General features: G+C 42.1%; 1 protein-coding gene across 1 annotated transcript; it reads right to left on the minus strand.

The window, feature by feature from the left end:
• Positions 1 to 22,023: 22,023 nt before the first annotated feature.
• Positions 22,024 to 42,042, minus strand: SPTSSA (serine palmitoyltransferase small subunit A). Its single transcript, XM_046007181.1, has 2 exons — positions 41,877 to 42,042; positions 22,024 to 23,172 (listed from the first exon to the last, which is right to left on the minus strand). The coding sequence occupies exons 1-2, from the start codon at positions 41,977 to 41,979 to the stop codon at positions 23,069 to 23,071; spliced, it is 207 nt and encodes a 68-aa protein (XP_045863137.1). The 5' UTR covers positions 41,980 to 42,042; the 3' UTR covers positions 22,024 to 23,068.
• Between the last annotated feature and the right edge of the window lie 30,047 nt (positions 42,043 to 72,089).

Below are 72,089 nucleotides of genomic sequence, written 5' to 3' on the forward strand. Positions count from 1 at the left end.
GGGACAGTACCATGATGGACCAACATACAAAGAATCCCAGTCTCTCTAACCCCTTTGTGACAGCCAACCATAATTGAAGGGGTATAACCAGGAGATTTAACTTAAACAAATGTTTTTCAAGTGCCTTGACAGTCCCTCCAACCTAGTGAAGTATATCATAATCAAAGTGAGGCCAGGAATCCTATTAACACCTCCGAGTTTCTTCACTAAATAGGTGAGCCATATTTTAAGTATATACATTTTTCAATATGAGTGTGTGGTACATTTAAGTACTATATAGGATATATAGTACATTTTTAAGTATATATAGTATATATATTTAAGTATACAACATTGACTCCTTCCCTTAATTCACAAACTAGCTCATTTATCAAGGCTAAATCATATTTGTGTTTTTGATTACTATTTCCCCCATATGCTTAAAGTCTTCACCAGCTAGTGGCAAACGAATAATCGATGATTTTATTTTAATTTAAACAATCCAAAGTAGGGGTGCCTGGGTGGCTCAGTGGGTTAAAGCCTCTGCCTTCGGCTCAGGTCATGATCCCAGGGTCCTGGGATCGAGCCCGGCATCGGGCTCTCTGCTCAGCAGGGAGCCTGCTTCCCCCCTCTCTCTGCCTGCCTCTCTGCCTACTTGTGATCTCTGTCTGTCAAATAAATAAATAAAATCTTAAAAAATATATCCAAAGTAAAGGGCTAGATGCAAACATGTTTTGTAGGCTTCTATTTTCTTAAAAGCTGTTTGCAACAGTGAACTCAGTATGTCTGTGGAGGGGTTTGGTCTTCCTGGCATGCACAGTCCTGTTCCTATGAAACAGCTCAGTCCTCCTCATCTCCACCTCAGTGGTCACATTCAGCCCATGTGAGGACAAGACCAGTTCATTAACCTTATTCCACAGACTGGATCATAAAAATGCACCTTCAACATCATAAGAATGTAAGTTGGCCAATGTGACTGAAGGTCAATTTAGTAAGTCATGCACTCGTTCAGTTACTCCTCCATGGGGGTCATTTATGAGCTGTAATTAATATGCAACACTGAGACAGAGGACTCCCCAACCAAGAGAAGGCAGTGTGATGGAAAGTACACCAACCAGGAGTCAGACGGGATAGCTCCGTGACTTCAAGCAAGAATGTTAAATTATCTAGTATGAGTCTCCTCTTCTCTAAAATGGTGAATGTCATGTGTAACATTCAGAAAGAGGTTGTGTAAAGAAAGGACATGCCCTGGAACTAGGACACGTTAGTTGCTCAATAACAGTGGTGGTGGTGGTAGTATTGATGGTAATGATTGTAGTATAGACAACACTTTGGTTGTCTTTCTTTTTTTTCTATCTGCCCAATATGATTTTCTTCCATATTCTAGTAGTAGCACCCATCTTCTTTGGGTAACTGCCCTCCAATTCTTTACGCTTCTGGATGAATGCCAGATCACAGTGTCCCACACCCTTGACCATAGGGATGAGCTTCTGATCCAGGCCTTTGTAATCAATGTTCCCCTTCTTCTTGGCCCCAGGAATTACAGGCAAGGGAGTGAATTAAAGCAAGGACAAATTAGTAAAGCAAAACCAATCAAAGCCTTTCTTTCTTTCTACTTTTTCCTTAAGTAGCCTTCAAGCCTAACATGGAGCCCAATGCAGATTCCAACATGAGGCTTTGAACTCAGGAACCTGATTCATGGCCCTCAAGCATGGAGCCCAATGTAGAGTCCAACTCAAGGCTTGAACTCTTGACCCTCAAGACCTGAGCTGAGATCAAGAGTTCAGATGCTTAGGAGAGAGGAGCAAGATGGTGGAGGAGTAGGAGACCTAAATATCATCAGGTCCCAGGAGTTCAGCTAGACAGTTATCCAACCACTCTGAACACCTACAAACTCAACAGGAGATAGAAGAGAAAAAGAGCAGCAATTCTAGGAACAGAAAATAGACCACTTCCCAGAGAGTAGGACATGCAGAGACGTGAATCCGAGGCGACATACAGGAAGATAGACCGCAGTGGGGAGGGATGGCTCCCAGCAAGTGAGAGAGCAGCAGAGCACAAAATCAGAACTTCTAGAAGTCTACTCCACTGAGGGACGTGGCTCCAGCGGCTAACCAGGGGATGGAGCCCTTGCGGGGACCGTGTGGTCTCAGGACCCACGGGGTCACAGGAAGACTCAGGGTGTCTGAGTGTGGCAGAGCTCCCAGGTATCAGAGCGGGGAGGCCAGCTGCAGAGAGGGAGCCGAGGAGTGAGTTCTCAGCTCAGGATTACCTTGAACTGTGATCCAAGGCACTCAGGCCACGGCTCTTCGAGCAGGGACCCAAGTGGCAGATCCAAGGAGACCCCTTACTTCCTCCTCTGGGAGGAGGTACAGGAGCATACTACAAGAATCAGCTGGGTTTGGAGACTCCGAACGGGGCTGTGCACCAGAGATAGAAACACTTGGTCACAGGCCAGGTGAACACAGAGTGCAGCCGGAGACCAGGGAGACGGGAGTGACTGAGAGCTTCTCTCCGAGGGCACACTGAGGAGTGGGGCACCAAGCTCTCAGCTCCTCCGGCCAGAGATTGGGAGGCTGCAATTTTCATTCCCATCCTCCAGAGCTCTACAGAAAGCGGAAAGCCTTTAGGGAACAAAATCTCCCAGAGCGAACCGGAGCAGAATACTTAGCCTGGCCCCTGGCAAGGGTGGGGCAATTCTGCCTCAGGCAAAGACACTTGAGAATCACTACAACAGGCTCCTACCCCAGAAGATCAGTAAGAACATTTGCCAAGACTAAGCTCACTGATCAAGGAGAACAGCGGAATTCCAGAGGAGGGGAAAGCAAGCATGGAATTCATGGCTTTCTCCCCATCATTCTTTAGTCTTGCAAAGTTAATATTTTTTTCTTATTCTAATTTTTTAAACATTCACTCTTTCCTCTTTTAATGTTTTTTAACTAGTTTTTCTTAACAATATCTTTCTTTAAAAAAAATCTTTTCAGCCTTCATTACTATAGTCATTTTTTTTAGTCATTTTTTTTAAGATTTTATTTATTTATTTCACAGACAGAGATCACAAGTAGGCAGAGAGGCAGGCAGAGAGAGAGGGGGGAAGCAGGCTCCCTGCTGAGCAGAGAGCCCCATGTGGGGCTCGATCCCAGGACCCCGGGATCATGACCTGAGCCGAAGGCAGAGCCTTTAACCCACTGAGCCACCCAGGCACCCCTATTATAGTCATATTTTATCCCTCATTGTATCTAACTTTATTTCTTGTATACATATAGGGTTTTTTCTCCTAAAAAATTTTGGGATATAACTCCTAATAGAACCAAATATATATACCCTAAATCTAGCACAGGCCTTTGTTCTAGTCTACAGCCTGAGCAAATTCTCTCCACTTTATTTTTCTTTCTTTTCCCAACCAACTTATCTTATCAACTCCATTTTTAGAATTTTTTTTAAATTTTCATCTTTATAGTCATATTCCATCCCTCCATCATGCTTACCCTTATTTGTGTGTGTGTGTGTGTGTGTGTGTGCATATTTCTCTTTCCTTAAATTTTTGGTAGGTAGTTTATTCTAAGAAACCAAAATACACCCAAAATCAAGCGGGTGGCTCTGTCTATTCACCAGTGTAAAACATACACACACACACACACACACACACATATATACACATATATATGTGTATATATATAATTATGTATAATTATATACATATATAATTTTTTTATTCTTTTTTTTTTTTTGAACTTCTTCTTACCCCCTTTCTTCTCCCCATGATTTGGGGTCTCTTCTGATTTGGTTAATGTACATTTTTCTGGGGTCTTTGCTACCCTTTTAGTACTTTATTCTCTCATTCATGTATTCTTATCTGGATAAAATGACAAGGCAGAAAAACTCACCTCAAAAAAAAGAACAAGAGGCAGTACCAAAACCTAGGGACATAATCAATATGGACATTTTAATATGTCAAGTCTAGAGTTCAGAATGATGATTCTCAAGGTGCTAGCTGGGCTTGAAAAAGGCATGGAACATATTAGAGAAACCTGTCTGGAGAAATAAAAGCCCTTTCTGGAGAAATAAAAGAACTAAAATCTAACCAAGCTGAAATCAAAAAAGCTATCAATGAAGTGCAATCGAAAATGGAGGCTCTTAATGCTAGCATAAATGAGGCAGAAGAGAGAATTAGTGATATAGAAGACCAAATGATGGAGAATAAAGAAGCTGAGCAAAAGAGAGACAAACAACTACTGGACCACGAGGGGAGAATTCAGGAGAATAGTGATACTGTAAGATGAAACAATATTAGAATAATTGGGATTCCAGAAGAAGAAAGAGAGAGGGGACAGAAGGTATATTGGAGAGAATTATTGTAGAGAATTTCCCTACTATGGGAAAGGGAACAATCATCAAAATCCAGGAGGCACAGAGAACCCCAGTCAAAATCACTAAAAATAAGTCCACAACCCATCACCTAATAGTAAAACTTACAAGTCTTAGTGACACAGAGAAAATCCTGAAAGCAGCCCGGGACAAAAAGACTGTAACATACAATGGTAAAAATATTAGATTGATTAGACTTAGATTAACAGACTTATCCACAGAGACCTGGCAGGCCAGAAAGAACTGGCATGATATATTCAGGGTACCAAATGAGAAAAGCATGTAGCCAAGAATACTATATCCCAACTAGGCTATTACTGAAAATAGAAGGAGAGATAAAAAGCTTCCAGGACAAACAAAAACTAAAAGAATTTGTAAACACCAAACCACCCCTACAGGAAATATTGAAAGGGGTCCTCTAAGCAAAGACAGAGCCTAAAAGTAGTAGACTAGAAAGGAACAGAGACAACATACAGTAACAGTCATCCTACAGACAATACAATGGCACTAAATTCATATCTCTCAATAGTTACCCTGAATGTAAATGAGCTAAATGCCCCAATCAAAAGACACAGGGTATCAGAATGGATAAAAAACCAAGACGCATCAATATGCTGTCTACAAGAAACTCATTTTCGACCCAAAGCCACCTCCAGATTTAAAGTCAGGGGGTGTAAAACAAGTCACCATGCTAATGGACATCAAAAGAAAGCTGGGGTGGCAATCCTTACATCAGATAAATTAGATTTTAAGCCAAAGACTATAATAAGAGATGAGGAAGGACACTATATCATACTCAAAGGGTCTGTCCAACAAGAAGATCTAACAATTTTAAATATCTATACCCCGAACATGGGAGCAGCCAACTACATAAACCAATTAATAACAAAATCAAAAAAACACATCAACGATAATACAATAATAGTGGGGAATTTTAACACCCCCCTCACTGAAATGGATAGATCATCCAAGCAAAAGATCAACAAGGAAATAAAGGCCTTAAATGACACACTGGACCAGATGGACATCACAGATATATTCAGAACAGACCAGTCCAAAGCAACAGAATACACATTCTTCTCTAGTGCACATGGAGCATTCTCCAGAAGAGATCACATCCTGGGTCACAAATCAGGTCTCAACTGGTACCAAAAGATTGGGATCATTCCCTGCATATTTTCAGGCCACAATGTTCTGAAGCCAGAACTCAATCACAATAGGAAAGTTGGAAAGAAACCAAAGGAAGCGAAAGAGCATCCTACTAAAGAATGAATGTGTCAACCAGGAAATTTAAGAAGAATTGAAAAAATTCATGGAAACAAATAATAATGAAAACACAACTGTTCAAAATCTGTGGGACACAGCAAAGGCAGTCCTGAGAGGAAAATATATAGTGATACAAACCTTTCTCAAGAAACAAGGAAGGTCTCAAATACACAACCTAACCCTGCACCTAAAGGAGCTGGAGAAAGAACAGCAAAGAAAGCCTAAACCCAGAAGGAGAAGAGAAATAATAAAGATCAGAGCAGAAATCAATGAAATAGAAACCAAAACAAACAAACAAACAAACAGTAGAACAAATCAATGAAACTAGGAGCTGGGTCTTTGAAAGAATTAAAAAGATTGATAAACCCCTGGCCAGACTGATCAAAAAGAAAAGAGAAAGGACCCAAATAAATAAAATCATGAATGAAAAAGGAGAGATTACAACCAACACCAAAGAAATACGAAGAATTATAAGAACATATGATGAACAACCATATGCCAGCACATTGGATGATCTGGAAGAAATGGATGCATTCCTAGAGAAAAATAAACTACCAAAACTGAACCAGGAAGAAAATAACACCTGAACAGACCCATAACCAGTAAGGAGATTGAAGCAGTCATCAAAAATCTCCCAACAAACAAGAACCCAGGGCCAGAGGGCTTCCCAGGGGAAATCTACTAAGCATTTAAAGAAGAATTAATTCCATTTCTCCTGAAACTGTTCCAAAAAATAGAAATGGAAGGAAACCTGCCAAACTCATTTTATGAGGGCAGCATTACCTTGATCCCAAAACCAGATAAAGACCCCATCAAAAAAGAGAATTACAGACCAATATCTTTGATTAATACCGATGCAAAAATTCTCACCAAAATAGTAGCCAATAGGATCAAACAGTACATCAATAGGATTATTCACCATGACCAAGTGGGATTTATTCCTGGGTTGCAAGTTTGGTTCAACATCCACGAATCAATCAGTGTGATACAATACATTAATAAAAGAAAGAATAAGAACCATATGATACTCTCAATAGATACTGAAAAAGCATTTGACAAAGTATAACATCGTTTCTTGATCAAAACTCTTTAAAGTGTAGGGATAGAGGGTACATACCTCAATACCATCAAAGCCATCTATGAAAAACCCACAGTGAATATCATTCTCAATGGAGAAAAACTGAGAGCTTTTCCACTAAGATCAGGAACACGGCAGGGATGTCCATTATCACCACTGCTATTCAACATAGTACTAGAAGTCCTAGCCTCAGCAATCAGACAACAAAAAGAAATTGAAGGCATCCAAATCGGCAAAGAAGTCAAACTCTCACTCTTTGCAGATGATATGATACTTTATGTGAAAAACCCAAAAGACTCCACTCCAAATCTGCTAGAACTTGTACAGGAATTCCAGAAAGTGTCAGGATATAAAATCAATGCACAGAAATCAGTTGCATTTCTATACACCAACATGATAGAAGAAAGAGAAATTAAGGAGTCCATCCCATGTACAATTGCACTCAAACCCACAAGATACCTAGGAATAAACCTAACCAAAGAGGCAAAGAATCTGTACTCAGAAAACTATAAAGTACTCATGAAAGAAAATGAGGAGGACACAAAGAAATGGAAAATGTTCCATGCTCATGGATTGGAAGAACAAATATTGTGAAAATGTCTATGCTACCTAAAGCAATCTACACGTTTAATGCAATCCCTATCAAAATACCATCCTTTTTTTTTTTTTCAAAGAAATGGAACAAATAATCCTAAAATTTATATAGAACCAGAAAAGACTTCGAATAGCCAGAGGAATGTTGACTAAGAAAGCCAAAGTTGGTGGCATCACAATTCCAGACTTCAAATTCTATTACAAAACTGTCATCATCAAGAAAGTATGGTTCTGGCACAAAAACAGACATATAGATCAATGGAACAGAATAGAGAGCCCAGAAATAGACCCTCAATTCTATGGCCAACTAATCTTCAACAAAGCAGGAAAGAATGTCCAATGGAAAAAAGACAGTCTCTTCAACAAATGGTGTTGGGAAAATTGGACAGCCATGTACAGAAGAATGAAACTGTACCATTTCCTTACACCACACACGAAAATAGACTCAAAATGGATGAAATACCTCACTGTGAGACAGGAATCCATCGAAATCCTTAAGGAGAACACAGGCAGTAACCTCTTCAGTCACAGCCGCAGCAACTTCTTCCTAGAAACATTGCCAAAGGCAAGGGAAGCAAGGGTAAAAATGAACTAGTGGGACTTCATCAAGATCAAAAGCTTTTGCACTGCAAAGGAAACAGTTAACAAAACCAAAAGACAACAGACAGAATGGGAGAAGATATTTGCAAATGACATATCAGATAAAGGGCTAGTATCCAAAATCTATAAAAAGCTTAGCAAACTCAACACCCAAAGAACAAATAATCCAATCAAGAAATGGGCAGAAGACATGAACAGACATTTCTGCAAAGAAGACATCCAGATGGCCAACAGACACAGGAGAAAGTGCTTCACATCACTTGCCATCAGGGAAATACAAATCAAAACCACAAAGAGATATCACCTCACACCAGTCAGAATGGCTAAAATTAACAAGTCAGGAAATGACAGATGCTGGCGAGGATGCAGAGAAAGGGGAACCTCCTACAATGTTGGTGGGAATGCAAGCTGGTGCAGCCACTCTGGAAAACAGCATGGAAGTTCCTCAAAAAGTTGAAAATAGAGCTACCCTATGATCCAGCAATCACACTACTGGGTATTTACCCTGAAGATACAAATGTAGTGATCCAAATGGGCACGTGCACCCCACTGTTTATAGCAGCAATGTCCACAGTAGCCAAACTATGGAAAGAACCTAGATGTCCATCAACAGATGAATGGATAAAGAAGATATGGTATATATATATACAGTGGAAATGTATTCAAGAGAAATGAAATCTTGCCATTTTTGATGATGTAGATGGAACTAGAGGGTATTATGCTGAGCTAAGTAAATCAATCAGAGAAAGACATTTATCATATGATCTCCCTGATATGAGGAAGTTGAGAGGCAATGTGGGGGGTTTGGGGGGTAGGAAAAGAATAAATGAAACAAGATGGGATCGGGAGGGAGACAAACCATAAGAGACTCTTAATCTCACAAAACAAACTGAGGGTTGCCGGTGGGAAGGGGTAGGGAGAGGGTGGTGGGGTTACGGACATTGGGGAAGGTATGTGCTATGAAGTGTGTAAACCTGGCGATTCACAGACCTGTACCCCTGAGGCTAATAATACATTATATGTTAATAAAAAATTAAAAATTTAAAAAATAAAGATGAAGTACCTTCTGAGGGGGAAAAAATTATGCCATGTTTTTGCTAAACTTTACATAAATCTGTATATGTCTCATGAGCCGATGGAAGAACCGAACTGACATTTATTTGGTATGAGTCTTGAGGAGCTTCCTGTAAGAAAACTTGCCCTAAAAGGAAGGAAACTGGCACCAAGAACCAATGCGACAAAGAAGCTTTTGTTGTTAGAGGCTGAGGTGATGCTGAAAACAGTAGGGTCTGCAGTTTGGATTTAGTAATTAAGACAGTGGACCGGAGGGACACCTGGGTGGCTCAGTCGGTTAAGTGTCTCCTTTTGACTCAGGTCATGATCCCAGAATCCTGGGATCAAGCTCTGCATTGGGCTCTTTCCTTGCTCAGCAGGGAGCCTGCTTCTCCCTTTACCCCTCTCCCTGCTTGTTCTCTAAATAAATAAATAAATAAATAAATAAATAAATAAATATTTTTTTAAAAAAAAGTATAGTGGACTGGAGGTCAGACTTCCAGTATTAACTAGGTAATCTTGGGCAAGGAAATTAACTTCTGAAGCCTTGATTTCCTCCTTGTAAAATGGAAATAATAGGATCTAGAATTAAAAGGAATAATTATTAAAGGGCTTATCGCACAGCTAAGCATCTATCAAATGCTCAATAACTGTTAATGATCTATAACAACAATTAGGACACTCCCAAGCCCACCTGCACCCCCACCCCCACCCCCGCCCCATGGATGCACACCTGGGTCCTAAGGGACACAAGTAGCATAAAACGGAAAAAGCTCTGGTGGTATATCTGGGCCAGTCGTGGTTGCAAGCTCCAAGGTCAGAGGGCATCCCTCCCCACCTCACCGATGATGCACAGCTTGGGTCTGTGAAAAGCCTAGGGCATCTGAACAGTAAGGGAACTCGAGACTCAGACGCGGGCCCTGGGACCCAGCAAGAGCCAGCAGGACCCACTGGGGGTGGCGAGGCGGCAGCAGCACACAGCAGCACGAGACTGGAGAGGGTTCATTTGTGTGTGCTTAAGAGAAACCTCCTGGGGACTTCCAAAAATGTTTAGCAGGGTGAAGCCCTACTAGAGTGGGTGGGAGAACAACCAATGTCATTTAGGTCATTGGGACCCATGCGATCCATTTGTACATAATAGGCAGGTATCTTGGGTCCCGTGGGAGATGTTGCCTAAGCATCGATCATAAACACGCGGCTGCAATCAACATTATCTTTGATGATAAGAGGCCTCGTGTTTACTGGGGCAGCCAAGGCATGCAGCCTCGCTTACCTATAAGGAATCCTCATTTTCCTGGGCTCCAGAAACGTTTAGCACACAGTAGCTTTACTAGACAATAAAGTTGTGTGAACACAAAAACTAATAGGAGTTCAGCTGCAGATTGAACTTCAGATACACGTGAACTGAAATCAAGTAACCACCAAGCAAAAGTCAGCAGAAAAAATATATAAAATGTATCATCATGGCAGGGCTGGGTATTGGGATAACAGATCACTTCCTGCCCCCAGTTACTGTCACATGTTAATATTAAATCTGGTATTATCCATGATTTGGTATTTTAGAGGGGGTGTCAGGAGGTTTCCCCTTTGGACAAGCCACAAGCCCAAAGAGCTTAGCTTTAAGGGTTCCTCAAACTCCTAAGTGGTAACTTTTCTAAATGAGGGGATCCAGACTATTGCATCATCATTTCTTCTGATGACTAAGATATCCTTTAACCTGGAGCCTACAGAAAATTAAGTGTGGGTTTCCCCTTGCCCAGAGTTTCAGTCAGTTATGCTTGAGGGATGAAACTGTGAAATATTCCAGAAGGTCACCAATACCCGTCATTTCTTTTTTCTCTCAAATTCATTAAAGGGGAAATAAAATGCCTTGGCTAAGGCAAGAACTGACCCTCTCCTAAAGTTATAGAAGAAAACCCCAATCTAGAGCTCCTTGAATCGAGGGACAGTGCAAGTCCTCTGCTTTTATAGATAACAAATGGGTTCAGTCAAGGAAAGACTGTAGATCTGACAAGGGAAAAATGGCCTGCTCAAGAGAAGATGAATTTTTACCATATTTCAAGATAGAAGACCACAGTGAAAGAAAAGTGACTTCATCAATCCCATTCTGGGAGCCCTGGTGAGGCTAAGGATAAAAGGAGAAAGCCTCTGGAACTGGCTTCCTGTCATCTAAGTTGCATCCATTCAATTCAGAGGGACAGACTCAATCACAGCTGGCAGCAGATAAATCACAATTATCAAGATCTGATTAGCTACTGTCCTAGAGTTAAAGAGGGTCATTTGCTTCTATCAGATAAAAATCGATTGCTTTGTATGGGCAACAACTTATAAGGCCAAGGTCAAGGTATGGTGATGGAAAATTAGGCTAGCTATCATAAATCCTCCAGCGGCAATCCTTCTTATCTGAAGGAGAGTGCTATAAACTATTAGCTCTGAAGACAGGTTTGTGGGAAATATAACGAATCCAGAATCATAGCAAACTTTCTGATGGATAATACCGTATATCAGAAAAACCTAGAAAGATTGAACTTTCTTCACTTGAGAAGGGAAAAAAAAGAAAATTGGATTCACCCTGCCTTGATGGCACACGGGTAATTCTTCCGACCAGCAAGTACGCAACGCAAGGCGTGAAAAGACACTTTATGGAGGAAAGATACTCCTATTTCTCCTCTTCTTCTCTTGCTATGATCCAAGAGAACCCATACCCTGAATGAATGGCTCATATGTAGCAGATACCACAAGGCTGGCACTGACCAAATGGTGAGGATAATTCTGTTACAGTGCCTTTTTGTCTCTGTTACTAATCACCAAGAAGCAAACTAACAAAAAAATAAACAAAAACAAAACAATTCTCCACTGCCCAAATAAAAGACGTATTGTAACTTTTTAGAACTGTCAGGAAATATTACCAATTCATAAACCTGAGGTACTGAGCATAATGCTACTTATACCATTTCTTCAACTTTTCTGACTCAAAGTATTTTGATCAAGAAGTTGGAAAAAGATCTTGTCATTATTGGTACTAAAGTAAAAGTAGCTGGGGTTTAACCCATGAAAATAACTTTTTGTATTCAACTTTGTTTTTCTTTTTAATATTTTATTTATTTATTTGACAGAAATCACAAGTAGGCAGAGAAGCAGGCAGAGAGAGAGAGGGCGAAGCACGCTCCCCGCTGAGCAGAAAGCCCGATGCGGGGCTCGATCCCAGGATCCTGGGATCATGACCTGAGCCGAAGGCAGAGGTTTTAACCCACTGAGCCACCCAGGTGCCCCTCAACTTTGTTTTTCTTATAGTTACTTGAATTTTTACTGTTATAATAAATGGTATCTAATTTTATATATACTAAAGTTTTCATGTCTAGCATTGTAAAAATGAGAAATATCTATAAATCAGCATTTTCACAAAAAATAATCAATGAACCCACCCATGATCTTGTTCAGTGATTTCAAAAAACTCTGAAGACAAAAAGGCAAAAATAATGTTATCTCTGATAATGGTCTTTAACATAGGTGAATTGAGGAAAAAAATGAATCAATTTTCTAAGCTTCACGAAGCATAAAGTTTTATTAAATCCATTAGAAACAACCACTATTTCTCACACGAGTCTTATTCACAAATGTTACAAACTAGAGATTGTTCTTAAAAATGAATGGGAATGAGAATGAATCTGACAAATTCTCCAAGCCTAGGAAGGGACACAAGAAAATGTAAAACCAAAACTGTCTCTGGATTCCTAGCTAGTTGAATACACCTTGACACCAGATCAAATTTTTCTTAAATCAAAATTGAATTTTTCTACAGATTTTTATAAAGGCAGAAGAAGAACACTTCAGAATCAGGTGTCTATGAAAACTTTCAAAGGTCCAAAATTTAGTACTTTGCAATCTCCCCCTGCTTTCTCCCACTATTGCTGGACACAATTTTCTCCCAAAATGATCTATAAGAAATGCTAGTTTTATCGTATTATGTCTCCAAGTTTCGCTAGCCTACAGATATTTCTAATTACTCGGAGACAATTATGTCTGTTCTAGTAATCTATCAGTTTAACTATAACTTTTTTACTAGAATCTTGTATTAAAAAATACTGTGACTGAGGGTTGCTGGAAGGGGTGGGGGGATGGGGTAACTGGGTGATGGACACTGGGGGCAGTATGTGGTCCGGTGAGCGCTGTGCACTGTGTAAGACTGATGAATCACAGACCTGCACCCCTGAAACAAATGATACATTATATGTTAAATTTTTAAAAATACTGTGATCCTCCACATCATGTCAAATTTAAAATAAAACCCAACTCTGGTTGCAGTACTAATTGTAATAAGTTGTAGAAGATTTGGGGAAAGTATAAAAGCTTCCTAGATTTAATTATATTTTTTACATTATTTATGCTGAATTTTTAGTGAAAACACATAAATATAAGGGAAATATTGTCCTGGAAATGTAGGGGTTTTTTTTGCCAGCTAAACTTTTTTGTTTTTTAAGATTTTTTTTTATTTATTTGTTTTAGAGAGAGAGCACGAGCACAAGCAGGGGGAGTGGCCTGCTTTCCCACTGAGCGGGGAGCCCGATGTGGGACTCGATCCCAGGACTCTGGGATCATGACCTGAGCCAAAAGCAGACGCTTAACCAACTGAGCCACGCAGGCACCCCTGCCAGCTAAACTTTAATGGTAAATAACAAAGTGAGCTTTTACTTTGCAGGCTCCTAACTAAAAGACTGACATTTCAGGAAAGATTCTTTTTTAAAAGATTAGTATGAGAGGGGTGCCTGGGTGGCTCAGTCATTAGGCGTATTAGAGGAAAGGGAGCTGTGGCCTTGTGCTAATCCTTGGGTTTACAAGCCTCGTGTGCCCTGAGCTCTGGGGTCTCTGGGGTGACTCTGTGTATGCTGGATGGCCCAGTATAACTTGTCTGCTAGACCCCCCTGAAGACTCATGGTCTATTCTTTTGGCTCACTCAACGTTCTCAAGGATTATTGGCCAACTTCTTGTTGATTGGACCTCCTCTCAGCTTCTGCTGTCTCAGTACACCCCTTCAGTTTCTCACGGTGACCACCGCGGGGTCCTAGCCTGGAGGGGCCACACCATAGCCTCCTCCCTACCTTACAGAGACACCTCCCCCTGCCTTAGGGGGTCCCTTCTGATTCCCCAGTCTGTCTCTCAGCAGTTTCTGGGTCCCATCTAAACTCCAAGAGAGCTAGAGCAGCCCAGGGAGACATAAATTCAAGTCCTCCCTCTGCAGCTCATCACTAAGTCTCCTTTGCTGTGGCCATGTCCCAAGTGGACAATGCACAGCCTGAGAGGTAGTTTTACCTCTCCCAGAGCCCTCCTGCTTCGATCTAACACAGCTCCGCACCTCCAGGTCAGACCCTTGAACCACTTCACTCTCCACCCTTCTCTTGCGTACAATCCAAGGCTCTCAAGCCTATTTTGCTGCACAAACTTCTTTTGCATTTCTAGACTTTTGCTCTAATGTCCAAAGGCAGGGTTTGGTTTGGTTTTGTTTTTAATGGGATGGTTCTATAAACCTAGTTTGTAACTTTTTATTTTTTTTTCTCTTTCACAATATATTATGGATATCTTTTCAAGTCATTTCAAAGAAAGTTAGCTCACTCTTTTCAATAATTGTGTGGCATTTCATCGCATAGACGTATGACAATTTACCTACCAACCCCTACTAATGAACATTTATTTGTGAGGTTTCCAATTTTTCACTACTAAAAACAATGCTGTAATTCTTATACACTGCTAGTAGGAGTATAAATTAGCATAGCAGAATGAATAAACAGAGGGCACCTGGATGGCTCAGTGGATTAAAGCCTCTGCCTTCAGCTCAGGTCGTGATCTCAGGGTCCTGGGATGGAGCCCCACATCGGGCTATATGCACAGTGGGGAGCCTGCTTCCCTCTCTCTCTGCCTACTTGTGATCTCGGTCTGTCAAATAAATAAATAAAAAATCTTAAAAAAAAAAAAAGAATAAACAAATTGTCATGTTACCCACAAAATGGCATACTACACAAAGCAGCAAAAAATGAATGAATTATAATTACATGTAAGAGCAGGATTAATGACACAAACACAAAAGAAGCAAGCTATGAAAGGATACCTAAAACATTTCCATTTATATAAATTTTAAAAATAGGTAAAACTGTGTTATTTCATGGATGTGTGCACAGATGGTAAAAAATCTAAACAAAAGGAAGAAAATTATTATCAAAAAGACAAGATAGTGGTTACTGGTAGAGCTGTGCTGTCCAATATAAATACAACATAAGCCACATAAATAGCCATGTAATTTTAAATTTTCTAGTAGTCATATTAAATGAAGGGAGGGGGCGCCTGGGTGGCTCAGTGGGTTAAGCCACTGCCTTCGGCTCGGGTCATGATCTCAGGGTCCTGGGATGGAGTCCCGTATCAGGCTCTCTGCTCGGCTTCCCTCTCTCTCTCTCTCTGCCTACCTGTCTGTCTACTTGTGATCTCTCTCTGTCAAATAGGTAAATAAAATATTTTAAAAATAAATAAATAAATAAATCAAAGGGGGAAGCGGGTAAAATAAATATATATTTTGTTTAACCCAATATAGTCAAAATTCTGTCATTTTAACACGTAATCAATATTAAAAATCATTAAAGAAGTGCTTTACCTTCTTTTTTCTTATACTAAGTCTTCAAGTCCAGTGTGAATTTTACACTTACAGCATATCTGAATTCCAACTAGCCACATTTCAAGTGCTTCTTTGCCCTGTGTGGCCAGAGGCTGCCACATGGTACAGCCAATTCTAGCAGACATGAAAGTCTGGAAGGAGGTTAGCTCTACAGGAGAAAAGTAGGGCTGTAACTGGGAAGGACATGTGGGAAATTCTGGGAAACTGATCTTGTTATCTTCTTTGAGATGAGTGTTGATTATGTATTTGCATTATAATTATTTATTAAATCATATATGTGAATTTTGTGAACTTTTTTTAATGCGTTTTATCAAAAAAATGTTTTAAAAATACTGAATGCATATTCCTTACATGTATCATTATAAAATTGAGTGAGTCTTTCTGAAGGATAGATTTATAGAAATTTAACTACTGGGGGCACCTGGGGTGGCTAAGCATCTCTTGACTTTGGCTCAGGTCGTGAACTCAGGGTCATAAGATAAAGCACCTCATCACGCTCTGCACTCTGCATGGAGCCTGTTTATGATTCTCTCTCAGGTGCCCGGGTGGCTCAGTTGATTTAACACCTTCGGCTCAGTTCATGATCTAGGAGGCGCAGGATCGAGTCCCACATCGGGCTCCCTTCCCCATCTCATTGCCCTCTGTCTCTTCTCATTCTCTCTCTCAAATAAGTCTCTGTCTCTCTCCCTCTCCATCTCCCCACTCTCTCTCACTCTCTCAAAAAAATTAATAATAAAAAATAAAAATAAAAACAGAAATATAACTACTGGATCAAATGACACAAATGTTAAAACATTTACTAGTACTAAATTACTGTCCACATGGTTATACAAATTCTCACTCTGACCAGTAACAATAAATGGAAACTCCCATTCCTCTAATTACTTAGCAACACTTCAATTTTAAGACATTTTTGACAGTTAGGTGTAAGAAGATATTGGAAGAGTTAGAATTACTCAGTGACTATTTCTTTTTTTTTTTTTAATATTTTATTTATTTGTCAGAGAGAAGGAGAGAGAGAGAGAGCACACAGGCAGGCAGAGAGGCAGGCAGAGGTGGAGAGAGAAGCAGGCTCCCTGAAGAGCAAGGAGGCCATGCGGGACTCGATCCCAGGACCCTGGGATCATGACCCGAGCTGAAGGCAGCGACTTAACCCACTGAGCCACCCAGGCATCCCGCTCAGTGACTATTTCAAGAAATTACAAAGTATATTCCATTCAGGACAAGCTCTCTTTCAGCATACATAGGCACTAACAATCAGGTGGTTGGTCCTTCCCACACCTCTAAAAGGGATGGGGCACCTGCATCCCAGGGCGGCCATGGCCTATACCAGCAACTTCACCCCACGCTACAGAGGGAGAAGCAGCATCCCCGCTGATCAGGGAACCCGACATGGGGCTAGATCCCGGGACCCCAGGATCATGACATGAGCCGAAGGCAGACACTTAACCAACTGAGCCACCCAGATTCTCCAGGACTGAACATTTTAGACTTGGACACTTCATTTCAGGGCTGTTCATGCTGTCAAGTGTTGGCTTGAGTGGTGGTCACATGCAAAGACCTCAAAGCCAACAATGACCTTGACTCCACAAAATTTTTAAAAGATCCTTCCATCCTGGCACTAGCACAACCTTTCTCATCCAGAACATCATCACAGTCCTGTCTCCTTTTATGTGACAATCTAAACTGCTTTAAAATAAATGTTTGGAACTCCCCTAATAAAACTGTCTTCAGAGATGGGTTATCAGTCATATTAAAAAAATGAAATTTAGGGGCACCTGGGTGGCTCAGTGGGTTAAAGCCTCTGCCTTCGGCTCAGGTCATGATCCCAGGGTCCTGGGATCGAGCCCCACATCGGGCTCTCTGCTGAGTGGGGAGCCTGCTTCCCCCTCTCTCTCTGCCTGCCTCTCTGCCTACTTGTGATCTCTCTCTGTGTCAAATAAATAAATAAAATATTTTTAAAAAATAAAATTTATTACTCCATAATCACAAAATACTTTTGTCAGATTCTTTTCCCTCTCCCCCTCCTTCTCTTCTTCTGTCCCTTTCCTCTTCCTTCTCTCTCTCTCTTTTATTTCCCAATATTGCTTGGCTTCATTCTGACCTCTCCTTCCCTGCTCTTCAAGTCGAGCCCACAACCTAAGGATCCCAAGAGGTCACAGTCCCCAGGCAAGATGCCCCAGGATCAAAACATGGGCAGCACAGAAGGAAGGAATCCTGAAGATAAAATGAGATCTTAACCACAGAAGGACACAACTAGGAACATTAGCAAGCAGATCTATGGAGGAGGGCTCCTGAGTTCAGTGCTTATTTGCTGGCCAGAATCAATACCAGGAGCACAAACAACTTGACACCCTAAGTGAAATGATCAGATATCAAGTCAGGCCTGCTTAGACTTTCTGCTAATTAAGAAGAGAAGACTGTCTGGTATTGTAGAACTAGTAACTATAGAACCACATAACTGACTAGTAGGGATTTCGGGCTTCATGCCAGATCTGAATCGGAACCATCAGGGACCATCATCCTGAAGAGGAACCCCTTGACAGAGGGAGGCACATAGAGTTTCTAGCCTGATAGCCGTGGGCATATATCTGCAAACACATACACACACACACACACACACACACACACATCACTGATGAGTGTGTGACCTCTGAAAGTCTCTCCTAACCTTGCTTTCCTTATCTGTGAAATAGAGATGATACCGACCACGCAGGACAAGTTAAGGATTCCGCGTGTAGGGGCGCCTGGGTGGCTCAGTGGGTTAAAGCCTCTGCCTTCGAATCAGGTCATGATCCCAAGGTTCTGGGATCAAGCCCCACATTGGGCTCTCTGCTCAGCAGGGAGCCTGCTTCCTCCTCTCTCTCTCTCTGCCTGCCTCTCTCCCTACTTGTGATCTCTATCTGTCAAATAAATAAATAAATCTTTAAAAAAAAAAAAAGATTCCACGTGTAAAGCACTCATATGTAATAGATTCTCAACAATACGTACTGATGATAATAGCATGATGATTTTAGCAAAATGTGCTAAGTGCCATCCAATCTTGCTGAAATTTTGTCCAGCAAATTTCTATCATTGTTATACTTGGGGGGGAAATTAAAGGTACTTCTATTTTAATGGGTCTTGCTTTTTCAAAAGCATAGTCTTTAAGTATTCATTATAGAATCTGCTACTAAAATTTTAAACAGGAAGGGGAATGTGGTTCCATTTCACGGAATAGCAACTAGGAGAAAAAGTAATTTTCGTATCTTCAAAACATAAGTTTCTTCATTCCAGTTATATTTACAGATATTAAAATAGAAAAGAAGACAAACACAAGACCTACTCTCACAGTTTTTATAGACTAGTAGGAGAGAGATGACTTAAAACACAAATCACTGAAGTGCACTAAGTGACCCTGTGTCCCAGGGCCCATCCCTTGGTCTGGAGTGTCACAGAGCTCTCCTGAGGAAGAGACACCTATACTGGGTAGACCAGAGAAAATCTAGAAGGAGGGCTGGGGAGGCACCCTCCAGGAGAAGGAAAGAGCCTAGGTAATACCCTGAGCCCTGAGGTGGAAAGAAGTCTAGGAAAGTGATGGAGAGTTGGGTAAGAGAAGAAAAGGCTTGTGGGAACACCTGGCTGGCTCAGTCAGTGGGGCATGTAACTTTTTTTTAATTTATTTATTTGACAGACAGAGATTACAAGTAGGCAGAGAGGCAGGCAGAGAGAGAGAGGAGTAAGCAGGCTCCCTGCAGAGCAGAGAGCCCGATGTGGGCCTCGATCCCAGGACTCCGGGATCATGACCTGAGCCAAAGGCAGAGGCTTTAACCCACTGGCCATCCAGGTGCCCCGGCATGTAACTCTTGATGTCAGGGTAGTGAGTTCAAGCCCCATGCTGGGTGTAGAGATTACTTGAAAATAAAACCTTTAAAAAAAAAAAAAAAAACTAAAATAATTTCCTCCTACGCCCAACTCATTCATCTCTTTAATTTTTAATGAATGGAATCACTAACCATTCAACTGAGTCAGCCAAAAGTTCAGTCAGCAACCATGACGTCCGTCTCTTCTCTCTAATTTTCTCTCTTCTCAAATCCGTATCTCTCAGTTTCACCCACTTCTCATCTCCGCTGCACCAAAATAAGTTTTGGGCACCATGCATTGCCTTAAATTTCTAACAGCCTCCTAAATAGTCCTCTTAACAGAGTTTTTAATCCCCTCCAATACCTGTTCAACCTCACAACCTTTCTAAAATACAAATCTGATAATACTCCCTCACTTAAAACTCTTCAATGACTCCCCACTGCTCTAGGGATAGTGTCCATACCCCTTAATATGGCTTACGAAGTCCTTTACCAACTACGGCCTACTGAATTCTTGCATGATCACCCTATACCTGATCCCTTCCCCCAGTCACTGTATTAGTGAATGTCACCATTTACCAAGTGGCTCAAGACAGAAGCCGGGCCTCTCTCCTTCCCATCACCGTATGTATCTAATTAGTCACCAAATCCTGTGGTTTCTACCTCCAGCGCCACCACCCTGGTCCAAGTTATCATGTTTTTCTCACCAGCTACTGATCTAGCCTTCTCTCATTGAGGACAGAATGAAACAGATGGTTCTCACGAATAACCTGACCCACCAGGCTCCATCATCTTTCTCCTTAATGAAACTGAAGTCAGGGTAGAAGAGAAGGGAGCAGAGGGCACGGAGACAATGAGTGGCTCTAAACAAATAAGCAAGGCTCTGCGTTCAATTCCACTGGCCACTCCCACATGGCTCACCTCAATGAGATTTTAATGTTTTTAGGTCTTTGTTAAATAAAATGTTCCTCACTGCTGATGACTTTTATTTCAGTTTTTGAGACTCTTTTGCTTAGTAGCCACAGCCACCTTTAGAGTTGTCCCATTATCATAAGATTTCTTCTCCCATCTGCCCAACAACGAAGGAAAATTTTAGGCAGCTTGTTCCAATCCTACTCCCTACTCAGCCTCTAATCATTCATTAACAAGTAGGTAATAGGGGACCCTTACTCCCATAACCCACCCAATACTTGGGAAACAGCATTTACTACCAGATCACAAGGAGGAGGCTCCACCCTGGGTCTGGCCTCTGGGGTCATTACCCTTCCTCTTCCAGAGACTATGTCTCTGTCAGCTTCTCATCCTCAACTCCCAACTGTTAAGAACTGTGAAAGGGCTGATGCTTTACCCTACTTGCAAGCTAACGAGTTAGTCTGGCCCGGTTCTGTGAGTGATGACAGATAGACTTGAGATTCTAAGGTTGGACACAGAGGACTTTATTATTCACAGCAACAGCCAAAGTATCATTGTCTTGTTCTGGTTCCCAAGCCCCACTTCCAACAGGACAATCAAAGGAAAGGCCAGGGGCTATGTATCTATGCAGAGGGTGGCATTTCAGGGAGGAACCCTGAGCATAGGGAACCCGAATCTTTTATAGTGTCCTTTGCTCCAGAAGGAGACACTCTCTCATTAAATAGCCTTCTACTTAACAGACCTGTTCTTATTTCTGACTCTCAAGAGTCTCTGTAAAGCTAAACTTCTCTTCCGTCTATCTCACAGGCCAGTGTTTCCATCACCAGTGTTTCAATCACCAGCTATGCAAAAGCAATGTAATGGATTTCATAGAAGAGTGAGGGTGAATTAAAGATTTCCGTGTAGAGGACTAGGATAAGTCATCTGTACCTATCTAAACTAGTGAGTCTCAACTTTTCCTGCCTTCAACTCACCAGAAATTCAGATATTAGACAGCCACTTATCAGTGGTTCTCTATAGGAGGGAGGAGGGCAGTGGCGGAAGCCAACTTTGAGCATTAATGGAACAAATTTGAAGTTAATTCCTCATATTCATTAATTTGCTTGAATACTGAAACGAAATTTACAAATTATCCTCACCATCTGTATTTAACAGTAATGATATAAATTGACTCTGAAAATACCCAACTTTCATATATTACTCCATACCTCTAGGCTAGAAAACACTTCAAAAAGCTAGTCCTTAAAAGTTAAGAGCCAAAAATACTGAACATTTTTTAAAATAGTAAAACTTATTATGGGAGGCATGTTAAAACAGGTCTAGTTTGGTGTGTTTTTTTTTTTAAGATTTTATTTATTTGACAGACAGAGATCACAAGTAGGCAGAGAGGCAGGCAGAGAGAGAGGGGGAAGCAGGCTCCCTGCAGAGCAGAGAGCCCGATGAGGGACTCAATCCCAGGACCCTGGGATCACAACCTGAGCTGAAGGCAGAGGCTTAACCCACTGAGCTACCCAGGCGCCCCCTAGGTCTAGTTTTTTTAACAAGCAACACTTTTACATTGAGAGAATGTTAAGATATACTTACTGCTTACCTGTCCACAGCAATCAACTCAGAAATTTAAATACTAGACCAATATTTAAGAGTCAAAAAAAATACACTGCTACATCAGCTGATTTTTCTTTGAATTTAATGAGTTTACATCAAAAAATCAGGTAGTCATTTTACATTTAAGGAATAAAAATCTTTAAAAAAAATACAAAGAGTGAAAGGATTTTAACCAAGTTTACGCTTCTTTTTGCTATAGTTCTGAACAATTCATCTCATCTTATTGCAATGTGCAAATGCATCTGCAGCACCCATCACGATCAGGAAACTAAATTTAAGGAAGTACATTGTTTACAATAACCCTCAGAGGCAACTGATTTACTTTCTCCTAAAAACTCTATGGTATATAAGCATTACATAATAATGCTATTTAACCACCTTTTGTCATTAAGAACCATCACCAAAGTTTTCTGGAAACGAGTCCGCATAAGAGTTGAATATTTAAAAGGTGAAATGTTCCTTATTTTAACTTTAGCAAGATCTTTCTTTTTCACTGTTAAGAAATACTTGAGTAGTTTTAAAGCAAAAGCTGTTACGAGTAGAGTCTAGATAGCTAAAACCATACTCCTGAGTTCAAACTTACAGGTAAGTCTTTTGCAAACAGTTCGCGATAAAATATCCTCCCTCCCCATCCCCCACCCCGGATCTTGTATTGTTTCTTACAAAACTTTGGTCAAGAGTAGAAATATATCCAGGCAGATGTATGCGCCATACGAGAGCGAGAACAGTACAGCCCAGCTAATGACTTTGGGCTTTAGAAATAGAAGGCAATTAAAATGTACTCAAAGTTACATTAAGAAAAGCTTTCATGGGGTAATATTGAAACAGTCACAAAGGTTAAGAAAATACTGATATCAAAGTACAAATGACTACAGTGTTAAAGTAGACAAAAACTACTATACAAGAGCCTCTTTTAAAATTAAAAATAAAGAACACAACACATGAGTCAGGATCATTTTCCTGTTCTACTCATGAATTTTAGTCTTTATATTCATAGGGTTGGTTCTGTTGACATCTAGCAGAGTTTCTTATGACATCTGATGAGGTTTCATTCCAACTTCAGAGGATGGTCCTTCCCCAAAGAGCCACTCAATTTGGGTCACGTCTTGGTCACTGTACAAGTTCAAAGTAGTGCAGTATCGCCATGATGTGCTGAGGCATGAAGACGTAGCCTGTGTACAGGGCCATCCCCATGATGGAAACCAGCATGGAATCTGAGCTGTAGTTAAGGAAACAACTTATCTTTTCTCCATTGATTCCAAAGCAAATGCCCCGATCTTTCCAACTGTTTTATGCCGGAGTACCAGTTCACTTAATGCTTCCTAATATATGTCAAGAACTAATCATTATGGCCACTAACGATGTCTGGCACCACTCTAAGTTCTGTAGCTCACTTCACCTTCACTATCACCTTCCAGGACAGGTACCTGTTTGTTACTCTCCTTGTTACACTTTGAAACACAGACAGCTTAAAACGAAGCACAGAAAGTGACACTGTTCAACCTAAGAAATAGAAATATGTAAGAATAAAATTATATTTAATGATTTCAAAAGGTCTACCAACTTCAACAATAATGTATGAAAAAAAAGAAAGTATGATCCAAGAATTTTTAAATTATTTAGACTATTTGGCTAAACGCACTGGCTTTTAGAGTCTAAGCCAAGATCAATCATGTACCTACTGACACATAAATTCACAGTGCCTCTAGTATTAAACATTTATTATTATTATCACAAACTTTGCAACATCAAATAAAAGTCATCCTGACTGCCTAAAAAATAAACTTTTTTTTTTAAAGATTTTTTCGGGGTGCCTGGGTGACTCAGTGGGTTAAAGCCTCTGCCTTCGGCTCAGGTCATGATCCCAGGGTCCTGGGATTGAGCCCCACATCGGGCTCTCTGCTTGGCGGGGAGCCTGCTTCCCTTCCTCTCTCTCTGTCTACCTTTCTGCCTACTTGCGATCTCTGTCAAATAAATAAATAAAATCTTTAAAAAAAAAAAAGTTTTTTTCATTTATCTGAAGAGAGAGAGGGAATGTAGCAGAGAGAGAGGGAATGTAGCAGGGAGAGTGGGAGAGGGAGAAGCAGGCAGCCCACGCAGGGATCAACCCCAGGACCCTGGGATCATGACTTGAGCTGAAGGCAGATGCTTAACAACTAAGCCACCCAGGCGCCCAACAATAAACATCTGTATTGTGTTCCTTTCTCCCAGTTCCAGAGGAACGGAAATGGCAACATGCAAATCAGCAAGGAGTCCTCTTCTGGGGCCACACAAAATACTGCTAACAAAAATCATGTAAACTCTAGGGGCTTTCTGCTTTGCTGGCATGTAGCCATGTTCAAGGGAATAATCGCTCTGGACTGGGACCACATTCTATTGATCCATAACTTCACATCCTCTCTCTCTCTCTCTCCGTCCCCACTCCTGTCTTTCAGACCTTTCAACTCTACATACTAGTAGTTCCACAACGCAGGACACTCCTTCACCGAAAGATAGGGTTTAAATAAACAACGTGCTTACTACCAACTATTATTTGTATAACAGTTCAGTTGACAAACCTCTTTTACATATTATCTCCCTTGACCCTAATAGCTTTCCTGTGAAATGTTTGTCATGACAATTACTCATCCGAGCCTGACAAAACAGAATGACTCCTCGACTGACTGACGAGGGCCCTACAAGGGGTTATCTCTAGAGCCAGAGCGCAAACTGAAGCCACCTGACTTCAACCCCCAAACACGGATGAAAGTCTCCCATAATCATTTTCTAAATTTACTTTTTAGCCTCCCTTAATCCAGTTCTTCCTAAAACTACCACCTTCTATTTACTTCTTAATTTCTTTAAACACACACACACATACACATACACACACACACACACACACACACCATACTGCTTTCACATCATTGCCCATCACACAACCATCTAAATTCTACCCCTGCAGGCTAGAGACACTGTTCTCGGGTCACCAGTGGCCACCCATCAAATCCAATCCAAATCCACCCAATGGCTATCTGAATTGACAGCTTTAGTCCTTCCTCTCTAGGACTCTCCTCCCATCTCTCTCACCATTTTCCTGTGTCACTGGCTCTTTTCCTTATCTGTTCCTCATACGTAAAATAATCAGAGTGAATTCTGTGCTTTTGCCCAAACATCCACTCCACCCCCCACCCACACACCTAGTATGACAGTCATGCTCTTTAGAAGCTCTCCCATCTCCAGCCTGCTGATTTGTAACCAATCAGAAAACCCTTCTCTTTGTAACAATGCCCATTCTCCTCAAAACTGATCAACCAGCTCCAAGGTTAGTACTTCTACCAGGAATTAAGGAACACAGATTCTCTCTTTCCTTCTGAATATGCAGCTTGCTGATGGAATCCTGGAATCACCAGAGTCACTTTGCCTCCCTTGAAAAACAACAAAACTTTGGGACGCCTGGGTGGCTCTGTTGGTTAAGCATCTGCCTATGGCTCAGGTCACGATCCCAGGGTCCTGGGATATATAATTGGGTCTATAATTACTAGGAAATAAACAGAAAGCCTCAGCTCTCAAAAACAGAATAAACAATTCTTGATTCTGGCCAGATAAACAGAGAATTACTGAAAGTCACTTGAACCTAGATGCAAAAAATCCCAATTTATTTATAAGCTGCTCAAAAAAAGTATTTAATAAAAAAATTTAACCTAACCCTTTGTCCATAGCCACTTATTAAACTTTATCCCATGTCTCTCCAAAAAAAAGGTTTCTATATATTCTGATCCCATTTCTAATTATTTCCAGAATTAAAATAATTAAGTAGGCCTCTAACTGTATGTTTTCTGTACAATTAAATGTCAAAATTATTCCCAAAAATTATCTTAAAGCTCTAAAACATAATATTTAAGACCAACTTAACCATACAATGACACTTGCACGGAGTAAGGACATAATGGGACCATGAGGAAAGTAGCTTTCTACAAATGCAATTTAAGCAATGTAGTTTAAATAGTTCCCATGCAACTCAGTTGAATATTCCTTAATATTATGCTTGACGCCACTTAAAATGGTAGCTTTATTGACACTCATAGGCACTAGTTTTATTGTGATGTTTGCAAGGTTCATCCTGAGAAGTGTTCTCACAAATAGAACTAAACATCTACCATTTAGAGCATAGACTACTTATAATTTTATCTGATACTTGAATGGATTTCTCAAACCACTGCATTCTTTAATACACCTCTCACAGTTTAAAGTATCCTTCACACACTGTGAAATGCAAAAAATGGGTACTGGAAATACCCCGGCCCTGGAGGAAACCTAGGTTTGAGCTGTGACTCTGCCAGTCCCCGATTGTGTCAAAAACTCTCTGATCACCAGTCTCCTTGTCTATAAAATAAGGACACACATCACCTCCCTTTCAGGGCCAATGTGAGAATTATGAATCAAATCCATTTGGCAAAAAAGACAATACAATCCTTATTAAAACCATTGTTCTAGTGCTCAGGCATTTAACATCATGACTTAGACAATGTTTGGGAATCACCCAAGGTCACCCTATGACTGATTTGTTATTAATTTACAGTACAATTCTGGGACATCACGACCCCCCTGGAACCAAGTTTCTTCTCCATAAGATGAGGATACTTCCTACATTAATATTTTCAGATCTGACCCACATCGAGAGGGAACTTAGGCACCACCTCGCAATCACCCTTAATGTAATCTTCTGATTCGCACACAGAGAAAAATGTAAACAATCAATGTTTCGTAACACACATATGCTGGGAGGTAATACACAAAATGATAGCGTAATCTATCTACGGAACTCTTACGGTTGTCTGCAAATAATACATACATCAGCAGCTGTGCACAAATTAACCAAGATGGCATTCTAGAGGGGGCTACATGATTTGAGAAGTATAGAATAAAGTTAGTGAAATCAAGAGTATAACAAAAACAAAACAAAATCTCAAAGACTAAAAAAAAAAAAATTGTGTGTATGCTTATAACAGTCTCTACCACCGAATTCTAAGTGCTTTAGGAGTGAGCGCACCTTGGCTCTGCGGCTCCTTTGCTTCCAGCAGCAGGACACGGCTAGGTAAAGCAGGTACCTCATAAATCATTCAAGAACTAAGCAGACAGTGTGCCAGGATATGTGCAGGCACTGAAGATAAATGTTTGTTCAAGAACTGAATGAACAATCAGGTGTTACTCTGAACCTGGATATAACATAAATATTTTACAGGTTCTGTGGATTTAAAAGCAAATGAATTTAAAGATTTTGTTTTAAGATTTTATTTATTTATTTGACAGAGATCACAAGTAGGCAGAGAGGCAGGCGAGAGGGGGGGGGGGGGAACTGGTTCCCTGCTGCACAGAGAGCCCGATGCAGGGCTCGATCCCAGAACCCTGGGATCATGGCCTGAGCCGAATGCAGGGGCTTTAACCCACTGAGCCACCCAGGTGCCCCTAAAAGCAAATGAATTTAAAAGCAAATGTGAAACCATATATCATATTTTGTTTGCTGTTTCTTTAACAGGGATCCCCAACTAATCATGAGCTGGTAAGTTTCCAGACTCTGATAGGAAAAAATAACGATTTCTTTTGCCCATACAAGGGCCATCCCCAAACCTTTTCCCAGCAACTTAAAAAAAAAAAAAAATCCTGATAACAAAGAGAGGAAATGCTTTAAAGATTAAGTACAATACATCAGAAGCAAGATGACAGTAACTAACACTTTCTGTTCCAACCAGTAATGCACTATCACCGCCTACCTTAGTAACCTATTCACAGGATTTTAGAGAAACCAAAGTAGTTTCTCATTGGGAAAAAGCCAAAGACCTTTGTTCCAGCAGGTGTCACTTAACATCTCTTCACTAATCCAACTAATTTCGAAGCTTTAAGTCTCTGATTGCACTGTTCACTCAAAAAACAAAGCTAAAATATCACTTAAAACAATCCAGTCTTCTATTAGTCAACTTGCTTTTATAAAGTTAATTCTGAATGCTACTTTTATCCTTAGAAATACTCCAAAGTCCTGACAAATCTAATTTATTTTAAGGAACCATCTTAATAAAAAAAATCATTTTATAAAATGTATTATTATAGGCTGTTTTGTGAAAAGCAATAAAAACCCTAAGTGAAAACAATTGTCAACTACTGAATAAAACTCTAAAAAGGAAATATTCCTGATTACTATGGGTTTTTTTCTCCCTTGACCTCAAAAAACAGGATCATCTTATACAATTCAACACCCCAAAAACAAATAACCCAATTTTAAAATGGGCACAAGACATGAGCAGACATTTCTCCAAAGAAGACACATAGCTGGCCAAGAGACACATAAGATGCTCATCATCTCTCATCATCAGGGAAATGCAAATCAATATTACAATGAGATACCACCTCATACCTGTCAGAATGGCTAAAATCAGAAATGACAAGTAGTGGCGAGGATATGGAGATAACAGGAATCCTTGTGCACTATTGGTGGGAATGCAAACTGGTATAGCCACTGTGGAAGACAGTATGGAGATTCCTCAAAAAGTTAAAAATGGAACTACCCTATGATACAGTAATTGCACTATTGGGAATTTACAAAAAAAAAAAATGCAAAAACACTAATTCAAAGGGATACATGCACCCCTATACTTACTGCAGCATTATTTACAATGGCCAAATTATGGAAGAAGCCCAAGTGTCCATCAACAGATGAACAGATAAAGACAATGTGGGTATGTGTGTGCTGTGTATGTATGTATGTGTATACACACACACACTGGAATATTATTCAGCCATTAAAAAAGAATGAAATCTTAACACCTGCAACACAGACAGACCTAGAGAGCATAACAGTAAGTGAAATAAGCCAATCAGATAAAGAAATACTATATGATTTCACTCATATGTGGAATTTAAGAAACCAAATGAGCAAAGGAGAGAAACGAAAAAAAAGGAGAGAGACAAACGAAGAAACAAACTCTTAACTATAGAGAGCAAACTGATGGTTACCAGAGGGGAGATGGGTGAAACAGGTGAGGGGATTAAAAAGTACATTTATCAAGGCACCTGGGTCCTCAGTCAGTTGGCCAGTTTGGTTTCAGCTTGGGTCATGGTCTCAGGGTCATGAGATCAAGCCCCGAGTAGGGCTCCACACTCAGAGCAGAATCTGCCTGGGATTCTCTCTCCCTCTCCCCAACCCACTACTCTCACTCTCTCTCAATAAATAAATAAACAAAATCTTAAAAAAAAAAAGAGAGAGTACATTTATCATGATGAACACTGAGTAATGTACAGCATTATTGAATCACTGTATCATATACCTGAAACTAACTCTGTATGTTAACTATACTCAAATCAAAATTAAAAATTTATTTAAAAAAAAAAACTGGAGATCATCACCAAGAGAAGTGTTAAGAAAGTGTATTGTTACCAAATATATCAACTATCTCTTGATACTTTTCTAATTGTCTTAAAATGAAAGCAAGTGGAAAATACTGATACTGTTACAGTATGTGTATGTTAGCCAATTTGATATCTGTGGGTCATATTAAAGGACATCACACGAGCATCAGAAGTTAGTATTTAGCAAGTAAAATACATTCCCTGACCTTTCTGTAGTGCGTTGATTATACCAAAGTACAGAAACTCATTTTAGAAACTAAAACTTGATAACAAACTCTTTAAAAACTAAACAAACAAAAAAAGCATGCAGCTGAAACCAGTCATGATCATGCTCAATTCTGAACCAGTCCTGGAAATGGTTTGCAGCTCTGAGCCCGGAGACATGAAGGCTACGTATTACTGTGTACCTTTATAAATAAAGCATCTGTTAATTTCATGCAGATTTGAAGTCCCAGGGTCAAGGGGGAAAAAAAAATCCCATTGTGTTCTGAAATATAATCTGTTCGGCTGTTAATACATTTTGGAACACCAGCTAGCTCACACCTGACCAGTAGAGCACAGGAGCTGTACTGTTTCCCATGGGACTTTTCATAAATTAGGGGAGCCAGATTAGTGGGGAGAAGAATTAGAACCTTCTTCAGGAAACATCCTTTAGTTCAGTTGCTGCACAGGAAGGAATTCTTTGACATCTATCTTGGGTGGCTCAGTGGGTTAAGTCTCTGCCTTCGGCCCAGGTCTTGATCTCAGGGTCCTGGATTTGAGCCCTGGGGAGTTGGGCTCTCTGCTCAGTGGGGAGCCTGCTTCCCCGCCCCCTCTCGCTCTCTGCCTGCCTCTCTGCCTACTTGTGACCTCTGTCTGTGAAATAAATAAATAAAATCCTTAAAAAAAAAAAAAAAAGAAAGAAAGAAAGAAAGAAAAAAGTCAGCATCTGCCTCCAGGCTCCCTCTCCAAGAAGGCACACCTCTGGTCCAACACAGCTCTCAGCGAGGGCAGGCCACAAGGCCTCCTGACCTCCTCAGTGGCAGACCACCCCATCAGCACTCCAGAAGCCTTTCCAGTCAATCCTGTCCCCTGAGGCACCCTCCAGCTGGCCTGCCTGGGCTATCCAAGTTATCCCCCAAGATGCCAATTATTATTTCAGTTAGTGCTTGATGACTAAGTTGCCTTGACTTTGAGGAGTCTTCCCTAGTGCTCTTTTCCCATAAACCCTATTATTTGGGGATTTTTCAGGAACACATGATGTCCAGAAGTCTTGTTTTAGTAGTAATTCTACGCTTCATAGCTACTGATCATAAATAATATCTTTCTATCATTTCACAACTATTATTTTTTAAGCATTCCAATTTATGAAAAGAATATATGTTCTATGGTCTATTAAGTAGATCTTCTGGAACATATAGTTTTAATTACTGAATCTGAACGTGAGAGTTTGGTTTGGTTTTCCCCTTTTTTTTTTTTTTGAAGCGGAAGTATCTATTTTTGCTCCTATGTACCACAAATGTTACAACACTCAAAGCCAAGGGGGTGAGGTGGGTCACAAAGTCTTTAAGAATGTGACATGGTGAGGCACCTGGGTGGCTCAGTGGGTTAAGCCTCTGCATTCGGCTCAGGTCATGATCTTGGGGTCCTGGGATCGAGCCCTGCGTCGGGCTCTCTGCTCAGCGGAGAGCCTGCTTCCCTCTCTCTCTCTGCCTGCCTCTCTGCCTACCTGTGATCTCTGTCAAATGAATAAATAAACTCTTTAAAAAAAAAAAAGAAAAAAGAATGTGACATAGTGGAAGGGACCCCTGGCTGGCTCAGTCTGTAGAGCATGTAACTTGATCTGAGTCGCAAGTTCAAGCCCACTGGGTGTCGAGCTTACTTAAAAAACAAATATATATACATATATATGAGCCACAGTCACCTCTGCTGACAACTCATTGGTACCACATGCTGAAACACTGCAGAGTATCTCCGTATGTTCTGTCCTCACAGCCAGCCTCCTGCGACTTTGCTGCCCATGCGGGTACAGACCACTCAGTTCTTGTGTTGCAGTTTTATTCACCTTCCACCCTTCCTGAAAGCTACTGAAGAAATTAGAATATCCTAAGGAGTATAGATAAGGGATATTCTAACATTTTCCCTTAGCCAACCAAACATGGAGGCAGGGTAAAATAGGCTAGAGCAGAACTAAAGCCCAGAAGCCTCAGACAGACAAAGACAACTTTCCAGAAAGTTCAGATGGGAAAAGGGGAAGGGTTTACAGATCTTCAGTGGCCACTGTACTGGCTCCTAAAACTGATCTGACGATTATGGTGACCTGCTAGTTCCCCTTCCCACACCCGTGACAACTTCATTTCTCCTCCCACTTTACTTCCTGAATCTTAAAATCATGCATTTCCCCAGGGGTATAAAATAACTTCTGGGACAGCAAACAAAGGAATAATAACTAACTTGAGTTGTACTTTATTGCATGCAGGCAACAAACTCCTGGCACAGCTACAAGCCTCACCCATCTATCCACCTGTTAATCTGAATTCAGACATGAGACACTTTTCCAGCCTGGGCCTGACAGAATGGCTCCTACAAAAAAAGGATGACGAGAAGAAGGGCCTCTCTGCCATCAGTGAGGTTGTGACCAGAGAACACACTGTCAACAGTTACAAGTGCACCCATGGACAGTGGGCTTCGAGAAGCGTGCCCTTCAGGCACTCAAAAAAAAAAAAAAAAAATCTGGGAATTTGCCATGAAGAAGATGGGAACTCCAGATCTCCAGGTGTGCACACCTGTATCAGGCTCCACATGCCGTCTGAGTCAAGGGAGGGAGAGATGTCCCACAGTGTACCCATGTGTGGTTGTCCTAGAAACGTAATGAGGATGAAGATTCACCAACAAGCTTAATACAGTGATTGTCTATGCACCTCTCACCACTCAGAAAAATCTACAGTCAATACAGATGAGAACCAACCACTGACTGTCAAATCAAGTGATAAATTTAAAACAAAAAAAGAGGAAGAGACAGGAGTTAAAGTGTTTAGGTAACAATTTTTTGAGCAGAAAAATGGCACCGAGCTTTTTCTGAGATAAATTAAGTTTGATTTTGCCTCCTTGGCTTCATGATGAGGGTTGGCTTTTTGCCAATTAGGTTATGTGATGAAGCTTTCCTATGAATTGTACAAGAAAAAAAAAAGAGGTTTAAGGTTTTAACAAAAATATACAATAAAATGCACATAAGAAAAGCCAGGAATGATCCTTTCTGTCTAAATTTACTATGAAATATTTCTGACGTTAACGTAAATGAACAAGATGATATCCAGTGCAACATGGTTTTTGTTCCTGTAGGGGCTACACAAACAAAAAGTCTGAATGCCTCTGGGGTGGAGGCTTGCAAGTTATTGATTTCTCAGTTACACTTACTCTTCCCTCTTCAGCCCTTCCTTGTTACAGAGACTGCATTCATTTCTACAAAAGGAAGTTCAAAAGGAAGTGGCATGAAACAGAAAACACTGAAGATTACTGCCCCCCTTCAGCCCTTCCTTGTTACAGAGACTGCATTCATTTCTACAAAAGGAAGTTCAAAAGGAAGTGGCATGAAACAGAAAACACTGAAGATTACTGAGAAGAAATTCTTTTTTTTCCTTAAGTTTGAAGATAATGTTCAGGTTCTTTCTGTGTTGTTCTGAAATCACATTTTGTTTGAAAATACCTTGATAAATCTTACCAAAAGGTGTTAAACCGATTCGCCAAAAATATTTTTCTAGAAGTAACTTTCTCTGATATTAAGAATTTTTCATCGGGGCGCCTGGGTGGCTCAGTGGGTTAAAGTCTCTGCCTTCGGCTCAGGTCATGATCCCAGGGTCCTGGGATTGAGCCCCACATCGGGCTCTCTCTGCTCCGCAGGGAACCTGCTTCTTCCTCTCTCTCTGTCTACCTCTCTGCCTACTTGTGATCTCTGTCAAATAAATAAATATTTTTTTTAAAAAAAAAGGATTTTCCATCAAACCGCATGCTGATTTTTTCTGGAACTCTAAAGTGTCAAGAATTCTGTACATACAAACATCTTCTTCAAGAGGCCCTGATTAAGAAGAAAGTTCTAGTAGAAGACTCTGGTGAATTGGGGGTTTTATGGTAATTCCTTCTACTGAACAGCTCAGAGAAAGCTCTGCCAAAGACAGAGAAAGTGATCTAAAGGTCCCTGGCCAAAATATATGGTTTTTCTTAGTCAATTTTGTTTTGTTTGTTGTGTTTATTTACAAAAATATTTTATGTAGGAAATACACAGAGATATACAATTATTAAGACCTCCAGGACTGGCATGGCCAAATATATTCCTCAATCACCTCTCTACTGGCTTATAAGAACTCTGACTTCGCCAAACCAGGCACTATTAAACATGGATGAAGAGCATTTTCTAGGTGCTCATAGGTATTTCAGGAGAGATATACAAGAAACTGCTGACACTGATTGGCGTGGCTGGGGTGGAAAGAAGACTTTTAACATCTACCTTTTTGGTGCCTTTTGAGTTTTGAACCATGAGGATGTATAATCTATTTTTATTTACAATTTAAGAATTCATATTCTCTAAACTCTCAAATATTTTAGCATATTGAGATGCAAAGAAAAATTCCCAATCCTAGCTATAAGCACTTGAGGATATGGCAAAAATCTAAGAAAACAGATTAACTTGGCCGCTACTGAAATAGCATACACCATGAATTTTGTATTGCTCTTTTTTTCACTATCATGCAAAGCCTACCTCAATCCAAAATACCTACCTTTACTTCTGCCCTTGCTTCCTCTCACCACCCTTAATCTATCCCAAACCCTACAGCCAAAGTACATGTTTTCAAACTTAAATTCAGATTAGATCACTCATCTCTCAAAACCTTTTAAGGGCACCCTTTTCAACTACGATTAAAAGTCAAGGGGTGCCTGGGTGGCTCAGCCAGTTAAGCGTCTGCCTTCAGCTCAGGTCATGATCTCAGGATCCTGGCACAGAGCCCCAAATCAGACTCCCAGCTCAGCGGAAGAGTCTTCTTCCCTCTCCCTCTGCCCCTCTCCCTCTGCTCTTCGCCCCCCATGCGCCCAGGCACTCACTCTCTCTTGCTCTCTCCCCCTCTTCCCTCCCTCAAATAAATAAAATCTTAAAAAAAAAAAAAAAAAATCCTCCAGGATCTGCATTGACTCTGACCTCATCACCTACTGCTCTCACCCAACTCCAGCCACATCTGCCTCAATGGTGGCCTTCACACATGCCAGCCAGGCTCTGGACTCTGGCACTTGGCACTGACTGTTCCCTCCACCAGCTATGCTCTTCCCTCAGATTTCGACCCTGCTATCCCCATCACTTCCTTTATGTTTTATTCAAATATCCCTTCTCAAAGAAGCCTCTCCCAATAGCCTCTTTAAAAACAGCATTATGGAAACCATAAAGTAGGTCAGTGGGGTAAGAAATGTGCACTGACCTACTTTTCTGTGTTCCATAATGCTTACCACCTAGCATATTATACAATTCAATTAGAAAAGTTCCACAAGGACAAGGATCTTTTTCTCATCTGCTCAGTGTATTATTTCAAGGTACCTCAGATGACCTAAGTCAGCATCTGGTACCAGGTAAGCACACAATTATAATTAATTAATAAATGGTGAATTAATAAATGGCCCTAACCTGCTTTTTCAACTTTATTTCACACCTCTTCTGCCTTAAAGAATCCCTGTTCCAACCAGTCAGCCTGGTGTACTCATCGTCCCAGCACACTTTTGCACCCCAGTCCACACCTTCTTCCCATTTAGGGGAACAAAAAAACAAATCACTCAAATACCTCCCTGCAAGTTCTCTGAGCACTCCTGGGCCCTGTGTTCTCCCTGCCCTGTGTTCCAAGGCTCTTTCTGCCCAGCTCACTCTACTCCAATGACCCAAGTGTGGATCCAGCTGAGAATGTGTATAAATCCCAATTTCCCCTAAAGCCTGGCTCTAATTTCCTTGAAATCCATCTTCAGATTTCAAATCTATCCATCCTTGGGGCACCTGGGTGGCTCAGTGGGTTAAAGCCTCTGCCTTCAGCTCAGGTCATGATCCCAGGGTCTTGGGATCGAGCCCTGCATCCGGCTCTCTGCTCAGCAGGGAGCCTGCTTCCCTCCTCCCCCCACTTCTCTGCCTGCCTCTCTGCCTACTTGTGATCTCTGTCAAATAAATAAATAAAATCTTTTTAAAAAAATAATTTAAAAAAAAAACCCATCCTTGAAATCCTTTAAGTCCATCTTCTTGAAAACCTGTTATAGAACTCAGTATGTTAAAAATGAAAAAATAAAAATAAAAACAAAAACCTGTTCCAGGATGTTATTTTTTTTCCATTCAAAATGAAAAGAGCTTCAAGTCTCATGGAGAAATGTATATTTTTGTGGCTTATTTTCCTAGTTTATTAAATATTAAAATACCAATGAGAAAATTCTTACTGGATTTGAGTGACTCTACTCAAAAGGTGTGAGTACCTCCTCTACCTCCTGAACTCTGAATCCAATGTCTAGGAGATCCTGCAGGATCTGACCTCCTCTCCTGACACCCTCCTTCACTATGCTCTCGCCACACTGGCCAGAGGGCTATCTGTGAAACAGGACAGACATGCTGGGCAGACATGCTTTGGGACATTCATATTTACTGTCTCTTCGGCCTAGAATGCTCACTCCCCTGGAATTCTCTCCCTGCTGAAATCTTTCCAAATGCCCTTCCCGACCACTCTAGCTAAAATTGAAAAACACTCGCTCTTCCTTACTTCCTATCATCTTCTGGTTTATTTTTCTCTGTAACAGCTATAACAATCTAATAACAGTCTATATTTTTTTAACCTATTTATCTAGTGGCACTAGAATAAATAATGTTACTGTTTGTTCAGTCATACCCCCCCATCTAGAATAGTATCTGGCGATTAGGAAGTACCTAATACTTGTGAAATGCAGAATTCAGCAAACAGATATATTGTACAAATGAATAGACATAGCAATGCAAATTTTGTTAATCTCTGTTAAAATAAATCAAAGAAGTTCTTTCAATCTATAGCATTTTCTTCCTTTTAAAAATCTGAATTCTAAGAACTGATTTCTGTTCATCAGAAATAGCCAAATTCCAAAGCTACCCTAAAAGTGGTTTAAAATCAGGTCTCTTCTCCCATTCCCAAATACTTCTGCAATTCCTTCAAAATGACAAATCAATATACAAACAAATGTTCCTCAAGCACTATCTGTGTGTCCAGCACTGAGGTTTAAAAAAAAAAAATTTTTTTTCCTGGGGCGCCTGGGTAGCCCAGTTGCTTAACCGTTTGACTTCAGCTCAGGTCATGATCCCGGGGTCCTGGGATCAAGCCCTATGTGAAGTTCCAGTATGAGCTTGAGATTCTCCCTCTCTCTCAGCCTCTGCCCTACCCTGTCCCCAAATGGTGTGTGTGTGTGCATGTATGCACATGCTCTCAAAAAATAATAATAATAATAATAAATTTTTCTTATTTCCTTGAAGAAACAAAGAAACACAGACTATCTTTCGGGGGAATCTAATTCCTAACACAAACCCAAAAACTGCCCACATTTTGCTTAAAATAAAAGTATAAAATGTCATGGAAACATAAGAAGCCATAGAAAGACTGCAAATATAGCTTGGTGACGACAGAATAAATTTTTTTTAAAAAGGCTAAATAACTTTTATTTAGGCTTCAAATAATTTTAACAAGGTATTTTTAAATTTTCCACACCTCTCCTCAACAGCATGGTTATAATGTGATTCAGTGAGGCACTACAGGGAGTGTCTCACTAGTTACAAAACCTGTCTCTGTTACAAAACTTGGTCTTCTCCTTTCCCGCTGATGGCTGCCAGTAGGGAAAGGGGGCTTTAGAAACATGTTAAATCTTCTACTCTGGAGTAAGAGCTCAATGGACTTTAGTCTGCACAGGTCTGCTGTAGTAGTCATTGTAATACTACCCTGTACTTACTGGATTCACTTTACTGTTAGCTTCTGGTTTTTTTGTTTTGTTTTTTTTTTTTAAGATTTTATTTTATTTATTTGACAGACAGAGATTTCAAGTAGGCAGAGAGGCAGGCAGAGAGAGAGAGAGAGGAGGAAGCAGGCTCCCCGCTGAGCAGAGAACCTGATGCGGGGCTCGATCCCAGGACCCTGGGATCATGACCCGAGCCGAAGGCAGAGGCTTTAACCCACTGAGCCACCCAGGCGCCTCTCTTAGCTTCTGTTTTAATCAGGTGTCATATCCCCTTTTCCTGCACGGTAGAAACCATGTCTGCACATGGAAAAAGTTCAAATACTGGCTGACAAAGCAAAAGCTAATGTATCATTTCAAATGTAGTACTAGAAAGCAGATGATAAGAGAAAAATTTAGGATATAGGCCCTAGCATGGAAGGATTTACAAAACGGATTTTTAAATCTTACTGTTTCAAGAACCATTTATGGTGTGCCTGACCTGACACAGATAAATTTCCTTAAAAACATACTGAAAATTATTTTTGGTGACTCACAATTCCCTTAGTTAATTTCAAAAACCCTCATATTCAACTGGGATTGACCTTTCAATTTGTAACAACTGTTAATTAACTTCTAGCTATCTGAATTGGGAAACAGAGAAGCAAATTCAGATGTTCAGATGCCCCCAGAAAATGTGCGGAAGTAGTTAATAGCGAGGTATCAGTCAGTGTTCCTGAAAACAGGGACAACTCCAATTTATTAAAGGAACTACAGCAGCGACATGTAAACTAATGCAATTACCTTTTTCAAGAGTCTTTTTCTTAGTACCTTCGATTTTTTTTCAAGATTTTATTTATTTATTTGACAGAGAGACACACACATTGAGAGAGGGAACAGAAGCAGTCCGAGTGGGAGAGGGAGAAGCAGGCTTCCCACTGAGCAGGGAGCCCAATGCAGGGCTCAATCCCAGAAACCCGGGCTCGATCCCAGGACCCCGGGATCATGACCTGAGCCGAAGGCAGATGCTTAATGACTGAGCCACCCAGGTGCCCCCTCTCTTAGGACCTTCCAACTCAGAGGCCATTTCTCAGACCACCAGACAAATTTCTCTTACACGAAATTTTAGGTTGCTAGCAGTGACAATTGTTTTCAATGGAATTTTTAAGAAAGTATGTCTCTTTCCAAAACCATTTAACTAGCCACAAAATTATTCTATGTGAAGCTTACTAATTACTAATGAATTTATGAAACTCAATCCAATTCACAGTGATTAAAGCTCCTGAGTGTGGGGAAATCCACTTTCTCATTCAGCCCTTCCGCTACCCTAGAATGCAAACTCATCTCAAATCGATGTTCCAAACTATACAATAATTAAATGCCTGACTTTAACTCTAGAAGTTGAGTTAAAATAACAAAACAGCTGATAGTAATTTAAGATTGGCTTATGTCAAAAGCATTACATTTATACCTTGGATTAACTCAATCATGTGAGCTTTGAAATAAGTTTTGTTTTGGTTTGTTGTTGTTGTTGTTGTTGTTTTAAATACTTGGTTTAAAACCACAGACTAAAAAAAATAAAATAAAAAATAAAACCACAGACTACTACTACAGGACCCAATGCTAGTTGGTTGCAGTTCTCACTAGTTTCTTAAAAACTGAAATCACTTGGTCACATAAACCAATGAGAAGTCAAAAGCTTCAAAAGAGGGCCACCTGAATGGCTCAGTGGGTTAAGCCTCTGCTTTCGGCTCAGGTCATGATCTCAGGGTCCTGGGACTGAGCCCCACATCGGGCTCTCTGCTCAGTGGGGAGCCTGCTTCTCCCTCTCTCTGCCTGCCTCTCTACTTGTGATCTCTGTCAAATAAATAAATAAAATCTTAAAAAAAGAAAAGCTTCAAAAGGAAAAATCTACAGTCGCATTACATTTCAGTTCATAATTTATTCCTCCATCCCCCAAAAAGCCATCATCTAGGTTATTTATAGGACGCTGTTACTATTACTATTTAATATAGAAAAACCTTAATACCACTGACACTGTAGCATGTATCCACATGCAGACAAAAGCTCTACAGTGTAAAGATTTAATAAACTCTAGCAGTGGGCTCTACATTCAACTTCTGACTTAAAAAGTATCAATTTAGGGGCGCCTGGGTGGCTCAGTGGGTTAAAGCCTCTGCTTTCCGCTCAGGTTCCTGGGATCGAATCCTAATCAGGCAGGCTCTCTGCTCATTGGGGAGCCTGCTTCCTCCTCTCTCTGCCTGCCTCTCTGCCTGCCTCTCTGCCTACTTGTGATCTCTCTGTCAAATAAATAAACAAAATCTTTTTAAAAAAAAAGTGTCAATTTAGTGCAACATTGTTTAAATTCACTTTCAAGATGATTTCAACTGAGGGACACCTGGCTGGCTCAGTTGAGAAAGCATGTGGCTCTTGACCACTGGGTTGTGAGTTTGAACCCCACAGTGGGTGTAGAGATTACTTAAGTAAATAAATGTGAACCCCACACTAGGTGTAGAGATTACTTAAGTAACTAAATGCATAATTTTTTTTTTTTAAGAAAAAAAAAAGGGACACCTTAGTGGCTCAATTCATCAAGCATCTGCCTTCAGCTCAGGTCATGATCCCAGGGTCCTACTTGCTCAGCAGGAAGCCAGCTTCTCCCTACGCCTGTCATTTCTCTTGCTTGTGTTCACTCACGCTCTGACAAATAAAAATCTTAATAAATAAATACAAAGGAAAAAAGATGGCGCACCTGGGTGGCTCAGTCAGTTAAGCATCCAACTCCTTATTTCAGCTCAGGTCATGACCTCAGGTTCCTCAGACTGAGCCCCTACTTAGGATCCGAGCTGGGCATGTAGCCTGCTTAAAATTTTCTCTCAGGCGCCTGGGTGGCTCAATCGGCTTAAGTATCTGCTCTTCGGCTCAGGTCATGATCTTAAGAGTCCTGGGATCAAGTCCTACATCAGGATCTTTGACCAACAAGGAGTCTGTTTCTCCCTCTCACTCTCCCTTTGTGTTCTCTAAGAAATAAATAAAATCTAAAAAAAAAAAAAAAAAAAAAAATTCTCTCTCCCTCTGCCCCCCCTTTAAAAAAAAAGATGATTTTAAATGAGTCAAGAAGCATGTGCTTCTATATTTTAGTATAAATTTTAGAAAGATAACTTCATGAGCTCTAACCTATAGAACTACAACTACAAATAAATCGTGCAGGAAATCAGAACATACTTTACACTGAGACTTTAAATCCAAAGTACGAATTAAGTTTCTTACGTTCTGAAAAGCTTTGGAAACAAGTAAGATGATAAATTTCCTTGTAAGCAGCTTAAGATTCCTCCAAAGTGTTGAAACAAAAGACATCTTTGAGTACAATCTTATGCTAGTTCAACTAGTCCACTAATGCTTGGAATGAAATCATCTCAGTCACTCCACCTAAATACAATAATGCATTTACAAAGCTGTTCTGAAGCTACTCTGAACTAAACCGAACTGAAAAGGAAGCCGTGTAACATACAGCGTTGTCAAATCACTGTTGTATACCTAAAACTAAAGTAACACTGTGTTAACAATACTTCAATTTAAAGAAAATGGGGGACTGTATGAAGCAGACATGTTATGTGAAATGTTCTATATCGGCCCCCCAAGCTTAAAAAAAAAAAGGAAGAAGAAAGTTATAGCTCATTATTAATATGTATGCTGCAAGAATAGTATCAAGGGATGTCAACACCGACAAATGATACAAATATCAGACTTCAGAAAGCCTGTTCACAATCTTTCACAATCTTATTAAGTGAGGTTGTTTTGAAGTTAGATGAGTTAAGATACAGGCAAAGAGCTTAGCACAGTTGCTGGGCTCATAGTGAACCTTCAATATCATTAACAAGTATCTATCAGGTATGTATGAAAACACAGTTTCAAACACTATCTACAATTAACCACAAATTCCTTTCTTGGCTCGACTACTATGGACTGTGAAAACAGCAACTTAATGAATAAAACACACTCTTTAAACTCCCCATCCCGAAAACCAAAAAGGTACAACAGTTTTCAAAAACTATACTGGGGTGGCACACAAGTTCCCATGATTAAGAGTCTGGTAAACACTGGTTAGCATTCTCATTAGGACCAAAGTCAGCTAACTCGGGGACAGTTAAAGGTCAAAGGCGTCCCAGCCGGGAACGATCTGCTCTACTTACACGGTCCCTGCCTCCCAAAGACCAGGCGACTAAACCAAAGGCAGGCGCGGCCGAAGTGTAGGCGGGGACAAGCCTGGATAGACATCGCCCTGGGGGATTTCCTCCAATAGTAAAGCCGCTTCCACCTCCGCTCAAGCCACCCACAGGCCCCCTCGGATCTCTAGAGTTCTAGCCCCCGACCCTCCCCAACCGCGGGAGCGCCGCCCCCGCCCGAGACCTCCGCCCCGCGTGCCCGCAGCGAAGAGGCGAGTCCGCACGCGCGCCGTCCCCGCAGGGCCGCCTCTCCGCCCTCCGCCCCCCAGCCTCCACCCCGTACCCCCTGGCGCCTGGGCCCGGGAAGATGCGGCCCGGGCACCCGCTTGCCCACCCCGGCCCCCGCGCGCGCCGCCTGGGCAGGATACTGAACACAGTCCGCTCCCAGGGCTCCAGCATGTAGAGCGCCGTGACCAGCAGATACTGGTAGTAGAACCAGGACATTTGCTTCCAGGCCCGCGCCAGCGCCATGCCCTCCGCACACCTCCCTCGTTGAGGCCGAGCGTCAGTCTGGCCCGCCAGCCTCCGGTTAGCGTCCTCCAGCCCCCGGCCGCGAGGCCCGCCCGCCCGCCACCATGCGCCTATTGGCCGGTCCGGCCCGGCGCGTCACCCGTGGGCACGCCCAGCCCCGCGCGCCCCCGGGCCGCCTGCTGCGAGCCCCGCGCGCCCCCGGACCGCCTGCTGCGAGCCCCGCCCGGCCGGCGCTCATTGGCCCACGTGAGGCCACGCGTCGTGCCCGCCCCTTCCCCGGTTTCCCCCTCTGCGGGCCGCGCCCAAGGGAGCGGGAGAACAGTCTGCGCGAGAGCGCAGGCAGTGCGCTGCCGGCCGCGCCCTGCCGGCTGCGCCCTAGCCGCCCTGCCTCGCCCGGCGGTTGGTGGGCGGGGAGTTAGTCCCGGCGGGGTCGCGGCGCCGGAGCCAGCCGAGGCCACCCGGGGGTGGTCGGTACCTGTGGCGCGACCCAGAAACGCTCGTTGAAGACATATTTGTGAAATATCTGGCGTCCTACTGGGCAAGGGGATTACAGGGGTGAACGGGAACGTAGAGGAGGTTCCTTACCTAGCGCAGGGTACGATCTAGCGGGGGCGACGGGCACTAACCATACGAATGCAAGTCCTAGCTATGATGAGTGCAGAGAGAATAAGGTGCTCTTGAGGGTGGCGAGGCGGACGTCACCTAGTCAGGTCAGGGAAGGCGTCTCTGAAGAAGTGATGCACACATTGCCTGCTTCCTCCCTATCCCGGCTCGCGCGCACACATACACACAAACACCCACATCGACCAGCATACCCACCCCATGCACTCCTTAACCTAAAGATAAAGATTACCTTAACTATATCTATCCTCGTACCTCTTTTAGTGGCCATAGGTACCCGGTAGGTCAAGGCCAGGAAAACGACGCTGATCTGGGGGTTCTGTAGGTGACAGGCTGCTTGAGATCCGTCTGTAGGCATGGGGAAGCCCTTGTAAATGTCCAGATCTTTCCACTGGCAGATGGGTCGGCAGTATTGCCCTCACCTTCAGGAACAAGATAAACAGCGTGTGAAATGACAATTAAATGGCCTGCTGTTTAAATGCGAAGAAATTTCTTTTAACTATCCTACCGCTTAAACTTTAAAACTTTCATGGTTGATCATTTTTATTTATTCATTTAGAAATATCATCAGCTGCTGTTTATGAGCTAAATATTGGGGATAGCCAGCTAGACAGAGATCTGCCTTCATAAAGGACCCAGTCTACTAAGGATGAGAAGCAAGTTAACTGATGACAGTGAGACGTAGTGAAGGGTAGTTTTATGTTCTGTGTAGGCTGCCATGAAGGCCCAGCGAAAATCAGACTGGGAGTGTAAAAGGCTTCTGGGGAATAGTAATTGAGCTTAGTATTGAAAGAAATGTAGAAATGGCAGCATAAATGAGTTTAGAGAGGAGAGGGTAAGACAGATATTCCAAGGCACATGGAACCATTACAGGAAGGTGGGACGCTTTTAAAGACTGGAAAAGCTTTCACGTGGCTGATGCAAAAAGAATGCATAGTCAGTAGCAGGAGATAGAGCTAGATAATGAACAGGGACCACATCCTGAAGCACCTTGGGTAAGAAGCCAAGGAATTTTTACCTGGATGTACAAAAGTTAAAGAGCCAGTGGCTTAATAAGATTAAACAAGCCTTGGGAGTGGACAGTCACCGAGAAGACACTAAAAAAAAGAGATAGGTTCTCACAGAGGGAGAACCTATCAATGCAAGCAATTATAACCCATATGCCCTCCGGGTCTCCTTACCCTTAAGAGATCTAAGTACATTTGGCCTTCCCATTTCTGAATCTTAACTGTGTTGGGCTTCTCTCTGTCCTCATTCCTCTCCAAAGTATTTCTTTTCAGATCTGTTTGGGTATGTGCAAGCTTTGTCCCTTTTTCTACAAGAACTCCAAATACCTCAGCACTTAGTGATGCTCAGTTAAGTTTACCCAGGATTGGAAGATCACCATAGCGAGCTACCCTTCCCTCACTGGGCCAGCTCCCTCACTGCCATTCCCACCACATGGTTCTCCCCAACTTTTGTAGTCCCTCAATCCACAGCATCTCTTTGGGAGTACAGCCCTACCAAACCGATCTGTATCCCTCACCTTCCCTGGGAATCTAGGGAACAAAAATTCCTTCATCATACTATTACTGACAACTGACTAGAAACGGGGAAAAGAGACTAGGATCCTAGATGATGACAATATTCAGAAAGCATCCAGAGGAAGAAGCTTGGCTGAAAAGACGTGAATTTTGTTACGATGAGGCTGAGGCCCCCTGAGGCTGGGGGACATTTAGTGGGCAGTTGGGCATATGGGCCTAGAACTTGGAAGAGAAGCCTGAACAGGACCTAGAGGAAAGTGAGTTTTCAATAAGACCCTATTAATTGCAGCTGTGATTGCAGATAAGGTCACCCAGGGAAAGCACACAGCACGGGGAAAACAGTACACAATAAACCCAGTCACTCGGGCATTTACGGGAGGAGAGTCCAAAGGGAGCCAATAAATTGCACTCAAGAGAAGCTGAGATCTGATAGCAAAGAGCAGGGACCTATGGGAGCAGCCAAGAAAAGAAGGGACAGCCAGGAGATCAAGTGGCTCAGAGAGGACAAGCAAAAGGAGGAAGGGAAGGACCAATTTGTTTTGTCCACTTGGGGCTCAACTAATGACTCATTCATTGTGGAATGATTGGGGCAAAAACCGGATTAGAGAGGGAGCCGGGAAGTCAGGAGACAAGGGAGCAAATCAGATTTATCTTTGCTGGAAGTTTGCCTGGGAAGAGAAAAAGATAGGATGGTACTAAGGGTATTTGTCGTGTTTGATTTTCAGATGGGAGAGGTGTGAGCAAGTTTATGGGCTTAAAGATGCAGGTGATCAGGGTAATGCTGGCTTCATAAAAAGAGTCTGGAAGTTTTCCTTCTGCTTCAATTTTTTGAAACAGCTTCAGGAAAATAGGTGTTATTTCTTCTTTGAAAGTTTGGTAGAATTCCCCAGGGAATCCCTCAGGTCCTGGGCTCTTGTTTTTGGGGAGGTTTTTGATCACTGCTTCAATCTCGTTACTGGATATCGGTGTATTCAGGTTGTCAATTTCTTCCTGGTCCAATTTTGGGAGTTTATAGTTTTCCAGGAATGCATCCATTTCATCTAGGTTGCTTAGCTTATTGGCATATAACTGTTGGTAATAATTTCTGATGATTGTTTCTACTTCCTTGGTGTTCGTTGTGATCTCTCCCTTTTCATTCATAATTTTATTAATTTGGGCTTTCTCTCTTTTCTTTTGGATTAGTGTTGCCAATGGTTTATCAATCTTATACTTTTAATGCCATTCTGATCAAATTCCACCGGTATTTGTCAAAGTGCTGGAGCAAATAATCCTAAAATTTGTATGGAATCAGAAGAGACCCCAAATCGCTAAGGAAATGGTGAAAAACAAAAACAAAACTGGCGGCATCACATTACCTGGTTTCAAGCTTTACTACAAAGCTGTGATCACCAAGACAGCATGGTACTGGCATAAAAACAGACACATAGACCAGTGGAACAGAGTAGAGAGCCCAGATATGGACCCTCAACTCTATGGTCAAATAATCTTTGACAAAACAGGAAAAAATATACAGTGGAAAAAAGACAGTCTCTTCAATAAATGGCGCTGGGAAAACTGGACAGCTATATGTAGAAGAATGAAACGCCACCATTCTCTTACACCGTACACAAAGATAAACTCGAAATGGATAAAAGACCTCAACGTGAGACAGGAATCCATCAGAATCCTAGAGAAGAACATAGGCAGTAACCTCTTCAATATCAACCACAGCAACTTCTTTCAAGATATGTCTCCAAAGGCAAAGGAAACAAAAGCGAAAATGAATTTTTGGGACTTCATCAAGATCAAAAGCTTCTGCTCAGCAAAGGAAACAGTCTACAAAACAAAGAGGCAACCCACGGAATGGGAGAAGATATTTGCAAATGACAGTACAGACAAAAGGTTGATATCCAGGATCTATAAAGAACTCCTCAAACACACACAAAATAGACAATCATATCAAAAAATGGACAGAAGATATGAACAGACACTTCTCCAAAGAAGACATACAAGTGGCTATCAGACACATGAAAAAATGTTCATCATCACTAGCCATCAGGGAGATTCAAATTAAAACCACATTGAGATACCACCTTACACCAGTTAGAATGGCCCAAATTAGCAAGACAGGAAACAACGTGTGTTGGAGAGGATGTGGAGAAAGGGGAACCCTCTAACACTGTTGGTGGGAATGCAAGTTGGTGCAGCCACTTTGGAGAACAGTGTGGAGATTCCTCAAGAAATTAAAAATAGAGCTTCCCTATGACCCTGCAATTACACTGCTGGGTATTTACCCCAAAGATACAGATGTAGTGAAAAGAAGGGCCATCTGTACCCCAATGTTTATAGCAGCAATGGCCATGGTCACCACACTGTGGAAAGAACCAAGATGCCCTTCAACGGACGAATGGATAAGGAAGATGTGGTCCATATATACGATGGAGTATTATGCCTCCATCAGAAAGGATGAATACCCAACTTTTGTAGCAACATGGACGGGACTGGAAGAGATTATGCTGAGCAAAATAAGTCAAGCAGAGAGAGTCAACTATCATATGGTTTCACTTATTTGTGGAGCATAACAAAGAACATGGAGGACATGGGGAGATGGAAAGGAGAAGGGAGTTGAGGGAAATTGGAAGGGGAGATGAACCATGAGAGACTATGGACTCTGAAAAACAACCTGAGGGTTTTGAAGGGGTAGGGAGTGGGAGGTTGGGGGAACCAGGTGGTGGGTAATAGGGAGGGCACGTATTGCATGGAGCACTGGGTGTGGTGCAAAAACAATGAATACTGTTATGCTGAAAAGAAATTAAAAAAATAAATAAATAAAGATACAGGTGAAGATGGTGGGCCAGGGGATCAGACTACAGCCTTAAGAAACTGGAGCCAATCGCTCTTTTCCTAAAAGGGCAAGGAGGGAAAGCCGGGAGTCAGAGGGACATAAACACAAGAGCTTAAGTTAAGGAACTCCCTACTTTACAACCTCAGTTTTCTTAGAGGAAAAGAAAGGGCTTTTCTAAAGTAAGGCCCTCTGTTGAAAATGAGCAAGATGTTGAGGTGAGGGGTTTGACAAAGGAAAAGGGGAGTGGGAGACTCTCTCTAAAGCTTCTTCAGGATTGGCAAGCAAAAAAATCATGTACTTTTCACCCGCAATCCACAAGGACCCCTGTATGGAACTGGAGAGGATGAATTAGACTTGCTCCAAGGCGGAGGTCCTGCTGGCTGAGCCCAAGAGAGAAACAAAGAAGCAAGAAGGTTAGTGGGGAGCAAACAATCCTAATACCTGCTGCGAGAACTGGGTCAGAGTTCCTCTTAGCTGCAATAGAGTTGTACCTAATCTGTAAAGCTACCCTGTCCACCTAGACTTTGAATGTCACTCTTTGTCACAGCACCTCAAGAGTCGCCTCTCTCCCCACACCACCAGCTTCCCTGCACCCTCCATACATTTCTCAGGCAATCATTCTTCCCCTATTTTTCCCTCCAAACCCTTTTTGGAATAATAGTATAAAAAAATATATCAAGCTGTCTTCCCTTTGCTGTTAAGTTGCGGTGAGTCCCTGGGCCATCACTTCCTGTCTTCCAGCAGTCTCACCCACACATCCAAAATAGAGTCCGGGCTCTACCTCCACCCTCCACTAAGACCAGTTACTCAAGTTTACCAGATCTAACCCAAATTAATCATACCTCTTCTTACTCAGCCTCTCTCTATGTAGCATTTGATGCTGAACATTTCCAGCTTCTAAACCTCCTCCACACTCTTGGTTTCTACCACCCAGTCTTATCCAATCTTCTCTGGGGAGTTTGATAAACCCTCTTTTCTCTCCCATCCCTAAAGGGCTGCTGACCCCTCTAGCTCTCTCCACTGATGCCCGCTTCCTCAGTTGTCTCATCCTCCTTAGATCCCAAATGCCACTTCAAGTCTTTATTCTAACTGCTGGCAGAACATATCTAGATATAGTTAAAATAATAATAAAGATTATCATTAACATAATTGTCTAGTCCTTCCCTTTTCAAATTTCAAAGTGCTTTCACATCATCTCATTGCCTCAGAAAGAGCAGACACAGCCCCTATTTTATAATTACGGACGCTGGAGTTCAGAGACCTGTTCAAGTCCAAACTAATCTGTACCTCCTTTCTTATCTCACTTTCTTATCTCTGCCAGCAGCAAAAAGTATCTTAATTTCCAGGGCAGAAACCTTGCACCCGTTTTTTTAATTCCCTTCTCCCAGTATCTCAGGTGTGCCTTCTTTAGTCAAATCTGCCATTTTGGAGATCCACACACAACTTCACTCTATCAAGATAACAAGCCTAAGGACTGTCATCCCAACCTGGCTGACCAGCTACCACCAGTGCTTCCTGCTTGCTAACCACTAACTTGAGTTCTAAGAATACTTTCATCCTGAAAATCCTTTTTTTTTTAAGATTTTATGTATTTATTTGACAGAAATCACAAGTAGGCAGAGAGGCAGGGTGGGGTGGAGGTGGGGGGTGGGGGGCGCACACCGGCTTGGGGAAGCAGTCTCCCTGCCGAGCAGAGAGCCTGATGTGGGGCTCAATCCCAGGACCCTGAGACCCGGACCTGAGCCAAAGGCAGAGGCTTAACCCACTGAGCCACCCAGGTGGCCCCCTGAAAATCTTTTTAACTTATGAGAAAAGAATGACAGGTTTTCAAGAAACTATTCCATGTTTTTTGTGGGGGTTTTTTGTTTTTACCTCCTGAATGTTTTCACTTAAATCATCCCTTCAGTTCAAGTGAGCCAGTCATTCACCAAGCCATTCACTCACCGCCCACTGCACTGTGCCCACAAGGCACTGGGTTACAGGAAGACCAGCCCGTTGGGACCTCTGCTCTCAGAGTTCATGGTCTGATAAGAAACGTGTCCATATGTCCCTCAGAAAGAATGTTATAATTAAGTTTAACCATAGTAAGTACCTCCCTTTGCCAGGGGCCATGGGAGTGGTAGGGCAGGCCACACATAGCCAGCGTTTAAGGAGTTCCTGGCCCAGCAGAAGAGACCGGAAGACACAGAGGAATCCTAGGTTTTTGTGACATTCCTGCACCAGCAGCCACAGTAACCTCGGGGTTCTTGGCCCACGTCTCTCTGGCAGGACTGGGCAGAGCCTCTGGAAGCTGAGTTATTCCAGGAGCAGTGAGGGAAACGTTTGTGGGTGAAGGAGAAATAAAAGAAGGTGAAAAACAGATGAGCTCTGGGGAGGGCAGGGGTGAGAGTCAGTCCGCAGGGTAGGGAAACTGCTGGTATGGTGGCTTGGTATGGGAGGAAAGGCTAGTCAGTTTGAATATGTAAACGAAGGAAAACCCTCCAAACGTGTACAGTCCCTCAAAACACAGTACAGGCTTGGTAAAACTTTTGTGCATTTTTTATCGTAGCAAATCCAGAAAGGTACAAAGAAAATAAGCATTTATGACAGAATGACTATCAACATTTCCGCCATACATAATTTATTCAAATGGATTGTTTCTGTGGAATCAGAGTTCCAAAAATGGATGGGCTTCCAAATGGGGGAGAATGAATTTTGGAGTTTTCCTTCAGCAATGTTATGTTTAAAAGTTGCCAACCTTCAAAGCAAATTTTATCTAATGCAAAATGGGTTTATTTGGGAATAACAGGAATTACAATTCAGGACAAACAAGCCATGGCAAAAGCCACAGGCAAGTTCAGAGAACAAAGGACAGGAATGCTCTTTTATAGAGGGAAGGGGGGAGTTGGGAAAAGCCATTGAAAACAAAAAGTCCACTTAAGTAAACTGTGAGTTGGAAGCGTTGTGGCTTTTCATTGGCTTAGCTATGACAGTCTTGCCTTGTGGGGGTCATTGCTGGACAAGGAGACAACCTTTCTTTCTCTTGCTGGGGTAGTAATGTTGGCTCCGGAATCAAAGGAACGAGACTGTTACAAAGCGAAAGTCAAGCAAAGCTTTATTTCACGCCAATCATCGAGAATCAAACCAACGGTTCAGGGCCACCTCTTACAAAGAGGGCGACCCCTCTCAGCCTCACAGACTAACTTTTATAGAGCAACAGCCATGTGGTTGAGCCTGGCCACACGCAGGTGGCCAATAAGATTGTAGCACACACAGAAAGCTGCACAGTCATGCTAGGTCACACACGGGTGGCCAATTGAATTACAATTCACCCCATAGTAGCTATTTGAACTAGCCTATTACCTTGGTCAGAATTGGCGCCCAAAAGGCGCGGGGGGGGGGGGGGGGGGGGGGTCAGTTTAAGTTTTACTGCATAAACAACAAAATCACTGTTTAACTGGATGGAATCGCTCTAGCTAAATAGGACCTTACAGTAAAGTGGGTTTCCTCCTGTTGAGAATGCAAGGTACTTAAAAAAAAAAATGCAAGGTACTTCACTTCTCTTCCTGATGGGTCTACAAAGTCTGCAATCAGTGGTAGGGTCTGAGGGTTCCCCTTCTGGCCTCCCAACTCCATTTTATTTTATTTTGTTTTTAAGATTTTATTCATTTATGACAGAGATCACAAAAGGGGGAGTGCTGTGAATTGTGTAAGATGCAAATAATAAATTATGTGTTAATAATAAATAAAAATTTAAAAAATTAAGACATCTTGAAATTTAGAAATAAATAAACAAATAAATAGCAGGCAATTCCTATTGTGGCATTCTTTGTAGCCTTTAAAATAACCTCTGAGGGAGCAAATGTAGAATATAAAATAATTTACCTCACTACTTTGCTATTCAATGAATCATTCTGATAGGTGATCAACAGTTTTAGGATGCTATATTCTTTTTAAAAAGATGTTATTTATTTGTTTGAGAGAGAAGAAGAGTGTAAGAGAGCAGGGGGGAGAGGGCCAAAGCCAACTCCCCACTGAGCAGGGAGCCCAACGTGGGGCTGGATCGCAGTGGTGTGGTTTTGGAATATAGGTGAGGTTCAGTGGGGTAGAGTCCAGAACCAAACATCAAGAAAGACTTCTTGAGAAATATTTGGTGCAAAATGGTGGCTTATTAAAGCATGGGGACAGGACCATGGGCAAGAAGAGCTACTACCCTGGGGTTGGGTGGGGGCGGTGATTATATACTATGGGGTTGGAGGAGGTAAGGAAAAAGGGAGGTTTTGCAAGAACTTTCGTGTATTAAAGAAGACACACAGGATACCGTAGGCTTTGCTCTTTGTCAAGTTAAGGTTGCTTTTCCTTCTAGTAAGGCATTAACAGTAAGAGAGTTGGGAGCTCCTCCTATGGCCTGTCCCTACCAATGAGTTGGTAAATAAAATTCAGTTTTATTTACATTTCCTTCTGCCTCAGCCTCTCTCAGTTTTATAGAGGGTAGCATGATGTTAGGGCTTGGGGAAACTGAGTTATGGGTCTCTAGAAATTAGGCTATTGGTAAAAAAGCTTCTTCCTTGTAAATCACCAGGACATTTGTAAGCTGAGGGAGACTCGGGTCTTGCAGGATTGTGATCTGTACAAGTTAACTATTTGTTTTTCCTTTACAGCAGCCAAGAGTGCCTGAGGAATGTGACAAATATCCAATGGGGTTGGGGGGGGGGGGGAGAGTGGCTTGTAGGGTTTCAGCTTCTGCTTTGTCCTCAGCTTGTCTTCCATTCCCTCATCACCAGGACCGTTAGATCATGACCTGAGCCAAAGGCAGATGCTTAACCGACTGAGCCACCCAGGTGCCCCTAGGATGCTGTACTTTTAAAGTCTAAAATTCATATGCATGGGATTGACTACTTAGGAAGATATTTGAACTGATTAGTAGTTCACCTATGAGACAAAATTCTACAAAATAATCATTTGATAAAGTAAAATAACTTCCCTCTATAACTCTGAAAATTATATCAAATAGGCTTTGGACCAGGCTATTTAATCTAGACATAATTAACTTAAGGTCCTGGAAGAGCTTGTCCAAAACTTAAGGTGGTGGTGGTTTCCAACTATTGGCTCAAAAATGCACATCTGCTCATTAAATCTAACTGGTGTTTTCAGTCATTAATGCTAGATCTAGTTGGGCTTCCTACTGCTGAATTTCAATCCTATATGGAGCAGATATTATGCAGGACAGGGATTTAGGTGCCTTGAATCATGATGTCATTTCATAATAATTTTATAAATTATTTGTAAAACAAAAGCTGGATTATCTGATATTGGCCTAAGAAGTTCTAGGAATCTTTGGTTGTCTCTGATGTGCTACCAAAATAAATCTTTATGCTAATTGATTATTAATACTGAAATTCAGCCATAATCAACACATTTTGAAGACATGTCAGAGTCATCTCAAAGTCTTTAGCTAAGTGGAGGAAGAAAAAAAAAAAAATCTTTCTCCTAAAATTCAAAAATAAGAGAAGCTTAAGAGATTCATAAGATAATCCTTTTTAAAGAAATAAAATGTGATTTAGGATACAGGGCTGTTGGATTTTATGCAGGGGATGTATTCCTAAAGACTTTACATAATTTAAAACATTAATTCAAAACAGCCTGACAAAGGGTGGCCTTTATTTTTGCTTATCTTCTAAAGAAGAAATGTCATGTAGCAATACTTAAATGGCATTTACTAAGCCAACTTCTTTTAGAATATATGATTCCTCATTATTTTTTAATTTGGGAGGATTTTCATTGTTTCAAACTTTGCATGTTAAGAAGGACTTAATATTTTTATAATGCTCTATTTCAAATACAATGAAAAATACATTAAATGTGATTACACTACAGAAGAAACCAGAGGAGGTTATAGAAAAGGAAAAGAAACTGAAGGACATTCATTAAAATAATCTGGTTTAGTTACCAATTGTAATTTTTTTGTTCTTTTTTTAATTTAATTTTTTTTATTTCTTTTCAGCATAACAGTATTCATTGTTTTTGCACCACACCCAGTGCTCCATGCAATACATGCCCTCCCTATTACCCACCACCTGGTTCCCCCAACCTCCCACTCCCTACCCCTTCAAAACCCTCAGGTTGTTTTTCAGAGTCCATAGTCTCTCATGGTTCATCTCCCCTTCCAATTTCCCTCAACTCCCTTCTCCTTTCCATCTCCCCATGTCCTCCATGTTCTTTGTTATGCTCCACAAATAAGTGAAACCATATGATAGTTGACTCTCTCTGCTTGACTTATTTCACTCAGCATAATCTCTTCCAGTCCCGTCCATGTTGCTACAAAAGTTGGGTATTCATCCTTTCTGATGGAGGCATAATACTCCATCGTATATATGGACCACATCTTCCTTATCCATTCGTCCGTTGAAGGGCATCTTGGTTCTTTCCACAGTTTGGTGACCGTGGCCATTGCTGCTATAAACATTGGGGTACAGATGGCCCTTCTTTTCACTACATCTGTATCTTTGGGGTAAATACCCAGCAGTGTAATTGCAGGGTCATAGGGAAGCTCTATTTTTAATTTCTTGAGGAATCTCCACACTGTTCTCCAAAGTGGCTGCACCAACTTGCATTCCCATCAACAGTGGAAGAGGGTTCCCCTTTCTCCACATCCTCTCCAACACACGTTGTTTCCTGTCTTGCTAATTTGGGCCATTCTAACCGGTGTAAGGTGGTATCTCAATGTGGTTTTAATTTGAATCTCCCTGATGGCTAGTGATGATGAACATTTTTTCATGTGTCTGATAGCCACTTGTATGTCTTCTTTGGAGAAGTGTCTGTTCATATCTTCTGTCCATTTTTTGATATGATTGTCTGTTTTGTGTGTGTTGAGTTTGAGGAGTTCTTTATAGATCCTGGATATCAACCTTTTGTCTGTACTGTCATTTGCAAATATCTTCTCCCATTCCGTGGGTTGCCTCTTTGTTTTGTAGACTGTTTCCTTTGCTGAGCAGAAGCTTTTGATCTTGATGAAGTCCCAAAAATTCATTTTCGCTTTTGTTTCCTTTGCCTTTGGAGACATATCTTGAAAGAAGTTGCTGTGGCTGATATTGAAGAGGTTACTGCCTATGTTCTTCTCTAGGATTCTGATGGATACCTGTCTCACGTTGAGGTCTTTTATCCATTTCGAGTTTATCTTTGTGTACGGTGTAAGAGAATGGTTGAGTTTCATTCTTCTACATATAGCTGTCCAGTTTTCCCAGCGCCATTTATTGAAGAGACTGTCTTTTTTCCACTGTATATTTTTTCCTGTTTTGTCAAAGATTATTTGACCATAGAGTTGAGGGTCCATATCTGGGCTTTCTACTCTGTTCCACTGGTCTATGTGTCTGTTTTTATGCCAGTACCATGCTGTCTTGGTGATCACAGCTTTGTAGTAAAGCTTGAAACCAGGTAACGTGATGCCGCCAGTTTTGTTTTTGTTTTTCACCATTTCCTTAGCGATTTGGGGTCTCTTCTGATTCCATACAAATTTTAGGATTATTTGCTCCAGCTCTTTGACAAATACCGGTGGAATTTTGATTGGAATGGCATTAAAAGTATAGATTGCTCTAGGCGGTAAAGACATTTTAACAATGTTTATTCTTCTGATCCAAGAGCATGGAATGGTCTTCCATCTTTTTGTGTCTTCTTCAATTTCTTTCATGAGTATTCTGTAGTTCCTCGAGTACAGATCCTTTACCTCTTTGGTTAGGTTTATTCCCAGGTATCTTATGGTTCTTGGTGCTATAGTAAATGGAATCGATTCTCTAATTTCCCTTTCTGTTTTTTCATTGTTAGTGTATAAGAAAGCCACTGATTTCTGTACATTGACTTTGTATCCTGCCACATTACTGAATTGCTGTATGAGTTCTAGTAGTTTGGGGGAGGAGTCTTTTGGGTTTTCCATATAAAGAATCATGTCACCCACGAAGAGAGAGAGTTTGACTTCTTCATTGCCAATTTGGATACCTTTTATTTCTCTTGTCTGATTGCTGTTGCTAGGACTTCTAATACTATGTTGAACAAGAGTGGTGAGAGTGGGCATCCTTGTCATGTTCCTGATCTCAATGGTAAGGCTGCAAGCTTTTTCCCATTGAGGATGATATTTGCTGTGGGTCTTTCATAGATAGATTTTATGAAGTGCAGGAATGTTCCCTCTATCCCTATACTTTGAAGCATTTTAATCAGGAACGGATGCTGGATTTTGTCAAATGCTTTTTCTGCATCAATTGAGAGGACCATGTGGTTCTTCTCTCTCCTCTTATTGATTTGTTCTATCACATTGATTGATTTGCAAATGTTGAACCATCCTTGTAACCCAGGGATGAATCCCACCTGGTCATGGTGGATAATCTTTTTAATGTGCTGTACCAACTGTAATTTTTCCTTCATAATATTTGCAGCGAATATGACAAAGAACCAATTTGCCTAATAATATACAAAGAATTCTTACAAGTCAACAATAAAAAAGATAAATTAGGGACATAAATCCTTCTCTCTCCAGAATCTTCAGTAAAACCCACTTTACTCTTTAAAAAAAAAAAAGATAAACTACATATTTAAAAGGGCAAAAGACATGGGAAAAAAAGTGTTTCACAGAAGAAATACATCCTATAAAAACTGATAAATAGCCAGTGTTATCATAGGTGGGGGTCAAGGATGGGAAAAGACTTTAATCCCTGTTAATGAGGATGTAAATTGTTACAACCTCCAAAAGAGGATAACTTTGTCCATCTATGTGAGAACCAGAAATTTCACTTGTGGGAATTTGTCCTAAGGAAATAAAGCCAAAAGGATGTGCAAATGTCCACGAGCATTGTTTACAAGGCCCAGGATGTGGCTGCCAGCCTCACCCATGAAGACTGACTCAGGTTTTCCAGATGCCAACTAGCACACCTTACGTGCCCCTTCAGCAGCTCCCACCAGGAATCCGGCACAAAGAAAACACAGGGATTTCTGTAGCTGCTCTGGGCTGAGTAAGAACATAGGTGGGATGTCACATCTCCCAGAGGCATTTCACTGAAAACCCCCCAAAGATCTGCCTCTTCACTTGGGCCTCTGGCCAACCCTGTGGCTCCTCCCAGGTCACTATTACTCAGGAAAACTGGTAGCCCTTCTTAAAAGCCAGCCCCATGGGCTGGCATTCCCGCTATAGTCACAGCTTACCAGACCACCTCTGCCTGGGAGGCGGGATTGCTTGCAATAGCCACTAAGAACCTGAAAATGTCCCTGGTATTATGTTTGCAACACTGAAAAGCTAGGCCATGAGTGTAAATGTGCTCATATAGGGGGTCAGACAAATTATGACACAGTCATCGAATGGACTAGCTTTCAAAAGGAATGAGTATGATCCATTTCAGACTAAAACAGAATGATGTCTAAGAGATACAACTAAAGAGAAAAAGACTTGCAGAATAGGGTACATGACTCCTTGTACACAGAGGTACCCCAATGTCTGAAACAATGTCTCGAGCAAAGGAAGTGCTTGATTATCTATTGAATGGATGCAAGTTTGTAAAGAGAAAAGTCTAGAAGGTTTATAATCTTGTCTACCGTGTTCCCTGCAGGCTTCCAGAAGCTGGAAAATTACCTGGTAGCTCAGGTAATCCCATAGCGTGTCTTTAAAAAATACACAACAGTTACAGCAGCTAAACCTGAGAAGAGGAAGACAGCAGGAAGAAGGAAAGAGACCACTTTTTGCTTTGTGTGGTCCTATGTTCTGTAGCTTTTCTTTTCTTTTTTTTAAGATTTTATTTATTTATTTGACAGAGAGAGAGAGATCACAAGTAGGCAGAGAGGCAAGCAGAGAGAGAGGGGGAAGCAGGCTCCCCGCTGAGCAGAGAGCCCAATAAGGGGCTCGATCCCAGGACCCTGAGAATAGGACCCGAGCTGAAGGCAGAGGTTTAACCACTGAGCCACCCAGGTGCCCAAGTTCTGTAGCTTTTCTATTTTTTTTTAATGAGTTTCTTCTTTAATCTTTTTTTAAGATTTTATTTATTTATTTGACAGAAAGAGAAAGATCACAAGTAGGCAGAGAGGCTGGAAGAGAGAAAGGGGGAAGCAGGCTCCCCGCTGAGCAGAGAGCCCGACGCGGGGCTCGATCCCAGGACCCCGAGATCATGACCTGAGCTGAAGGCAGACACTTAACCCACTGAGCCACCCAGGTGCCCTTGTTCTGTAGTTCTTCTTATAAAGCATGTAACACGATGGCGATCATTTACATAGTAGAGAAAGATAGCAGAAAGCTTGAAGTTTTTAGAAAAATATGGGTAAACAATAGTCAGACTATGGAAAGAGCCCAGATGTCTATCAACAGATGAATGGATAAAGAAGATGTGGTATATATATATACACACACACACACAATGGAATATTACTCCACCATCAAAAAAATAAAGACATGAAATCTTGCCATTTGCAACACTATGGATGGAACTAGAAGATATTATGCTAAGCAAAATAAGTCAGTCAGAGAAAGATAATTATCTTGTGATCTCACTCATACCTGAAATTTAAGAAACAAAACAGAGAATCATAGGGGTAGGGAAGGAAAAATAAAACAAGATGAAATCAGAGAGGAAGACAAACCAAAGAGACTCTTAATCATAGGAAACAAACTAAGGGTTGCTGGGGGTAGAGGGGAGGGGATGGGTTTACTGGGTGACGGACACTGGGGAGGGCATGGGGTGTAATGAGCACGGGGTATGATATAAAACTGATGAATCACTGAACTTTACCTCTGAAACTAATAATACACTATATGTTAATTGAATTTAAATTTTAAAAAATATATGGACAAAACAAGTGTATGTCCTATAATCTGTTATCCTTCTAATCTCATTTTAACTACTTCACTCCAGCCATTTTCTTCTAAGTCTCTAAGTGATCTAAGAAAAACTTAAAGTTAGCAACTGTATGACTCCTTCACTATGCCTGTTTACAAGAACAATCCTTTCCACATCTATTTCTAGGTTCACAAGTGTTAAGTCTTGAGTAATTGGAATTTTGTGTACCTAAAAACTCCCATTCCTCCAACACATGAAGTAGCTAAAGCTTTTAACATGGCATAAATTAATATTCAGGGATTGTATGAAAAGGACACTGGTGGGTGATGTGGAAAGTAGAGTGTCCCTTTTTTACCTTCAGTGGAGTGCTGCTGACCCAGTGCCAGTGGAAGAGGAGTTGACAGGAAATAGAGGGATGCCTGTCCCCACTGCCCCTGTGGGTGTGAGCCACGTGACCTTCGGGCACCGCCATCACAAGTCTGTGAGTCTCGTTAACTCTCCCTGCACCGCACACAGAGAGCATCTCCCCCACCCTGTCCACCACCCTTTATTGCTGAGGTGTCCCAGAAGTGTTGGGGGGTGGGGGGATGTGACTTCACCCCTGAGGCAACAGAGGGGCCAGCCAGAACAATTGGCACATTTATTTGAAACCCCATTCTAAATTTGCATTCTGTTCAAAACCATATATCTGCATTTGTTTGTTTGTTTTAAGATTTTATTTACTTGGGGCGCCTGGGTGGCTCAGTGGGTTAAGCCTCTGCCTTCAGCTCAGGTCATGATCTCAGGGTCCTGGGATTGAGCCCCACATTGGGCTCCCTGCTCAGTGGGGAGGCTGCTTCCCCCTCTTTCTGCCTGCTGCTCTGCCTACTTGTGATCTCTCTCTGTGTCCAATAAATAAATCTTTTTTTTTTTTAAAAGATTTTATTTACTTATTTTAGAGAAAGAGAATATGGGGGAGTGCGGGGGACAGAGAGAGAGGGAGAAGCAGACTCCCTGCTGAGTAGGGAGCCTGATATGGGGCTCGATCCCAGGACCCCGAGATCACGACCTGATCCAAGGCAGCAGGGAGATGCTTCACCCGCTGAGCCACTAGGAGCCCCTACATCTGCTTCAGTATAAAAGTACATAAGTATTTTTCCCCACAATCTCCCAAATAAATCCTCTGTTCCAGGAAGATGGGACCTGCGAAGATGGTGGTTTCAAGCATCCCCAGCACACACACCAACTGAGATTTGAGTTGCAAACCTGATGGCAGCCTGTCCTACCTCACCTTCTGCTCAGACTTGATTATCAGAGTCAGTTCCCAGGACCCCAGGTTTCCCAGACTTCAGTCATCCATGCACACCACCCCCCCACCACAGGGCTGTCTCATCACTCTTCTTGCTACTCAGAAAGCATAGGGGTCCTCTTTCTTCCTTCTGCATTTGGCACGAACTGCTGTACCGTGTTCACCCAAATCTCCATAGTTGGGACGGCCCCCTCCGACTACTGTAGTGCCCACACCTGCTGGTGGTCCCACACTCACAACGGCACGTCTCCATGTATAAACACGACGTGCTGCTCCTACCTCTATGCCTGGAATTTCTTTACCACTCACCTCTAAATGGCCAACTCATGTTCTTCCAGGCCCAGCTTAAGTTTTCCTTCTCAAATGTAATGATTCCCTGCTCTTCAAGAATGAGGCAGCAGGGGCGCCTGGGTGGCTCCGTGGGTTAGGCCTCTGCCTTCCGCTCCAGGTCATGATCTCAGGGTCCTGGGATCGAGTCCCGCATCGGGCTCTCTGCTCTGCAGGGAGCCTGCTTCCCCCTCTCTCTCTGCCTGCTGCTCTGCCTACTTGTGATCTCTGTCTGTCAAATAAATAAATAAAATCTTTAAAAAAAAAAAAAAGAATGAGGCGGCAGCTACAGTCTATGCTAACTAACAATTTGGCAGGTCACTTGATTTTTTTTCTCACATTTTGGGTCATGCCTTATCTCTGGTCCCTAAGCCCCCCTGAAACCATCCCAGTAGCCCCTTTCCTTCTCCCACTCCCCCAGCGCCCTGCCAAGTCCCTGTCTTGGTCCCTGTCTACCTTGTCTCTCCAGCCCTTCCAGTGATCCTGGCCCTGAACCCCAGCCCTTTCCTGCTTTCATGTCGGTCCTCCCTGATACCCACCTATTGCTGCTTCCCCGGGGACAGGGCGTCCTGCCCCTTGTAGCCTCCTCATGGTGGGCTCTGGGTTCCAAACCTTCCCAGGCAGATAGAACACTGGTTACTACATTTCTGAATCCTGTACACTTCAACCGAATGAATTAAACTTAGGCTGTTTTCGTATGTGAATAATGGCAACTCAAAGATGGGCCTAAACAGAATCTCTTAAAAGAGCAGACAGTCTACCTGAGAAAACGGGCCAGGAGAGGCAGGGATTTTTTTCCTGCCTGCGATGTGAGGGTGTCAAGGAGGCAGAAGGAGCAATATTTGGCCTGGGCCTCGAAAGGTGTGTTACGATTCCCTGGCCTGAAGTTGGAAATGGGGAGGGGGGCAGGGGGAACATGGGGAGACATTCTAGACAGAAGAAACTGCCTTGACATTGAAAACATGAAAGGCCAAAGCCTCTTGAAAATACCAGACACACCAGCTCAGTTCAGGACTGAGTTTTTACTAAATCTTTCCGGTTATGATATGTTTTCCTAGTTCCAGATAAAAGAAAACATTTTAAAGAATAGGGTAGAGCTTGGGCATGTTCTCTTGCAAATTCTTACTGGAGGGTAAACCTTATCCTTTGAAAGTAGATCCTTTTTTGTAAATATCCCAAAGTGAATTAAAGGATAACCTAATGATTCATGTGGGTTACCAAACTGGTTCATTCACTATGGAATGAGCAAAAAGGAAGACTAAATGAGTCATCTTTATGTTCTATAGACTGCATAAAAAAGGAAGGACCCTGATCTTGACCCATGAAAGGTCTCAAAAGGCAATTCTTTTTTCTTTTTTCTTTTTTTTAAGATTTTATTTATTTTTTTTTAAGATTTTATTTTATTTATTTATTTGACAGATGGAGATCACAAGTAGGTAGAGAGGCAGGCAGAGAGGCAGGGTGGGGTGGGGAAGCAGGCTCCCTGCTGAGCAGAGAGCCTGATGTGAGGCTCAATTCCAGGACCCTGAGATCATGACCTGAGCCGAAGGCAGAAGCTTTAACCCACTGAGCCACCCAGGCGCCCCAAGATTTTATTTACTTATTTGACACAGACAGACAGCAAGAGAGGGAACACAAGCAGGGCAAGTGGGAGAGAAAGAAGCAGGCTTCCCGCGGAGCAGGGAGCCTGATGCAGGGCTTGATCCCAGGACCCTAGGAGCATGACCTGAGCCAAAGGCAGATGCTTAACAACTGAGCCACCCAGGCACCCCCTCAAGACAATTCTTTTAAAGATTTATTTTTTATTTTAGAGAGCGAGTGCACATGCAAGGGGGGTGGGGGGAGAGAAGCAGAGGGAGAGGCAGATCTCCTTTCCCTAACTTAGGTTAGCCATTGATTCTCACCTGGATAAACCAAAGGTGCAACACAACTAACATATTCTCTGGTTGGGTAGAAGGTAGTGGAAGTCAGGTTATCATTTTCTATATTGAAAAATGTTGGGGCGCCTGGCTGGCTCAGTCAGTGGAGCATGAGACTTTTTTTTTTTTAGATTTTATTTATTTTTTCAAGAGAAAGAGAACATGAGTACATACAAGAAGGGAGAAGGCTAAAGGGAGAAGCAGACTCCCTGCTGAGCGGGGCACGGATGAGGGACTCCATCCCGGGACCTTGGGATCATGACCTGAGCTGAAGGCAGGCACTTAACCAACTGAGCCACCCAGGCACCCAGAGCATAAGACTCTTGATCTAGGAGTTATAAGTTCAAGCCCCATTCTGGGTTTAGAGACTATTTTTTAAAAAAATTTTTTAACATTTTTTAAAAACGTTTAAGGGCAGGACGCCCGGGTGGCTCAGTGGGTTAAGCCTCTGCCTTCGGCTCAGGTCTCCATCTCAGGGTCCTAGATTTGAGCCCCGGGGAGTTGGGCTCTCTGCTCGGTGGGGAGCCTGCTTCCCCCTCTCTCTCTGCCTGCCTCTCTGCCTCGTGATCTCTTTCAAATAAATGAAGAAAATCTTTAAAAAAAAAAAAATTTTTTTTAAGGGTGCCTGGGCAGTGCAAACAGTTAAGTGACTGACTTTTTGATTTTGACCCCAGGTAGTGATCTCAGGGTTGTGAGACTGAGCCCTGTGTTGGACCCTATGTTCAGCATGGACTCTGCTTGAGATTCTCCCTCCTTCTCCCTCTGCCTCTCCCACTTGCACTTTCTGTTTCTCGCTCTCCCAAATAAATAAATCTTTAAAAATAATGTTTAACTGTCATGTTCTTGCAGGACTCATGGAACTATGGGCTACATTTCACCATGCATATCAACGGTTCACATACTGGGTCGTTCTAACACATTTCTCAGAATTACAAAGGTATTTCACCCACCCCAGGAATTTGGGGGTGCAGGGCATATTCCCTTAGGCACCTCCCACAGTGCCACCCAACTTTGTGCAAATGAGCAGTGGTGACCTCCATACTTCCTCTCCCTTTCTTGCCCCCGAACCCAGTCCTTCCTCCTCACTACTGTAGGAGTGAACTTTCTAAGAATCTTTCCATGATTCTTCATTATCTCAGCACGACCAACAAGGTTCTATCTGCCCCATCTCTCCCCCACACACTGAAAGTTTACTACTCTCTGCGGAACACACCCTCTCAGTACCTTGTACCTACATGAAGGAACTGTTCTTCCTTCTGTCAGGAAGCACGTGAGTCCCCACCCTCTCTTGCATCCTGCTAAACTCCAGTTCACCTTGCAAGGGTGAGCTCCATGTTGCCTCTCTGTCTCCTTCAGACCCCAAGCAGCCCTCCCCCCTCACACCCACCACAATGACCCAGCACATAACTCACCCCACCCCTAGAGCACCTTCTACCCACATTGTCACTGTCCCTGCACTGTCACGGCTGCCCCACCATTCGGAGAGCTGCTGAGGACCAGCCCTAGGCTTTTTCATCTTTTTTTTTTTTTTATGATTTTATTTATCTATTTGAGAGAGCGAGACAGCACAGGTGGGGGGGGCAGGGAGAGATGGAGAGTTTCCCCAAATGCAGAGCTCAATCCCAAGACCCTAAGATCATGACCTGAGCCAAAGGCAGATGCTTAACCCACTGAGCCACCCCGGTTTCCCCCATGGGCCTTTTCATCTTTATGTCACCTGCAGTGCCTAGGACAAAACACATTCTTGACAAATGTTTGTTGAAGGAATAAACAAAAGAATGAAGAGCTCTTAGAATATTTTACCAACAATAGCATCAGGAAAATAAGCACACAATTTCACAAAGTCACTGCTGTTAAGAATAAAATTAATTTTTAAAAATAGTGGCATATTGGGACACCTGGGTGGCTTAGTTGGTTCAGCATCTGCCTTTGGCTCAGGTCATGACCCCAAGGTCCTGGGATGGAGTCCCACATCAGGCTCCTTGCTCAGTGGGGAACCCACTTCTCCCTCTCCTTCTGCCTGCCACTCTCCCTGCTCATGCTTTCTCTCCCTCTCTCTCTCTCTGACAAAAAAAAAAAAAAAAAAAAATCTTTAAAAAAAATAAAAATAAAAAGAGTGGTATATTATACTTACATTGGATCTTGCAGGGGAAAAGTCATTTTTTTTTTAATACAAAGGTTTCAGTGATACCATCTCCTGACTTAAAAAGATACTAAAAACCTGTCATACTTAAACACCTAATAGCCATGACAAATCAAGCCAGAAATTATCACCTTCTTCTTCCTGTTCTAGCCTGGGATAAAGATAGAAATCAGAAGGTATGAAAATCTGATGACTAGCAAGGAGTTGTTTGGAAGAAAAAAAGTAAGTGTCTGATTTACTGATATCACTCTAAGTACTTAATTGGATATGCATCAAACCAACAAACTGGGAGATTTTCCCCTTCTCTGTCAGCTTTTCCTTCCTCCTGCTCAGGTCAGCGCAGTCAAGAGCTCATTTAACAAACTTCATCTATGTGCTGGGCAGGCACCACGCTAGTAAGACTTGCAGTCCCGGCGGAGACATGGTCCCCAGACTTAACGGCTCTGATGCAGGGTTACTGGGGAGCCACCGGAGCCCAGATGGGAGGCACCCGGCCCAGCAAGGGACACCACCCATTCCCCAAGGAGCTCATTTGTCACTTTACTTCAGCAGGCTGCCCTTGAGTTCATATTTACAACTTCCACAGAACTTGCATTTTTTTCAAGATGCCCCTAAACCACTCTTTGTGAACAGAATTCAGCTCTTCTGCCCAGCTTCACGAACATTCGATCCTAGCACTCCCCATTCTAACCAAGAGAATCTCGCCACTTCCTAAGTACTATTTGTTCATTCCCGATTAGTGCCTCTGTAAACGCCCTCCTCTGGCAAGTGTCTCTCTCAGGCAGTTCGATGTAGTCCCCTCCTGTAAGCCAGTGGTTATCAGGTTGGGGTGATTTTGCCCTCCAGGGAGTATTTGATAATATCTGGAGACATGTTTGGTTGTCAGAGCTAAGGGTTGCCACTGGCATCTGTTGCTCCTTGGTAGAGACCAGGGATGCTAGGAAACCTTCCACAGCGCACAGGACAGCCCCCCCCCCCCACACACACACAGAATCACCTGGCCCCAAAGTACCAGTGGTACCCAGATTGAGAAATCCTGCTCTGAGTTAGTCTATTTCAATCGGGAAATATTCCCAAATTAACCATTCCCAACTCTGATTATCCCTTTGCTCTGTACAACCTCAGAACATATGGAGGTATACATTGTTCTATATTAACCGGGATATGAGGATAAGAATCAGAGGCTCAAGATCAGATAGGACTTTAAGAGGCACAAAGTCTAACCACTTCCTCACTGACTTTGCTTTGTAAGTGTCTGTTGCATGTGAAAACCTTGTCTGTCTTCAACTAGCTTATAAGAGTTCCGTTAAAGCCTTCTACGTTCACGTGCTCCGCAAACATTTACCGAGCGCCTGTTCTATAACAAGCACCATCCCAGGCACTGGGGAATGCAGTGATAAATAGACATTATTTCTACCCTTGTGGATCTTAAACTTAGTGGGACAGACTTTTTTTTTTTAAATCATGTAACTTCCACTGTAATAAGTGCTCTAATAGGAAGAACGTGGTTTACCTGATAACAGAGGCGCCTAACCTGATCTGGGGCATCAGACAACGCTTCTATGAGGATGGGACCTTTAAACACATATTAGGCACCCCACCAAAAAGGAGAATTATAGACCAATATCCCTGATGAACATGCATGCCAAAATTCTCACCAAGATACTAGCCAATAGGATCCAACAGTACATTAAAAGGATTATCCACCACAACCAAGTGGGATTTATTCCCGGGCTGCAAGGTTGGTTCAACATCTGTGTGATACACCACATTAATAAAAGAAAGGATAGGAACCATATGATCCTCTTAATAGATGCACAAAAAGTGTTTGACAAAGTACAAAATCCTTTCTTGATTAGAAGTCTTCACAGTGTAGGGACAGAGGGAACATATCTCAATATCATCAAAGTCATCTATGAAAAACCCACAGCGAATATCATTTTCAGTGGGGAAAAACTGAAGAGCTTTTCCCCTAAGATTAGGAACACAGCAGGGATGCCCACTCTCAGCACTGTTTCTTTGTTTTGTTTCTAAAGATTTTATTGAGAGAGAGAGCAGAGAGGAAGAGGGAGAAGCAGACCCCTGCTGAGCTAAAATTAACCACTCAGGAAACGACAGGTGTTGGTGAGGATGTGGAAAAAAGAGAACACTCCCACACTGTTGGTGGGAAGGCAAGCTGGTGTAGCCACTCTGGAAAACAGCATGGAGGTTCCTCAAATAGCTGAAAATAGAGCTACCCTACGACCCAGCAATCGCACTACTGGGTATTTACCCCAAAGATACAAATGTAGTGATCCAAAGGGGCACCCGCATCCCAAGGTTTATAGCAGCAATGTCCACAGTAGCTAAACTATGAAAAGAGTCTTGATGTCCATCGACAGATAAATGGATAAAGAAGATGTGATATAGGGACGCCTGGGTGGCTCAGTTGGTTAAGCAGCTGCCTTCGGCTCAGGTCATGATCCTAGCGTCCTGGGATCGGTCCCATATCGGGTTCCTTGATTGCCTCTGCCTGCCTCTCTGCCTACTTGTGATCTTTCTCTCTCTCTGACAAATAAATAAATAAAATCTTTAAAAAAAAAAAGATGTGATATATATATATGCATATTATATATATATATATATAATCAAAAAAATGAAATCTGGCCATTTATAATGAAATGGATGGAATTAGGGGGTATTATGCTAAGTGAAATAAGTCAATCAGAGAAAGACAATTATCATGTGATCTCATATGTGGAATTTAAGAAACAAAAACTGAGGATCATAGGAGAAGAGAGGAAAAATAAGATGAAATCAGAGAGGGAGACAAACTATTAGAGACTATTAACCATAGGGAACAAACTGAGGGTTGCTGAAGGGGGCAGAGGGATGGGGGGATGAGATAACTGGATGATGGACATTAAGGGGGGCACATGATGTAATGAGCACTGGGTATGATATAAGACTGATAAATCACTGAACTCTACCTCTGAAAGTAATATATTTAAAAAAATAAATAACCCACAGGGGTACCTGGGTAGCTCAGGCATTTAAGCATCTGCCTTCAGCTCAGTTCACAACTCCAGGGTCCTGAGATCAAGCCATGCATCGGGGCTCCCTGCTCAGCAGGGAGCCAGCTTCTCTCTCTCCCACTCGCCCTGCTTATGTTCCCTCTCTCGCTGTCACTCTCTCTGTCAAATAAATAAAATCTAAAAAATACAAAAAATAAAATAAACCCACATATTAGGCATTCAGTTAGTATTTATTAGGTAAATACTAATACTATTATAATACTAAGGGGAAGGCTGAAGGATAAACAGAAGTTATCCAGCCAGAGCGTGCAGAGGCCAGGGGGAGACAGCCGGAGAGCTAAAGGGCCATGATGGGTTTGAGATGCCCTAATGAGACCTCAAGGTGAAGAAACCACATGGGCCATTAGATGTTTATATCCAGAGCCCAGACAGGGAGGCTGGGACCACACCCAGGAAACTCTAACTCCAACATGTCAAGACAAAAGAGATGGAAGAACCAATAAGAAACTGAGAAGAGGAGGCCAGAGACAGAGGCAGAAAGCCCAGAAAGCTTTTCAGGAAGAGGACAGCCAATCTGCAAGACTGACCAGGAGGCTAATCCTCTTGCCGCCAGCGTCTCCTCAGCATGAGGAAGTGAAGAGCCTAAACTAATTAGAAGGCATCCTAGAGGATGAACAAACTACTGTTTTTATATTTTGTTTTGGGGGGGGTTGTGGTTTTTTTGTGGGGTTTGGGGGGGTTTTGCTTTTTTTTTAAGATATTTATTTGACAGAGATCACAAATAGGCAGAGAGGAAGGAGACAGAGAGGAAGGGAAGAAGGCTCCCTGCTGAGCAGAGAGCCCGATGCAGGGCTCAATCCTAGGACCCTGGGATCACAACCTGAGCCAAAGGCAGAGGCTTTAACCCACTGAGCCACCCAGGCTCATGCATCCTGTTTTTATATTTTGAATTAGCATAAAATCTTCTCCTGATGAATCTTCTACTTCAAAGTTGACCACATGGATGTATCAATCAGGATTAGATTTTATGGGTGTTTTCATTTATGACACTGAAATTTATCATCCTCATTTAAAAAAATTCAGTCTAGCTCATTTTAAGTTCCTTTAAGGCCTTAGTATCACAGTATTCTACCAGGTTAGGGCATCAAGGAGAAAGAGCTTGAGGCTGGCATCTCAATAGCTTAATAAACAAAAGATGCATCTGGCAACATGGAACTAGATCTTGATAACTGGTGCAAGTGAGGGGCAGGAATTTGTGAATAAGTTAATGGGATCTAAAACACCAAGTTCAACCTTTTTTCCAATTAAATACTTACATTTTTTTTAAAGATTTTATTTATTTGACAGACAGAGATCACAAGTAAGCAAAGAGGCAGGCAGAGAGGGGGGGGGGGGGGGAAGCAGGCTCCCCGCTGAACAGAGAGCCGGATGCGGGGCTTGATCCCAGGATCCCAGGACCCTGGGATCATGACCTGAGCCGAAGGTAGAGGCCTTAACCCAGTGAGCCGCCCAGGCGCCCCAAATACTTACATTTTTAAAAATCGCTAAACAGCAGCAAAATCTGATAGTAATCTCATTCTAAGTTCCTTTTCACTGTGATCTGGAAGGGATGAAGCTGCTAAGAAGCCACTGAAATGGGGAAAAATTAATAAGGTGCCCAAATAACCTAGAAACTGAGAAATCAATTCCTCAATAAGGTTAAGTATAGCAACCACTTATTGTATAACATTAGATCCCCCAAGAGTACTTTCATTTCTTTATTTTTTTCTTATTTTAAAATTTTATTTGAGAGATGGAGGGAGAGAGAGTAAGCACAAGTCAGGGGAGGGGCAGAGGGAGAGGGACAAGCAGACCCCACTGAGCAGGGAGCCCAAAATGGGGCTCAATCTCAGGACCCTGTGAACATGACCTGAGCCAAAAGCAGACTGTTAACTCGCTGAGCCACACAGGTGCCCCTCCATTTCTAATTAAGAATGAGTTTTTATTGAGTACCCAACACAAGAATTATGAGACGAGCAAGACAGTATCTTGGCCTGAGACTCCACCAGAGAGACAACAAGCTAAAAGTCTAACTGCAAAGGGCTGACAGAATCACAAACAAAATGGTAGAAGCACAGAGAAGGGAGTAAGTCATTCCAACATGTGTGGCAAATGGCAAAGGAGATCACAGAGGGCTCCAAAAGGTTCTACATCTGAAAGACATACTAAAAGAGAAGAGAGCCTAGTGGGAGGGAAATGATAAAGAAACACTTCTACAACTGAAGATTCAGATTGAACGGGCATCTGAGTGACCCACTCTATGGATTAAAAACAACTAAAGACACAATACTGTGAAATCTTAGAATATCATTGGAAAAGAAGAGGGATCGAATACGGGCTGTCATAGGTTGTGTATCTCCAGAAGCACACCTTGAACCTGAATACAAGTAGTTTATTTAGGAGATGACCCCAAAGAAACCTTAGCTGGGAAGTAGTAAGACCGAGAAAGTGGGCAACCCTGTCCCACAAGGGATGTTTTGGAGACAGTGTAGAACACACTTCAGAGCTGTCCCACCCCAGGGGTACTAATCACCCACTCCAGTAATCATTGGTTGCAGGCTACTTGGAAGCTGCCTGGCACTTTATCAGCTGATGGGCATGGGCTTTGTGGGCTCCAAGGCCTAGAGAAAGCCCTGGGGCAGAGCTGCTCCGGCGTGTACAGGGAGAAACATTTAGCATGTGGGGAGAGGGGCTAGTGGAGGGGTTACAAATGGGATCTCACAGTATCTGCACCATCATGTACAAAGAAATCAAAATGGCCTCGGATAGCAACACCAGATACTAGAGTACAGACAACAATGCCTTCAAAATTCTTAGTGACCATTATTTCTTATCAAAATTATTTTTTTAAGGATTTTACTTATGTGACAGAGAAAGAGATCACAAGCAGGCAGGCAGAGAGAGAGGGGGAAGCAGGCTCCCCACCAAGCTGAGAGCCTAACACGGGGCTCGATCCCAGGACCCTGAGACCATGACCTGAGCCGAAGGCAGAGGCTCAACCCACTGAGCCACCCAGGTGCCCCTCTCATCAAAATTCATTTTTAAATATTTATTTTAGAGAGAGTGAGCAGAGAAGCGAGAGAGAAAAAGCACAAGCCAGAAGAACAAGGTGGTGGGGGTGGGAGCCACAGGGAGAGGGAGAAGTAAACCCTCCACTGAGCAGGGAGCCTGACATGGGGCTCCATCTCAGAACCCCGGGATCATGACAGAGCCAAAGGCAGATGCTTAACTGACTGAGCCATCCGGGCGCCCCCTCATCAAAATTCTTAGCTGGCCAAACTTTCTTACATGGGACCTATCTCTTAGGTCCCATATACCCTGTCTCAGGTATTGAAAGATATACTCTAGCAAAAAAAAAAAAAAAAAAAGGAGGGATTAAGCCAAAAATGATTAAGTCCTAGAATCCCAGAAGCAAGGTCCAACAAAGGAGAGAAACAAAGAGAATTTCCCATATTATGGCAAAAGGGAAGTCCCAGAATGGCAAGTGTATGGCAGAGCTAGAGACAGGTAGAGTAAGATCAAGGATTCCAGGAGTGTAGTTTCTAGGAAACCTGGAAGGGACAGTTTATCTGACAGGTTTGACCACATGGAACGATTCACTGAAAAGCAGTTTAAGGTATGGGAAGACTTGCTTAGATGGTCGAGAAAATTAAGCAAATGAATAAAGGTAATTTTTAGTTTTTAAGATTTTATTTTTAGGGTCACCTGGGTGGCTCAGTGGCTTAAGCTGACAATTTCGGCTCAGGCCACGATCTCAAGCCCCACATAGGACTCCGTACTGGGTGTAGAGCCTGCTTAACATTCTCTCTCTCCCTCTGCCCCTTCCCCAGCAAAAAAAAAAAAAAAAAAAAAAAACCCATAAGATTTTATTATTTATTTTAGAGAAAGCACGCATGCACATACCTACACGAACAGGATGGTGGGTGGGAGAGGTGTCTTTGTTGCTCTAGGTCTTCGTTGACCAGACAGAAAATAAACACTATTACCCAAAGTTGATGAATCCAGAATCCATGGTATAAGCATATTATATAGATAGGAGGAGTAAATACCAGAAAAAAACAACTAAATTGGAAGGAGATGTCTCTAGACAGAAGCAGCATAGCTAGAGGAGAGAAACACTGTTTTTGTACGTTAGTATTATTCTTAAAACAGTTTATGTATTAACTTGATAAAAACTAAAACTAAAAAGTTGCCCCCAAACATTTTTTTTAATTTCAAGATTTGCAATGATAAAGGACAAAATTTTAGGCATTATCTAAAGACAGAGATCAGGGGCACCTGGGTGGCTCAGTGGGTTAAAGCCTCTGCCTTCGGCTCAGGTGATGATCTCAGGATCCTGGGATGGAGCCCCACATCGGGCTCTCTGCTCAGCAGGGAACCTGCTTCCCCTCTCTCTCTGCCTGCCTCTCTGCCTATTTGTGATCTCTGTCTGTCAAATAAATAAATAAAAGCTTTAAAAAAAAAATAAAGACAGAGATCATTCTTGTATTCAGGACACATTGACCAAGGACAAATTTCATGCAAGTCTAGAGCATCTGTACAAATCTCTCTTGAGATCTCAAGTAAAAGGTAACAAAGGCATAAAGTATATTTGACAGACGACAATCCTCCCTATGAATTATTTATCATGTTTTTATATAGCAGAAAACTGCCTTGGCAACGGGTGTATTATGTATATTACAGATGTACATGGTTAATAAGCAGGGGCTACAATATTTGATTTGATAAAATCATTCCAAAGTGATAAAATCACCAAAAGCTGAAACTGGAAAGCTGCAGGTACTTCATAAAGCAGCTTACTACAGTAAAAATAGAAAGATCTCTCCAGTCCTAGTACCTGGAGCCCCATGAAAACTGGCATTTCTGCATTGCTAGGGGCCCTGGGTAAAGCACACCCCATCTGGCAATTTAAAAACCGAAGGATGGGACACCTGGATGGCTCAGTCAGTTAAGTGACTGCCTTCGCTCAGGTCATGATCCCAGGGTCCTGAGATCAAGCCCCGCCTTGGGCTTCCCGTCAGTGAGGAGCCTGCTTCTCCCTGTTCCTCTGCCTGCCACCCCCCATGCTTGTGCTCTGTCTCTGCCAAAATAAATAAGTAAATAAAATCTTTAAAAATTAGAAAATAGGGGCGCCTGAGTGGCTCAGTGGGTTAAGCCACTGCTTTCGACTCAGGTCATGATCTCAGGGTCATGGAGCCCCACACCAGGCTCTCTGCTCGGCAGGGAGCCTGCTTCCCCCTCTCTTTCTGCCTGCCTCTGCCTACTTATGATCTCTCTCTGTCAAATAAATAAATAAAATCTTTAAAATAAATAAATAAATAAAATTTTTTAAAAAATAAAATAACATAAAAACCCAAGAAGAAGTGATTTGGTTTGAGGGCCTGTAAAGTGACTCCTGTTAGGGGTGCCTGGCTGGCTAAGTGGAAGGGCATCTTTTTTGAGCCCCACACCGGGTGCAGAGATTATTGAGAAAAAAAAAATTTTTTTTTAAGTGACTCATGTTGACTGCCCCTGCAACAATACAGACAGCTTACACACCCAGTGAGGGTGGTTTAAGAGGCTAAGGGTTCATCTAAATATGGTACCGCTCCTTTTAAACTCTGAGAGTTGACAAAGCCATGACTG

Source organism: Meles meles, chromosome 6 (genome assembly GCF_922984935.1).
Source record: "Meles meles chromosome 6, mMelMel3.1 paternal haplotype, whole genome shotgun sequence".
In the NCBI taxonomy this organism is placed as follows: Eukaryota; Metazoa; Chordata; class Mammalia; order Carnivora; family Mustelidae; genus Meles; species Meles meles.

Excerpts from the sequence above, each read along its gene's own strand:
- SPTSSA (XM_046007181.1), bottom strand. The coding sequence starts at position 41,979 with ATGGCGCTGGCGCGGGCCTGGAAGCAAATGTCCTGGTTCTACTACCAG. Across the intron at positions 23,173-41,876 it reads CTGGGAGCGGACTGTGTTCA|ATTCCATGCTGGTTTCCATC; the intron begins GTATCCTGCCCA and ends ACTACAGCTCAG.